The following is a 72,089-nucleotide window of genomic DNA, read 5'->3' on the forward strand; positions in this document are numbered from 1 at the left end:
AAGGTAAAATAATGGGTATAAATGTCATCCCTAGTTAAAAAATAACTCCTCAATCCCTATTTATGCTCCCCTATCTTCTCTTCCTATTTATTCTCTTTCTATAAACGTGGGTTAGAGGAATTTTTGAAAAATTATATTGTTAAATATTCAAAATGTCATTTCTAATGGAAACTAACTCCTCAATCCCAAATTATTCTCTCATATCTCATCTTTCCTCTCTCTTCTATTCTTTCTAATTATTCTCTTACGTTTCTTTCTTCCTATTTATTCTATAAGCGTGGATTAAGGAAAATTTAGGAAAAAAAATCTTTTCTACAATTAGGTTCTCTTTCTCTTTTTCAATTTATTTTTTTTTTCTTTTACTCATTTGTTTTTATTATTTTTTATTTGATTTTATATTCTTTATTTCTTGTGCAATTTTTGTTATTTGATTTTATATTATAAATAAAATAGGGTAAATATCACTTACCTCCCCTCTTAGCTGGACAAATAGCACTTACACCCCCTCTTAATTGGATAATATCACTTACCTCCCCTCTTACCTAGCAAACATATCGAACACCTCCCCTCTGTTAACTTTCTCGGTTAAATTAAACTTTTACCGTTAAATATTTTTCTAAAACCCCAAAATATCCTTGGTTAAAATTTTTTTTTTTATTTTAAACCCTAAATTATCGTAATCATCCTAGTTAAAATATTAAATTACCTTCAATTAAAATAATTGTTCAAAATCAAAACACCATAATTAAAATTAAAATTATCTTTAATTATTAAAAGCCCAACATACCCTCTTTTTTTTTAAATATTATCAAACAATTAAAAAAACCCAAAATAGTAGTATGTGTTTAATTTTATCAATATATCCTTTTTTTTAATTGCATTTTTTTTTACTTGATTCTAATACGTATTTTTTAATTGTTTCATAATTTTATTTTTTTTAAATGGGTATGTTGGGATTTTAATAATTAAAGATAATTTAGGTTTTAACTATGGTGTTTTGATTTTTAATAATTATTTTAATTAATGGTAATTTAGTAGTTTAACTTTTTAGCCAAGGGTATTTTGGGGTTTTAGAAAATTATTTAACTGTAAAAGTTAAATTTAACCAAAAAAATTAGCAGAGGGGAGGTGTTTGATATATTTGCTAGGTAAGAGGGGAGGTAAGTGATATTATCCAACTAAGAGGGGGTGTAAGTGCTATTTGTCCAGCTAAGAGGGGAGGTAAGTGATATTTACCCAATAAAATATCTATAGTTAGTAAGGTAAGTAATTACCATTGGTTTGCATCTCTTTCTTAAAAAAAAAATTGGTTTACAATTGACTTTTTAGGATTGAAGTCATGTGTATGTTTTTAAACTGTGCTTTAATTTACCTATATCTTGTTGAAAAAAATACCATTACCAATAATTTTTTTTTTTTTTATTTAAAAAAAAAAAAACAAACCAAAAATATTTTTTTTTATTTTTCATTTATAAAATTTAATAATTAACATCAAACCCCCAACACACCCCCCACAATATTTATTTAAAAAAATTCCTTTTTTTCCTCCTTTTCTTTCTTTCCCTCCCCCCCCCCTTTTTTTTCCCCGGTTCCACCCCTGGTTCCAACCAACTCAGATTATGCTTCCTTTTAACCCTATTAGTTGTCTTTCTAGTTGTGCTTTTAATTGTATTTGAGTCTGACCAAAGATGCTCTATAGCTAAGCAAACTAAGAATGCCAAGCTTCAGCAAATGACGATAGTCTTGCAAAGATAGAGCATCTCTTGGAACGACCATCTTTTGTTTTGAAGTGTAGAGTTATATCGGTTAGTGAAAAGCATTGGGGATTTGAAATCCCAAAGATCCTCACTTATTCATAGTTAAAGTTTTTGCATTAATTAATAGTTTAACTTCTTTATGTTTTAAAAAGTAGAATAAAAAATTTCAGATTTACTTTAAGTTAGGTTTTGTTGAATTCAATCTTAGTAACTTAGCCTTTTAGTTCATTGTAATTCGACCTCATACTTTCTGCTACCTAAATTAGTATAAGATTTTATTATGATTGGTTAGCGACATGATCTGAGTTCTACTAAAACCTTGCTTATAGTGTTTTCGCTTCCAAAAGTAAGTTTTATCAAATATTTAAGAAAACGTTTATGCTTCCATAAACAATAAAAAAAATTTCCAATTTTTTTCGAAGCAGAAATATGGTGGGTTATCAAACAAGTTCTTATTGTTGAAGTAAAAAGTATTTTTCGAAGCAAAAATTTTCATAAGTTTCATTTTGAATTGCAAAGAATATAGGAAGAAAATAGTTTTATCAAACCGTCTTTGACCCAACTTTTTGTTTCTCAAAACAAAGAAGAGAAGGTGGTAGCTGAACAGACATGTGAATATGTTAGCTAAACGGTTCTAAATATCTATTGTCAGATCTATTAACTAAATCTAATACGTCCAATAAAATTTATATTTTTCCTCCCATTATTTATGGGTTAGTTAAGTTAACCTTCTATGATCCGATTAAATTTTCAAAAAGAAAAGAAGAAAACAACGTTCGATTCTTGTTGACGGCTGGCGGTTAGAGTAAAGTCTCTTTTTCTTCCTCTTTTCCTTCTCTATTTCTTCCTCTGTTCCTTCTATATCGGCTTCACTAAAACTCTTTGATAAAAAACGGAAAAACATACATTCCCTCACTATAGAAAACCGAAACGAGAAAAAGAAGAAGGAAAATGACAGAGAAATACCTAAAGAATTCTCTTGAGAAGAATGGGCTGCGCGACAATGGAGAGATAATTTAGCAGAGATAGTTGAGAATCCTAGGTAGGAGAGCAGCGATCATTGTTGTGAGAAACATCGAGAGGATTTGGGAGTGAGAAGAGAGAAAATGAGGTGCCTGTGAAACAAGATTTATTTTTCACTTCTTTTGACGACAACAAAAAAAACTACTGGAATCATAGGGTTTTTAGTCACGAACTCCTAGCTTGATGAACGCAGGTGAAAGGGTTTTAAGTGAAGCCAATAAAGAAGGAACAGAAGAAGAAGAAAGAGACATTACCGCCAACTAGAATCGACAACCGGTGATGTTAGGTTAAACTTAACTAACCCATAAATAATGTGAGGAAAAATAGAAATTTTATTGGATGAGTTAAATTTAGTTTAATAAATTTGACAATGAATATTTAAAGCCGTTCAGCTTACCTATTCACATGTCTGTTGAGCTACACTTTAGACAACAAAGAAGCTATGAAAAATAATTTTTTGATGGATCATTAAACCGTTCATTAGGTTAGTTTCTCTGATACATATTAGTTGGCAGTTACCATCAGCTTACCAACTCCACACGGGTGATGAATGGGTGGGAAACAAACTCCTACCATGTAGGAATTTAAAAAGTATTTTTACTTGAAATAACATTCAAAATTGCTTTTAGTGTTTTTTGCATTAGAAAGTTAGAAACACTGAATGAGTTATTACCAACCCTGCATTGACAACAGGTCTTTATTGTTGTGTCAGAAAAGTTTTTCAAAGCAAAAGTTTTCATCAAATTTCAATTGAAATTGTAAAAAATAAAAAAATAATTTATCAAACAGTTTTCGACCCAATTTTTTTTTTCCCAAAACAAGGAACGTGAAAAATAAATTTTTTTTTTGTTGGTAAAGACGACATTTATTGAAGAATGAAGCTACTACAAGCATTGACTTCTTCATTGCACATCTAAAGAAGCCAAGGATTGGTATTATGCCAAACAGTCGGTAGCTCGACTGAGAGGGCCACCTTAGCCAATGAATCTACAATCAAGTTGCAAGACCTTAGAATGAAAATAAAAACACAAGATACAAACTCTGTTTGAAGCTTATGTATATCATGATAGATCTGAAGGATTTCACGATCTGGAGAGGAAGCATGAATTTGCTTTATCACTTCCAAACAATCAGATTCAATTATAATCTCTTTGACTCCACATCTAATGGCTTGGCGAAGACCCGCTTGAACAACAACTGCTTCTGCAACTAGTGCTGACTAGACATGTAAACGGATCGGATTCGGCTCAAATAGTGGTGTATCCGAATTCGAATCCGATAAGGAAATTCAATATCCGACGGATATTTTTTAAGGGTATCCAAATTCGAATCCATGATTCCGTCGGATATCCGATTATTATCCGATCCGCAAAACTATCCGATTACTGGTTGCCATTTTCTAAGTTCGGGTGAATGCGATCTGAATAACTTGAGTTTTGGTGAAGTGGTGAATGATTGTCCGCTTTGAGGGTTGACCCATCAAGCATAGCTAGAGCACCGTCGGCCATTTTCGATGTATTCAAAGAGGATTTAACAGAGGAAGATCGCCGGCTTTGAGAGCACCCAACAAGAACAACCAGACCACCATCGGCCCTTTAAGATGAATTCAAAGACAGACAAAGCAACATTCTTACGGGCGTGGTATGAAGCACAAGAGCCCATGAAACGCGAGAATAGTAAGTGTTTGATGAGGAATCTCCAACATAGGTATCTGAAGATGCAAAGCCATGTTCTTACCGGCCACCCGTAAGCTGGTTGCTGTTACTTGCCGGTTGCCGCTGGTCGACGGGAAGGGTTGAAAGATGAGCTTTCATCGTTTCGATTTTTTTAGCAACGCCGTTTCAAATCTTCCCAAGCCAAGAAGAGATAAAAGGAGACGAAAAGAGATACTGCAACTTTGCAAGTCTGCAGCCCACAGGTCTCCTTAAACAGTGTGTTTGCAGTGATTATATTAAAATTTTATTTTTAAAAACTTTTGAAAATAACAGCCATTGATGCTTGTGAAGTCACTCGAGATTATCCAAAAATATTAATTTTTTAACTTAAATTATATATTGATGTGACAAGTGATTGTGCTAATGGTTACCATGAAAAATAGTTTTTTATAACTTTTTAAAACCCAGTCATATTGATGCTCGTGAAGTCTGTTGAGCTTATCGAAAAATATTAATTTTTTTAATTCAAGTCATTTAATGATGTGACAAGTGATTGTATAGAAGAGATTTAAAATACATGCAAAAATGGGTAGCAATTTTCCCCAAATTCCAAAACATCTTTATTAATTAAACTCATAAAAAAATATATTTTATTATAAACGGATAATATCTTATCCGGATTTTATCCGGTCCATTTAGCATATATCCGAATCTGAATCTGAATCCGTTTGGTTATTGGACGGATACGAATATTTTTCGGTAAGAAAAAATTCGGATTCGGACTCTCTTAAACGAATACGAATGCGAATTCGGAGACGGATTTCGGTTATCCATTTACAGGTCTAGTGCCGACTCACATTTGATTCTTTCAGAAAAATAAATTTACCTCTAAAATCACGGATGATACAACCCACCGCTCCTTTCTTTGAGTCTTTGAACCATGCACCATCACAATTAATTTTAAAAACATGATGAGGTGGAGGAGACCATTTACCAACATTTGAAGCAGCCACTGATGCTTGCTGCCATTCAAAACAAAAGGAGTTACCTTTAATCCTAGCTGCTGCAATGAATTCAGAGAAAGCTCTATTGGCAGCATTCAACACATCTAAGGGTGAGCTGTCTGTCATTCCCATTAAAAATGAACTCATTTTTAGCCTTCCATAAAAACCCAAATAAGAAAGTGGCCATAGATAATCTCTCCTCTGCAAATCTTTTATTTTCCTTAAACATTGGATCCCAAACAGCAAACCAGGAAAATTAATTTATGATGGATTATTAAACCGGTCCTATGGTTAGCAGTTACTATAGTCTGCCAGCTCCACCATTGATGAAGAACGGGTGGTGGGAAACAAACTCCAACCATGTAGGAACTCGTAGCTTTATGATTCTCGAGTGGAAATCAAGAACTTAATGCATAGTTTACCAGTAAACCCTGAAAAAGACGTGAAATAAATAGCCAAGTATGCTGCTGCGGTAAACATTTCTCTTCTCTTTGTTTAAACAACCCTATAAATATAATCTTCTTCTACAGATCTTTATTCCCTGCCTTAAACCACAATCAAAATTCTCAGATTCCTTCGCACAAAAGATCCCCTTTGACTTCTTATAAATTTCATCTTCTAAACGCCATCAAATCCTATTCCCTGTTACGATCAATGGAAACCAAGATTGGCGCAATTGATTCATGCAAGCCAGCTTCCAATGACGTGGGGAGTATCCCTACATGTGATGTTTCCGTCATTCAAAACTCGGTGGCACCGTCTTTGGTAGCTTCGTCCGAGGCCACACTCGGTCGCCACCTCGCTCGTCGACTCGTTGAGATCGGTGCCACCGATATCTTCTCCGTTCCCGGCGATTTCAACCTAACCCTGCTTGACCACCTCATTGCAGAGCCTCAGCTTAACCTCATTGGTTGTTGTAATGAACTCAATGCTGGGTATGCTGCTGATGGCTATGCTCGTTGCCGTGGTATTGGTGCTTGTGTTGTTACCTTCACTGTTGGTGGGCTTAGTATTCTCAACGCCATCGCTGGTGCTTATAGTGACGATCTCCCTGTAATTTGCATCGTTGGAGGACCCAACTCCAATGACTATGGCACAAACAGAATCCTTCACCACACTATTGGATTGCATGACTTCAGTCAAGAGCTTCGATGCTTTCAGATTGTTACCTGCTATCAGGTGCTCATAGCTTATCCTTGTTTGTTTCGGTCTATATGTTACGTGCCTAATGGGGAGTTTGGCACCACCCTGTCCCTGGCCCTTATTCTTTACCACACGATAGAAGTAGAACTCACGTTTGAATACTGGTAAAATAATTTAAAAATGAAACTTGAGTAGATCTTACATGGGCCATACATCTCTATTGTATAGTAGAGAAGCGCGAGTAGTATGTACTCTCCCGACGAGGAGTGCTTTGAATTTCTTAATAGGGTATAATTTGATGTACGGGTGCTAGATGCAACAGCCAGTCTATAATGGAATATGTTAAAAGGCTTGACTCAGTTCATTTTATGACTTTGATGCTTTTAGCATACTAGTTAAAGTGTCTAACACCATATTTAGAATGTCACTTTGTTTTTGTTGATTTGATTCAATACACGTACTCTTTTTGATGTTCGATCTTAGGCGGATGTGAATAACCTGGAAAACGCACATGAATTGATCGATACAGCTATCTCAACTGCTTTGAAAGAAAGTAAACCTGTTTATATTAGCATTAGCTGTAACTTACCGTCGATCCCTCATCCTACCTTCTGCCGAGAACCCGTTCCATTCTCCATGTCTACCAGGTAATTTCATACTACCTAATCTTTACTTAGCTAATTTATTAGTGATGGGTTCGTGGAATTTTTTGAGTTTTGTTCGATTTGGGTGATTCAGATTGAGTAATCAAATGGGTTTACAAGCAGCTGTTGAGGCCACAGTAGAGTTCTTGAACAAGTCCGTCAAGCCAGTCATGGTGGGTGGACCAAAACTCAGAGTGGCAAAAGCCTGTGAGGCCTTTGTAGAACTTGCAGATGCGAGTGGTTACCCAGTGGCTGTGATGCCATCTGCTAAAGGGTTGGTGCCAGAGCATTACCCAAGATTCATAGGCACTTACTGGGGGCCTGTGAGCACAGCTTTCTGTGCTGAAATCGTTGAATCTGCTGATGCTTACCTCTTTGCTGGACCCATCTTTAACGATTACAGTTCAGTGGGTTATTCACTTCTGCTCAAAAAGGAGAAGGCAATCGTTGTTCAACCTGATCGTGTGCTGATCCCCAACGGACCTTCATTTGGGTGTGTTCTAATGAAGGACTTCTTTCATGCTCTTGCAAAGAAGCTCAAATGCAACTCTACTGCATATGAGAACTATCATCGTATCTACGTCCCTGATGGGCTTCCCCTTAAAAGTGCACCCAAGGAACCCCTGAGGGTTAATGTCCTGTTCAAGCATATACAGGCTATGCTCTCGGGTAACACTGCTGTGATTGCAGAAACTGGGGATTCATGGTTTAACTGCCAGAAGCTGAAACTGCCGGAAGGTTGCGGGTAAGGGAAAAAAAAAATAATCAAGCTTATACTCTTGCTCCTACGTTAGTAAAATAGACTTAGAGTAATAGCTGGGTTTTTCAATTCAGGTTTGAATTCCGATGCTCTGCATCAGTTTCTGTGAAACAAACTGAAAAAGAAGGGTGTTGTAGGTATGAATTGCAGATGCAATATGGATCAATTGGGTGGTCAGTTGGAGCTACACTAGGATATGCACAAGCTGCAAAAGATAAGCGAGTCATTGCCTGCATAGGAGATGGAAGCTTCCAGGTAATTAATTCTTCTAGTCTTTTCTCCACTGTTCTGTATATCAGAATTTCTAGTCGATCTTAATAGTTTCAGAACTTGTGATTAATGGTGAATCATGTGCAGATGACAGCGCAAGATATATCAACAATGATCCGTTGTGGGCAGAACACTATCATCTTCCTGATTAACAATGGTGGGTACACCATAGAGGTTGAGATCCATGATGGTCCATATAATGTGATCAAGAACTGGAATTATACTGGACTAGTGGATGCCATCCATAATGGTGAAGGGAATTGCTGGACTATTAAGGTAACTTTGAAACTCCGGAAGTTGTGATTTAGATTTTTGGAAATGTGCTGGGTAGATAGAACATTACTGAGTTGTCAGATCAATTTTTGAACAATGTTATCTGGTGCCATTGCAGGTGAGATGTGAAGAGGATCTAGTGGAAGCAATTGAAGCGGCCACAGGACCCAAAAAGGATTCTTTGTGCTTCATAGAAGTTATTGTTCACAAGGATGATACAAGTAAAGAGCTACTTGAGTGGGGATCAAGGGTCTCTGCAGCAAATAGCCGACCACCAAATCCTCAGTAGATTCCAGTCTGCAACTCTTGAACGCATTCAGTCTAATGCTGTCCACTGTTAATTTTTAGTATTTTTGGTTCATCATTTTGCTTTTCCTGCAAATTAGTGTCAAATAGATTTTCCTATTTATGTTTTTCAGTTTTGAATTAGTATCAGCCGCGAAGTTTTTGTGTTTCTTTGTTCTTATGATACTAGTTGGTTCAAATTCTCCCAGTAAGTAAAAGCAGTTCAGCAAGTCGTGGACACATTCATGTCCAAACCTATATGAAGTTTGAAATTTCTAAGCTGAATTATTGTAATTTGGTCTTTATCACATTCATGGTTTTTCTTATTTAGAGTATCTTCCCCATCATACATTGATATTGAAGACATGAGTAAAGCTTCCCATGATAAGCATATCTTGACTGAAAGGTATACCCCTCATTTGTCTTCCGTGTTTATCTTTTCATGCATGCATTGAGGACATTGCATTACTTAAGTGTGTGTGTGTGGGGTGGGGGATACCTTCTTATAAATTTTAACTTTGGCTTTTGGTTAGTGTACATACAATTTCAATTGCTATGATGTGTGAAATGAGAGTGATTTTGGTACCGGGGGATACCTCCTTTATAAATTTTAACTTTGGCTTTTGGTTAGTGTACATACCATTTCAATTGCTATGATGTGTGAAATGAGAGTGATTTTGGTACCTATCGTGAACACATAAAAACCCTGTTGAGAATAAGGTAACTTATATGTATGTTTGAGATAGGACTTTCTTTAGAAAAATAAAAAGCCCTTAACTTAAGGCATTGGACCATCTATGGGTTTTGTGGGTCCTTGTTTCTTTGGCTAGGAGTTGAGATCAATTTTGTATGGCATGACAAAAGAAAAAAGAAGAAAAGTAGAAAGTAAAAGTTGAATTCCTTGGAACTAGACAGGGCACTCCGACTCAGGAATCGATGTGACTTGATTGAAACTCTTAGGAATGAGATTATTGAAAAGAACTTTCGCATCATTGTCTATGTGGGCATATGCAAAGCAAAGCTATAAAGTAACTTGGGTTTCTGGTGTTTGCTCCACAATGTCATTCAAGCCAACTGTAGTGGAGTAAAGTAGAGTTCACTACTCAAAAGAAAAGAGAGAGATAAATACAAATGTCATTAATGCATTGGTAAAATTGTTTGGTTAAAATATTTCAAAACCTTAGTCCTTGGTCCCCTTACTTTATGAGTGGTTTTGCTTAAAGGAGAGGTGTACTTGAAAGATATAAAGTGAGTATTTGATTGAGATATATGCTTAGTCTCAAAAATCAATATGAGGTAATAAAGTTCAAGTGTGGGGGATCTTAAATCAATGGTCAGAAAAATTATCATAGCTATTGATCCTGTCTGAGTACTTACCAATTGTTAAGAGTTGGAATTTGCAATGTTTTATTTTGAGCTAAATTGAAATTTTGGATGTATATTCTCTGCAAACATCCACGAGACAAAACTCGTCCTCTAGGGGTAACCTAGTGGTTTAAAGGCCTGTTGCACATGCTAAGTATAACCGTGATTCCTACGAAAGTGAGTTAGGATTTATTTTGTTGCACTAGTTTCTTACTTGCATTTGTATTTTCTTTAATTTTTGCTTGAGAACAAGCTTAGTCTAAGTGTGGGGGAATCTGATGAGCACATTTATGTGTGAAATCTTAGGGCATAAATCATGCATTTTACACACTTAGAGTGGAGCTACCTTGGTTTTATGTTGTTTTTGCAGATTTGAAGACTTTTCAATATTTAAGCAAATATTTGGAGTTTTGGGTATGAATCATGCAATTTTACACGTCAAGAGGTCCATTCAAATTCTCAAATGCAAAAAAGGGCCTGATCTGGAGCATGATGGGCTAGAGATGTAATTATGGGCCAACTCCGAAATATTTAAGAGATAAAGAAGGCAAATTTGATCTACGGTTGAGATTATAAATTATCAATCAAATCTACAGAGATATTATTGAGAGGTCCAAATGGAGAAAAGAGTCCTTGCATACCTCAATATCTTATTTCCTATTTGTGATTTGATTAAAGAAAGAAAAAGAGGGGAAAAAATTATATTCAGATAAGGAAGAAGGAAAAATCTCGTTTTTGAATGTCTCTGTTCAATTTCGATCAAGCCCTTCATCGAACAGTCATCCGCTGTCTGATCGAGCTGATTTTTGGAGGAGGGCTTCATGACTTCTTGATCCTCAAATCCAACGGTGGAATTATGCATTGAATCTTTCTAGGTCAGTCCGATTAGTACGTCAAAACCCTAATTGTTGAGTCAGATAGGAACCCTGAGTTTGATTCAAATTCTGTCAAGATTCATATCCCATGTAAAGTCTATAAAAGGAGAGCGTAGTCCATCTAGGGGAGGACGTGTTTTAGAGCTTAGTAGAAGCACTCTTTCTTCTCTCTTCAGTTTATTTAGACTTTCTCTATTTTTTATTTTTTTTTTTGCTTGCATTTGTGAGATTTAAATTTCTAGATTGAATGTTTAGGTTTAATTTTTCTATGTAATGCGATTCAAGTTCAAGTTTCAAGTTTTAAGATTTGTTTTTCTCTGGGTCTAGCAATTGCAGATCTAGATCATTCTAGATCTAGATCTGGTTGTTAGGGTTGGTTGAGATTTGAATCGTTTGTTCAATTCGCAAGTAAGTAACCTTCTTCAATAATCTTCTCTCCTCCCTCCATTCCCGCTTCTATCTACTCCTCCATATTCTTAATTTAGGATTTACTTTCAACATTTATTTATTGTTCTCCATTCCCCTGGGTCCTTGATCAGAGATGCCTACAGTCGTGCCTCTCTTTGGTTAAGGTTTCCCTTTCCTTTTACTACTCTGTTATTTACTTTCTGCAATTTACTTTCAGCATTTATTTATTGTTCTCCCTTCCCCTCGATCATTGATCAGAGATGCCTACAGTCATGCCTCTCTTTGGTTAAGGTTTCCCTTAACTTTTATTGCTTTGATTTTTTCTTTTCTGCAATTTCTTTTTCTCTAATTTCCGTTCTCCTGATCGGTGGACTGTAAGCTACGGCAAAGGGTCCACGGTCAAAGTCATTGAAATTATACTCCCCTTCCCTAGATCCAGAGTTGACACTTGGATCACTTCATTTTTATTTTATTTATTATTCGCATTTTTTCTGCCTTTATTAATTATGCGTTGATTATGTTTGCTTTATTTTTCGTTTCAATCCGATCGCATTAGATGTATGGATTAGGACCGTTCGTTTAGTTTAATTAAGCAATTAATAATTTTGAATCATTGCACTCTCGCATTATCATTAAGAAGTTAATTCTAAAGTGGAATATCTCCTTGAGATCGACCTGTTAGCTACACGATACCGTGCGCTTGCGGTTACTTTTAATTTCAAAAACACCTCCAATGGCTAGTTTTTAATGAATATATCTCAGATGGACGTCCATCTGGACTAAAAACTGGACTTAAAATGTGTCCGTTTCTATCCGTTGGGGATTGGATTTATGCACTCAAAGGTGTTCTATATAAACCCAATTCACCTCATTTGAGAGTACTGAACCACATATTTGATCAACTACTCCCCAAGTGATTTTAAGCTCTCAAATCACAAGCAAGCAATTGTGCTTGGCCTCTCACCCTCTCTCCAACCTTGAAGAACATAAGGTGACAAGGAATTAAGTAAGCTTGGTTCCACAAGCTTGAGGTGATTGAAGGCGTCAGTGGTGCATACATTTCCATTTGAGCATACAATTCACATTGCATCACACCCACACAAGATGTAAAGTATCACACCTCTTGTTAAGGTAACATCCTTCCTTGTAAACTATTTCAATTCTAGTCTACGTAGATTAGAATTGGTCTTGGGTGCTCTTGCCCGTGAACAAAGATTGTAAAGGGTGCTCTTGCCCGTTAACAAAGATTGCAAAGGGTGTTCTTGCCCTACTTGGTAAGCAAAGATTGTAAATGGTACTCTTGCCCCGTAACAAAGATTATTGTAAGGGTTTGATCTCTACCCATTGTATTGAAAGAGAATCATTAGTGCAATACTCTCTTGAGGCCAAGAGAGGAGTGGACATAAACTTGTATAGTCGAATCACTATCAATCCTGTGTTGTGGTTGCTTGTTATTGTTTAATTCATTTGAATTTTAAATTTACATTGTATTTCCACACAAACCGCAAAATTGGGACAATCCACTAGTTGCAACCAATTCACCTCCCCTCTAGGTTGCACCAACAGGATCCAAGAGTCTCTATCAATCAGGGAATTTAAATATGATTCACAGATTGGCAAATTAGATAGTGAACCTTGACCCAAGAGGCCTTCTCTTGCCATCTCATTCATCTATCTAGGCCAGTACACCCTAGTCTAGCATGTCACACAATAAAATCAATACAAACGGTATTTTGGCACACGAAAGCACTACTAGAATTAGATAAATAATCAATTGTATCTAATACAATAACACCATTAAGGAGAAAACCATAACCATAAATTGTATCACCTAGATATAATACTATAGAATTGTTTTCAAATACAATTCTAAAACCATTTTTCATAAGAAAAATAACAAAACAAGATTTTGCCGAATATTCAGAGCATACAACACATCATGGAGTAATAATGTCCACCCACCCAGCAAAACAAATTTGCACATGCCAACGCCATAGACCTCCACACTCGAGTTATTCCCCATGTTATTCTTCTTCTTTCTCTTGGAATACGACGGTATTCTACGAAGCTCAAGCGTTCCCTTTTTATGTGTTATGTTGCACTTGAATCAACAATCCACAAATGACTTAATTTAGCAAGCATTGAAGTGCTTGTTACACAACAAGATGAGGTATAACACAAAGTACATACCTCCTGCTCAGTGCAATCACGAGCAAAGTGACTAGGCTTCCAACAAATGAAGCAAATCATAGGCGATTTCCTTTTGCCACCTCTGGTCCCCCCGAAATACTTGGGGCCATTCTTCTTTTTGTTCCAACCCTTATTATCTTGTTTGGAACATTGAGGTTGAGCCTTATCCCTTTTGCGCTTAGAGCCTACACCTTTACTGGTGCTTGCTTCAACAGTAAATACCTCAATGGGAGGGGCATCAGCCATCATCCAATCCTCCTCCAGCTCAAGGTGCTTGGCAACTTGATCAAATGTCTTGACATCATCAGCATGAGTCAAGAAGATTTTCATGTGCTCCCAAGTCTTGGGCAATGACTTGATAACTGTAGAGACTTTCTCCTCATCAGTTTTTTGGCGCCCACATGCGCTCAACTCACTTATCATGTTGCACATTATGATTATGCGTTGCCTCATGGTATGACCCTGGTGCATCTTATAACCTTCAAAAGTGAGTTCAAGCTAGCGGCCTCTAGTGGTGGAAGTCCCTCCATACTGAAACTTCACTACCTCCCACAAAGACTTTGCAGTTCGGTGCTTCTCAAATTGAAGCATCAGATCCCTCGTGGAGCTCAAGATGGTAATCCTAGCTACCTTGTCCTTCCTCTTTCAAGCATTGTAAATCTCAAGCTCCTTGAGATGTTGTGCAGTGGTACCTTATTCAGGTGTGGACACAGTCTGGTTTATGGTTTTGAATATGTCTTGCTCTTCAAGGAGATATTGCACCTTTCGGTGCCAGAGGTCATAGTTCCTCTCATTCAAGTTATCTCCCTTGGTGAGGCCAACAACAATGCTCTTAGTTGTAGATATCAACTAGAGACAATACATGCAATGATGCAAGGACGAATTCAAAAATTCTAGCATAAAACACAAGTAGCAACGAATTCACAATAGCATGGTCAACCTACGGGATAAACTTTTGAACCAAAAGAAATGCCAACAGACATCCAATTAAATCCTCATGCAAATCCACATAAAATTTATATACTAGTTTCATTTTGCACTAGTAGCATGATTCGATAATTAAATAACCCAAATTAAAATTGTTTTACTATTTACAAAAGTAGAACACAAAGTCATGCTCATGCTATGAGGTAGTTCACACAGAACGCTTCTATCTTAATAGCTCCCACTTAGCCCCAATAGGCTTTTAATGCCCAAACATCACTTAGAGTGTCGGGCTACATGTGTTCAGAAAGTTAGATCATACTTTGACATCTAGATAGTTATTCTAGAAAAAGAAGTGATAGATCCTTACATGGATTCACTATTCTCAAATAAAGAAATATGTTAGAGTGAAAGAAAAACAAGATTCACGTACTTATTCCTCCATGTAAGTCGTTATCCGTAATTATCCTCCTTAATCTCATGAAAATGGAAGAAAATCCGCAACCCAAATACTGTTGTGGATGGATGGTTGAAGAGCAATATTGAACTAGGAAAAAGAAAACTTCCACAAAATTTTCTTCCTTTGATCTTGTGTTTCTTGGTGTGCAAGAGTAGTTTTCAAAATGTATCTTTCTCGTCTGTTGAGTCAGCCGACGGTTACCAGAATATAGCTTCGTATCTCGTGTAATAGATGAATTTACATAATTGCCCTTGGGCATATTGGAAATTCCAAACATATTTTTACTTCAAAAAACATTCAAAATTGCTTCTGGTGTTTTTTGCATTAGAAACACTGATGGCTTATTAAACATGTCTTTATTGTTGTGTCAGAAAAGTTTTTCAAACCAAAAGTTTTCATTAAATTTCAATTGAAATTGCAAAAAAATAAAATAATTTTATCAAGATTTTTTTACATGAGCCCCCTCCATTTTCATGGAAAACAAACCGCACCCCCTCCAAAATCAAAAGCTTGCAAATACCCCCCACACTTAACCCCGTTACTTATAACTGTTAAGTAATTTTAATGACCATATTACCCTTTGTGCAATTCCTCTTTGAAATCCCCATGCCGGTTCAACCCATGAAATCCATCGTTGCCGTCGCCATCTCCAAGTCACAAACTCACCTCACCGTTCCCCAAATCATGGCCGCCGGCATCTCCACCGCCTCTGAACAAGAACACGACCTCCCTGCTCAAGAACATCTTCGAAGTAATCAAACACATCATAGAGGATGCTGGTGATATCCTCAAAGGGGTGATCTTGCAGCCACAAGGTATTGTAGATGAGATCCTTCTTGAAATACTCATGAGAAACAAACCCAACATAGTTAAGAACATGGGTGATACCATTCTGGCGAAGGGTTTCATGGTTTCTGGCAACAGCATCGCTACCAAGGTAGATATGTTCGGCGATTCTGGAACATTCCTTATCGAAGAAGGTGAGTTTGTCCTTGCGAAGCAGGAAATTTGTTGAAGTATTAGAGACATTATTTGTCTAGGCAAAGATGAAGCAGATGAGGATGTTGGACGGCCACGGTTTGTAGAGGGAGTCGGTGGATTGGGCCAATAGCCGAGGTCGTCGTTGCCGGGCCTCGGCCACTCTTCGGCGGGGCGGCGAGAGATGGAAAGTGGTTGCAGAGGAGGGAGTGAAGCCCGAGCTTTGTTGCTAAAGGGCTGTGATTCTTTTGGGTTGGATCTAGGGTTTGAACAGGAAGAAGGAGACCCACCGATCAGACCATGACAAAGAGCGAAGGTAGGTTTTCCGATGTTCACCGGCGGCAACATCACCGTCCTTACCTCCTTGCTCATCCAATCATCGGCTATTGGGTATTCACTTACTGCCGGAGGATTGAACACAGACGGCGAACCACCTTTGCTACCATTACAAGTGAAAGGAAAAACTGGATTTGGATGATTACAGAAGAACCCATCATGGAGAAAGCTATTCCTCAAAAGGGTTTTTCTCCTAATTGCAGAGAAAAGGAAAAAGCTGAGAACTGCTATTACTTGCTTTATTAGGTTCTTATCTCTGCCATCTCCTTCTCCTTCTCCTCCTCTTAATTTTCTCAGAAAAGAAGAAAATTCAAACACAACTATGACTGAGTAAAACCATGGACTAATGGGCTTTTGTGGAATATGGAAACAAGGAACATGTCATGGATTCAACTACAACAACAGTTGGAAATTTGGGAAAGTGAAAGTGTGAGAAATCAGAGAAGGCAACTTTCGTCTGTTTCATCTTACTAGGAAAACTCTCGTCTTTTATGTAAATTTCTTAATCGTGTTTGGTTGGGTTTGTTGAACAGTAGCAGAGAAGCAGTTACTGCTATATTTATGTTGGAGAATAAGACAAGAGAGATGGCGACGGCAACGATGGATTTCATGGGTTGAACCGGCGTGGGGATTCCAAAGAGGAACAGCACAAAGGGTAATATGGTCATATTAAAATTATTTAACCGTTATAATAATGGGGTTAAGGGTGGAGGGGGTATTTGCAAGGTTTTAATTCTGGACGGGGTGCGGTTTGTTTTTCATGAAAATGGAAGGGGCTCATGTAAAAAACTCTTTTATCAAACAATTTTGGACCCAATATTTTTTTTTCCCAAAACAAGGAACATCGAAAATTAATTTATGATGAATTATTAAACCGGTCCTCACTTCCTCTGATATATATTGGTTAGCAGTTACTATCAGTCTGCCAGCTCTACCATTGATAAAGAACGGGTGGTGGGAAACAAACTCCTACCATGTAGGAACTTGTAGCTTTATGTTTCTCAAGTGGAAATCAAGAACTTAATGGCATAGTTTACCAGAAATCCCTAAAAAAGACGTGGACTAAATAGCCAAGTATGCTGCTGAGGTGAATATTTCTCTTCTCTTTGTTTAAACAACCCTATAAATATGTTCTTCTTCTACATTTCTTTATTCCCTGCCTTAAACCACAACCAAAATTCTCAGATTCCTTCACACAAAAGATTCTCGCTTATTCATAGTTAAAGTTTTTGCATTAATTAATGTTTAATTTCATCGGTTAGTGAAAAGCATTGGGGATTCGACATCCCAAAGATCCTCACTTATTCATAGTTAAAGTTTTTGCAGTAATTAATAGTTTAATTTCTTTGTGTTTTAAAAAGTAGAATAAATAAAAAATAAAAATTCAGACTTACTTTAAGTTAGGTTTTGTTGAATTCAATCTTAGTAACTTAGCCTTTTAGTTCTTCGTAATTCGACCTTGTACTTTCTGCTACCTAGATTAGTATAAGATTTTATTATGATTGGTTAGACACGATCAAAACTCTATTAAAACATTGCTTATAGTGTTTTCGCTCCAAAAGTAAGTTTTATCAAATATTTAAGAAAATGTTTCTGATTCCATAAACAATAAAAAATGTTTCCAGTTTTTTTCGAAGTAGAGATATTGGTGGGTTATCAAACTAGTCCTTATTGTTGAAGTAAAAAGTATTTTTCGAAGCAAAATTTTTCATAAGTTTCATTTTGAATTGCAAAAGATATAAGAAGAAAAATAGTTTTATCAAACAGTTTTGACCCAACTTTTTGTTTCTCAAAACAAAAAAGGGAAGGTGGTAACTGAACGAACATGTGAATATGTTAACTAAACGGTTCTAAATATCTACCATCAGATGTATTAACTAAATTGGAATCGTCCAATAAAATTCATATATTCCCTCCCATTATTAATGGGTCAGTTTAGTTAAACTTTTATCACCCGGTTTAATTTTCAAAAAGAAAAGAAGAAAACAACGCTCGATTCTCGTTGACGGCTGGCGGTTAGAGTAACATCTCTTTCTTTTTCCTCTGTTCCTTCTCTGTCGGCTTACTAAAAACTCTTACATAAAAAACTGGAAAATCACACATTCCCTCACTATAGAAAACTAGAAAAGGAAAAGAAGATGGAAAATGACAGAGAAATACCCATAGAAAAAAATTCGAGGGAAACTCAAGTTTCGACTAGGAGAAAATGGAAAACCTAAGTGAAAAACTGAGAAATTTCGAGGAAACTTAGGACTTTTTCATGCAAGTTTTGACATGAAGTTTCAATAGATTTTAAGAAGTATTTTAGGGTGAGACTTTGCATTTAAGCTAATTAGAGTACAAAGAACACATTGACTGTTTTTGTATAAAGAACACATTGGTTGTATTTTGCTAAAAAAATCAATGTAGATATGTCATTCAATGTACATAACATCAATGTAGAGTTGTTCGAAAAGTACACTGTAAACTTAATTACTTAAGCACATAACATTCAATATATAATTTCTAACTTCAAAATAGCTAACAATAAAAGGAAAGTACAACTTAGTGCCAATAGTGAATCCATCCTGTGAGCTGAGTAGTACTATGCCTGTAACATCCTCTCCTCCAATCAACGAACATAGACATCTCATGACATTATATGTCTATGGTTGTCAAGGTAATCGACAACTGTAACTTTATAAGTCTGGTGGTTATCAACATGCTTAAGATAACCAATCTGAGGGAATACGCAATTTGGATAGGGAAGTCCTGATGGAGGGAGTATTTGTCGTTATATTTGGGAAAACATGAAATAACCAAAGAAATTAAGAAATTTGGGAAAGCTATAAAATTTATAGGAAAAAGTCCCAGGTTTTCACGAAATTTCCCATGTTTCCTGCGAAATTTGGGAATTTTTTTTCTTCTCATGAACTAGCTGGGTTGAACCAGGTTTTGACATGTTTCAAGGTTTCGACAAGTTTCAACGAAATTTAGATAGTTTCGATTGAAACTAATGATTTTTTTCGGTCCTCATGAGTTTCATTTCGACTTTTCAAAAATGCGAAATTTCGCATATTTCGATCGAAATTTGTACCATGGAAATACCTAAAGAATTCTCTTGAGAAGAATGGGATGCGCAACAATGGAGAGATAATTTAGCACAGATAGTTGAGAATCCCAAGTAGAAGAGCAGTGGTCATTGTTGTGAGAAACATCGAGAGGATTTGGGAGTGAGATGAGAGAAAATGAGGCGCTTGTGAAACAAGATTTATTTTTCACTTCTTCGAGACGATAACAAAAAAACTACTGGAATCATAGGGTTTTCAATGACGAACTCCTAGCCTGACGAACGCAGGTGAAAGGGTTTTTAGTGAAGCCAATAAAGAAGGAACAGAGGAAGAAGAAAGAGACGTTACCGCTAACTAGAATCAACAACCGATGATATTAGGTAAACTCATAGAACAAAATTCCATCGAAACTTGCGAAATTTCCACCGAAATTTCTTATTTTGGAAAATACGAAACGAAATTCATGAGGACTGAAAAAAAGTCCTCAGTTTCGATCAAAACTGTTGAAATTTTGTCAAAACTTGGTTCAACCCAGTTGGACCAGCTGGTTCATGAGGGGAAAAAATTCTCAAATTTCGTGGGAAACTTGAGAAATTTCGTGGAAACCTGAGAAATTTTGTGGAAACTTGGGACTTTTTCCTGCAAATTTTGTAGCTTTCCCAAATTTTTAATTTTTTTGTTTATTTCATATTTCCCCAAATACCACGACAAATAACCCCCCATCAAGACTTCCCTATTCAAAGTGTGTATTCCCTCAGGTTGGTTATCTTAAGCATATTGATGACTAGACTCATACAGTTACAGTTGTCGATTAACTTGACAACCATAGGTATAAAATGTCATGGGATGTCTATGTTCGTTGGTTGGAAGAGAGGATGTTACAGGCATAGTACCACTCAGCTCACAGGATGAATCCACTCTTGGCACTTCTCTTAACACTAAGTTGTATTTTCCTTTTATTGTCAACTATTTTGAAGTTAGAAATTATATATTAAATGTTATGTGCTTAAGTAGTTAAATTTATAATGTATTTTTTGGACAACTCTATATTGATGTTATGTACATTGAATGACATATCTACATTGATTTTTTTTAGCAAAATACAACAAATGTATTCTTTATACTTTAATTAGCTAAAATACATGATCCCACCCCAAAATACTCTCTAAAACTTGTCGAAACTTGTACGGAAAAGTCCTCGGTTTCCTTAAAATTTTCCAAGTTTCCACCTAAGTTTCTCATTTTCACCCGGTCGAAACTTGAGTTTCCCTCAAATTTTTTACCATGGGTAAACTTAACTAACCCATAAATAATGGGAGGAAAGATAGAAATTTTATTGGATGATTTAGATTTAATTTAATAAATCTGACGATGAATATTTAGAGCCATTCGACTAACCTAATCACACATGGGTTCAACTACACTTTAGCCAACAAAGAAACTATCAAAAATAATTTTTTGATGGATCATTAAACCGTTCTTTAAGTTAATTTCTTTGATACATATTACATATTAGTTGGCAGTTGTTATCAGCTTACCAGCTCCACCATGAATGAATAAGGGTTGAGAAACAAGCTCCTACCATGTAGGAACTTGTACCTTTACAAGTGAAAATCAAGAACTAATTAATGGCATGGTTTACCCGAAATCCCTGAAAAAGACGTGGAATAGATAAGCCAAGTATGCTGCTGAGGTGAACATTTCTCTCTCTTTGTTTAAACAACCCTATAAATATATTCTTCTTCTACAGATCTTTATTCCCCCAGCCTTAAAACACAACCAAAGTTCCCAGATTCCTTCGCACAAAAGATCCCCTTTGATTTCTTAAAAATTTAATCTTCTAAACGCCATCAAAACCTGTTCCCTGTTACGATCAATGGAAACCAAGATCGGTGCAGTTGATTCATGCAAGCCAGCTTCCAATGACGTGGGGAGTATCCCTACATGTGATGTTTCCGTCATTCAAAACTCGGTGGCACCGTCTTTGGTAGCTTCTTCCGAGGCCACACTCGCTCGCCACCTCGCTCTTCGACTCGTTGAGATCGGTGTCACCGATATCTTCTCCGTTCCCGGCAATTTGATCATAAGCCTCCTTGACCAGTTCATTGCAGAGCCTCAGCTTAACCTCATTGGTTGTTGTAATGAACTCAACGCCGGGTATGCTGCTGATGGCTATGCTCGTTGCCGTGGTATTGGTGTTTGTATTGTTACTTTCAGTGTTGGTGGGCTTAGTATTCTCAACGCAATCGCTGGTGCTTATAGTGACAATGTTCCTGTAATTTGCATCGTTGGAGGACCCAACTCCAATGACTACGGCAAAAACAGAATCCTTCTCCACAGTATGGGAGTGCATGACTTCAGTCACGAGCTTCGATGCTTTCAGCCTGTTACCTGCTATCAGGTGCTCACACCTTATCCTCGTTTGTTTCGGTCTATATGTTATGTGCCTAATGGGGAGTTTGGAAAACCACATATATTGCTTTTCTGGCGCTTCTTTACTACACGATGGAAGTAGGGCTCTCATGTTTGAGTACTGCTAAAATGATATAGAAATTGAACTTCCATGGGTCTTAAATGGCCACATCTCTATTGTATGGTAGAGATAGTAGAGAAGCGCAAGTAGTATGTGCTCTCCCGATGAGGAGGTTCTTTGGACTCCTTAATAGGGTACAGTTTGATGTCTGAATGCTAGATGGTCTAGAATATGGAATGGGTTAAAGGGCTTGACTCAGCTCATTTTATAATTCCTGATGCTTTTGGCACACTAGTCAAAGTATCTTAACACTATATTTACATTGTTACTTTGTTTCTGTTGATTTGGTTCAATACTTACTCTGTTCTGTTTTTTTTTATCTTAGGCGGTTGTGAATAACCTGGAAAGGGCTCATGAGCAGGTCGATACGGCTATCTCAATTGCTTTGAAAGAAAGCAAACCTGTTTATATTAGCATTTGCTGTAACCTACCTGCGATCCCTCATCCTACCTTCAGCCGAGAACCAGTTCCGTTCTCTATTTTTACCGGGTAATTTGTTAATCCTAATCTCTTGTTAGATGATTTATTAGCGATGGGTTTGTGGAATTTATTGAGTTTTGTTCGATTTGGGTGATTCAGAATGAGTAATCCAATGGGTTTAGAAGCAGCTGTTGAGGCCACAGTAGAGTTCTTGAACAAGGCCGTCAAGCCAGTCATGGTGGGTGGACCAAAACTCAGAGTGGCAAAAGCCTGTGAGGCCTTTCTAGAACTTGGAGATGCGAGTGGTTACCCAGTGGCTGTGATGCCATCTGCTAAAGGGTTGGTGCCAGAGCAATACCCAAGATTCATAGGCACTTACTGGGGTGCTTTGAGCACAGCTTTCTGTTCTGAAATCGTCGAAACTGCTGATGCTTACCTCTTTGCTGGACCCGTCTTTAACGATTGCAGCTCAGTGGGTTATTCACTCATGCTCAACAAGGAGAAGGCAATCGTTGTTCAACCTGATCGTGTGCTGATCCCAAACGGACCTTCATTTGGGTGTGTTCTAATGAAGGACTTCTTTCATGCTCTTGCAAAGAAGCTCAAATGCAACACTACTGCATATGAGAACTTTCATCGTATCTATGTCCCTGATGGCCTTCCCCTTAAAAGTGCACCCAAGGCACCCCTGAGGGTTAATGTTCTGTTCAAGCATATACAAGCTATGCTCTCGGGTAACTCTGCTGTGATTGCAGATGCAGGGGATTCATGGTTTCACTGCCAGAAGCTGAAACTGCCGGAAGGTTGCGGGTAAGGGAAAAAAAATAATCAAGCTTACACTCTTGCTCCTACGTTAGTAAAATAGACTTAAGAGTACTAGCTGGGTTTTTCAATTAAGGTTTGAATTCCGATGCTCTGCATCAGTTTCTGTGAAACCAACTGAAAAAGATGGGTGTTGTAGGTATGAATTCCAGATGCAATATGGATCAATTGGGTGGTCAGTTGGAGCTACACTAGGATATGCACAAGCTGCGAAAGATAAGCGAGTCATTGCCTGCATTGGAGATGGAGGCTTCCAGGTAATTAATTCTTCTAGTCTTTTCTCCACTGTTCTGTATATCAGAATTTCTAGTCGATCTTAATAGTTTCAGAACTTGTGATTAATGGTGAATCATGTGCAGATGACAGCGCAAGATATATCAACAATGATCCGTTGTGGGCAGAACACTATCATCTTCCTGATTAACAATGGTGGGTACTCCACACAGGCTGAGATCCATGATGGTCCATATAATTTGACCAAGAACTGGAATTATACTGGACTAGTGGATGCCATCCATAATGATGAAGGGAATTGCTGGACTACTAAGGTAAGTTTGAAACTCTGGAAATTATGATTTAGATTTTTGGAAATGTGCTGGGTAGATAGAACATTACTGAGTTGTCAGATCAATTTTTGAACAATGTTATCTGGTGCCATTGCAGGTGAGATGTGAAGAGGATCTAGTGGAAGCAATTGAAGCAGCCACAGGACCCAAAAAGGATTCTTTGTGCTTCATAGAAGTTATTGTTCACAGGGACGACACAAGTAAAGAGCTACTTGAGTTCGGAATAAGGATCACTGCAGCACTTAGCCGACCACCAAATCCTGAATAGATTCCAGTCTGCAACTCTTGAACGCATTCAGTCTAATGCTGTCCACTCTTAGTATTTGTGGTTCATCATTTTGCTTTTCCTGCAAATTAGTATCAAATGAATTTTCCTATTTATTTGTTTTAAGATTTGGATTAGTATCAGCCTCGAAGTTTTTGTGTTTCTTTGTTCTTATTGATACTGGTTGGTTCAAGTTCTCCCAGTAAATAAAAGCAGTTCAGCAAGTCGTGGACACATTCATGTCCAAACCTATATGAAGTTTGAAATTTCTAAGCTGAATTATTGTAATTTGGTCTTTGTCACAAACAACTGAAGCTGACCATTCCCATATTTCTTTAATCATCAATGAGGAGAACTAAATGTCGATTCCACAGTACTAATTTACTCATTACTTTTTTCTTTTTTTTTTTTTTTTTTTGGTAAACAACTTATTCATTACTTAACTCCCTATATTTCAAAAAAAAAGAGAAGTCTTTCTAGATTTACTACCCAAAAGAGAATAAGATTCTCGTAGATTAATAATTGTTAGGTGAAACGCTTCTATCATTGAATCTCAAGAAAAAGATAATTGGGTTCGTACCTTTTAAACACTTCAAGCAGTTCTTCCATCCATTTGATGGCATGGATTTCCTCTAAATCCAGCAGCTATAATTTCCCCAAAACAATAAACAAATCTGGGGCATTGAAAACAAAAATTAGGCATTTACAGCCCAACTGTGGTTCATCATCTGTTATCTTCCCAACATATAGACCAGCTGACAATGAAATGTAAATATTTCTGAGCCTCTCCAATTCTTCCATACATGTGTGCAAGATTAGCCAAGTGCCCATCAATCCATCCTTTGCAGAGATGTGATGCTTCACCCAAATCAATAGTTCCAGATAATTAATATTTTGGGAATTACAGACAAACCCAAATTATCTTTGTGTTCCTTCCATGCTTTTGGCCCTTATTCCACACTGGTGAGACCATAACTTGAGGAGGTGAAATCATATGAGCTAGATTTTCTATCCCAAATGGTAGAGATATGTGTTCCCTTATACTTATCTACCACACAAGAAGGTTGGAATTCATAAGCATAAAATGAATTAAAGGTGAGACCTCACTGGGGGTCTCACATGGACCTCACTCCTATTGTATGATGTAAAAGTATAATGGCAGCATAGGCCTCTATTGTAAAGGCTGGGTAGAGGATTCGACTCAATATCAAGGGGTGTTTCGGTTATTCTGGGATGAATTTTGATGATGTCCAACCAGCCTATCCTTTAGGCTAAGACCCATTTATATATAAATGGTTGGTTTGTAAAAGGTCAATTATTAATGGGCTTGTATTATATGGGTAATTAACGGTTTAAGTTTGCCTTAAGGGCGACGGGAATTCAACCATCTTTGTATTAATATATGTGGATGACATCCTTATTGCTGGTTCTGACACTTTGGCGATTTCCACCTTAAAAAGTTTCATTCACCAACAATTTCGTATCAAAGATCTTGGACCCATGAAATATTTTCTTGGTCTTGAACTAGCTCGCTCACAAAAAGGTATTTTCCTCAATCAACGAAAATATACTTTGGATATATTATCGGATGTCGGCCTCACCGGTGCTCACCCAACTTCATTTCCAATGGAACAAAATCTCAAGTTTACGGACTCCGATGGTGATATCCTTCCTGAACCTGCATCTTATCGTCGCTTGATTGGATGGTTAATTTATCTCACCATCACTCTTCCAGATATTGTGCACACTGTCAACATTCTTAGCCAGTTTATGCACCAACCTCTCAAACCACATATGGACGCTGCAACTTGCCTTCTCTGATACTTTCACAACTCACCTGGTCAGGGTATTTTACTTTCAGCTAATAGTATCTTATCACTTCGTGCTTTTTGTGACTCTGATTGGGCCAGTTGTCCCATGACTCGCCGCTCCACCACTTGTTAATGTGTTTTTCTTGGTTTTAGCCCTATCTCTTGGAAGACTAAGAAACAACATACAGTTTCTCGATCCTCTGCCGAGGTGGAATATCGAGCCATGGCAATGGCCACTTACAAGCTAATTTGGTTAACTTCGCTCTTTCAAGATTTTGGTGTTCATTTGAAGCAGCCAATCCCTCTTTTTTGTGATAATCAAGCGGCCATCCACATTGCCGCCAATCCTGTGTTTCACAAGTGCACCAAACATATTGAAATTGATTGTCATGTCATCTGTGATAAGATACGCTCTGGCCTCATCCACACCGTCCACACTTCTAGTTCTACCCAAATTGCTGACATTTTCACCAAATCCCTTGGCAAATATTCTTTTCTATTCCTCAAGGACAAGTTGGGAGTTCTTGATATTCACTCTCCAACTTGAGGGGGAGTATTAGCCATAATATGACCGTTGGAGATCTTGGATAATATGACCGTTGCAAATAATTTATTTCCTTATGTATAGCATGCTACATTTATTTTATTCTTTACTTGATTGTATTATATATACACATGAAGAGGTACTACAAAATTTACTCCTACACACAATCATCTTAACACGCGGAGATCTTGGAAGGTTGGAGATGCAGCCTTGGTAAGCAATGAGGGAACAACATCCTCAAGATCAGATTGGAGACCCCTGTGGAGATGAACCTTAAAGTCTTCTGGGGCAAGAGATTTACCAGCTGCAGCAAGTTCATCAGCCACGAACTTCAGACGTACGTTGAAAAAAGGCAGAGACAGATTCATCAGGCTTTTGAGAAAGATCTTGAAGACTAAGTTGCAAGGCAAGAAGACAAGTGCTAGATGCAGCACTGGTAATTAGTGAACAGTGCATCCCATAATTCTTTGCTTTTAGTTTTGGCATAGATAGATGGGTTTTCCTTCTTAGAGAGGGAGACGGTGAGTAGGCTAAGAAGAGTCGCCTTTTGCTGTTTCCAAGATGCAGTGGGATCACTGGGGTAGGGAATGGTGCCATCAAGAAATCCCCAGAGGCATTGTCCAACAAGAAAGGAGTGAGTTGGCCACGCCATAATACAAAGTTCTTTGGTGTAATTAGTTTGAGAGAGAGAGAAAGTGATGAGCAAGAGGGAGGGAGATTGATTCTGCAAATGTGGTGGTTGTGGCTGGGGAGGCCGCTGTTTGGGGTACCAGCAATGAGAGGGAACTCAACGAGAGGACAAAGAAAAGGAGAAATTGGTAGCGGCTTTTCTTCTTTCTTTCCTTTTATTTATTTATATTTTATTTTTATTTTTATTTTATTAAGAGAACTAATAACCTTAATTACAACCACAATAGAACGAAAGACAATCATTGAAAAGTTAAAATGAAAACAATTCAAATGGTTGTCAATCAAAGGAGGCCAATGTAGAAAGGGCCAATATATAAAGAGGTTTTATTTTTATTTTTATTTTTTTATTATTATTATTTTTTTGGCTTTAAAAGAATTCAAAAAAGTATGAAGAAGTAGGTGGTTCACCTATGTGGATCGTTTCTGTTATTCTAGAAGAGTTGTCACAAAATAAGATCAATTTGGTTAGCCCTGATTCTCTTCATATCCTACTTTTATCAAGAATGATGGGTGTTGAAATAAAAATTATTGATCCAATTAGGCTGCAGGGTGTATTGTGTTAAGTAGGTTGAAACGACAAAAAAAACAAGGTTAAACAAAAGAATGGATAAAAAAATGGAAAAACTGTCTCTTAAAAGTTTTTTTCAGAAACAACAATATTCAGTTGCCTTCTAAAAAATGCATAAAACATGATTTTATAGTTCTAATAAACCTTAAAATGAAAAAATACAATTATGAAAATACCATTGAAAACAGTAAAATGTCCAAAATGCCCTCAAAAAGTAAAATGTCCAAAATGCATTCAAAAATCTAGGTTGTGCAGGGGTTGGAGGGTCGTTGCATGACCAATCAAAAAGAGTGGTGAATGTTTTTCAATCTTAGAAAGCTGAATTTGAAGCTTTGCATTAAAGGCGTGATGACGACAAGATACAAGAATGTGCAAAGGCACTAAATTGAATGTGATTCAGCTGCTGTGGTGATGCAAACTCAAAAAGGGGAAATGCCTTGGTTTGTCATGCAAACATTGAAGGATGTATCTCAATATTTGAAGGGGATTCAATGTAAGATATCTAATTGCTTCCATGAAACTAACAATGTGGCACATTTCCTTGCCAATTCAGCAGCTAAGAATAGGGCTGTCATTGCATCTTGAGTCATGGCCAGCAATAAACATGATGGAACTTGTAAATGATGCTTCAGGGAGACACTATGTTAATTGTTAGGTGCTGTTATTCATTGTAGCAGCAGTTTTTTCGCTTTCTTTCATTGCTATATATATTCTCTATTCTTTATTCTTTTAATACAAATGACTTCTTCTCTTTTTGTTTTCAAAAGCTAATAAAAAAATATATATTAAATCCAAAATAGAAGTATTTCAGATAAATTTTATTCACTTCCTTGATAAGAAGACAATACTCATCCAAGGAAGTTTTTTATTTTTTATTTTTTATTTTTTATTTTTCATTTTTCGTAAGAACTCATCCAAGGAAGTTACTCGTTGGTGCTCCTGATAAAAATGTACTAAAAAGAAACTGTCAAAGAAATGGGGTCATCTGTACTACACATAGTTAACAATGGGAGTTGTACTGCAAAACTGTCTAAATAATTATTTCAAGCTGTGTTAAATTGTACTACACATTTGACCAATCCAACGGCGGTTTGCTCCTTGCCTTTTTCAAGTTCTAAGCCTGTCTCTGAGATCAGTCTTTGTGGAGGCTTCCTTGCCCAGCCCACCCTTAAGTAGCCACACCTCACACATCTCTTCCTCCCTCTGCAATTAGAGAGAGAACAGCAATGGATATGTCAGGAGGAATGATGCCATCCAGCCCATCTCCATCGATGATGCCGGGGATGTCGGCGTCCAACGGTACCTCCATGGGGAGTATGGCGATGATGCACATGACCTTCTTCTGGGGAAAGTATGGATATATACTGTTCACGGGCTGGCCAGGCACCAACACTGGGATGTATGTTCTGGCCTTAATCGTGGTGTTCGTGTTAGCAGTGCTGTTGGAGGGTTTTTCCCATTGCCGACTCATAAAATGTACCAACCATGTGGTGGTAGGGCTGCTGCAAACGCTCATGCACGCCATCCGTATGGGTCTGGCTTACCTGGTGATGCTTGCTCTCATGTCATTCAATGGTGGTGTGTTCTTGGTTGCAGTCGCTGGTCATGCTCTTGGCTTCTTCCTTTTCGGCAGCAGGGTTTTCAGAGGTGACCAGAAGCCCATGCCTAATGAGAAAGCCTCTGATCTTCCTCCGATGTCGTGTTGATTAATAAAATGATTGATATCATTTGATCCCCCCATCCCTTTAAAATAAAACTTTGTTGCTTCTCCTCTCTCTGAAAGTTGTTTTGTGATATTTGACAAGTGATTGTTTCTTTTTTTTCTTTTCTTTTTTTGAAGTGATTGTTCATATGAATATATATGACTTATATATGACTTGTATATGACTTATATATGAATTGGAATGGGGTTTATTTAAGAAGAGAATGGCTGATCATCTTTCCTTCCAGCTCCAATAACGGATGTCAGTTGAGGTTTTTGAAAGTGTAATGTAATGTGTTTGCCATGGAACTTTCAGCTCCAGACCCGCCCCTCCCTTCTCAGTTTCTGCAACTTTTTAAGCTGCTTCAACCCAATAGCAGAATGATGATGCATGAGAGCATCCATGTTTCAGCTTTCTAAGCATCAAAAGTTCATAGCCATAACCTTAATAACCATAACAAGGACCTCACTGAGTGCAAATTCTCTATCTGAAGGATTGACAGATGTGCTCTCCTCATCTTTAAATAATAATAAGGTGAACCAAAGGTATGCAATCCTCTCTCCCTCATGGATATGTGGTGAATGAGTTTGAAAGGAGCATGATCCAATATCCTCATGAGTAGAGGATCCAAACTCCTTACAGCATGAGTCATTCAGTCTCCTTGCTTTCTAGAAAGGGTTTTCTTGTCTTTTTCACCTAACTGAATAATAAATTAATAATCAGTATATAATTCTACTTAATCCAAAACTGATGGAATACATACATAAATTCTCTTCCAAAATTATATTACTCTTTAAAAGTATTCAAGAGTTTGTTTTTACCTTTAGGGTTTCAAATATCCTTGTTATATGTGCTTTTTCTTTTTTTTTTTATTATTATTTTTTTATTTTGATTTGTTTGGTTTTGTGACTTGTGTGATTTCATTCACCTGTTCATTAACTATATTTCTTTTAAGATTATGTTTGGAAGCCTAGATAGAAAACTTAATCAATAGTTTGCCTCCTTAAATTCACTTTCTTTTACTATCTTCCAAATTGTATTCAGGATTAAGAAAATATGGATACTTCGATGCAAAATTAGGGGTTTTTTTTTTTTTTTTTTTTTTGGGGGGGGGGGGAAGGATTGGACAGCATGTTGATAATCATTTGATAAACACATTTCATCTCTAGTAGTGTTTTTTTAACTAAAATATTTTAGAGGTTGCAATTATATAACAACACCAAACATTCCTTTCTAGTTCTCATAAAAGAAAAAAGAAGGATTAATTTCACCACCTCAAAAAATCTCTGGTAGTTATAATTGAGTATGAGTAGAGCTAGCATCATTATTCTGTCTTGAGATGACCTAATTTTCTAAATCTTATGAGAACAAAAACTGAGACTTGTACCAGATCCCTAATATAATTTATACAAAGATAGCATTGTTTATGTTCCAAATGAATGTGTTTGATCATTACATGCATCATTGAGTGTACATGTTAAAACTTTGCTAATGACATACGGCTCATAAATATCAATTTTTTAGATTAAAGATATGGTCGTCCGTTGTTAGAGATTCTATCTTGGGCATCTTAAGATGTAGACACAAAATTTTGACAGTGTCGAAACAAAATTTTGATGGTGTAGACACAAAATTTAAACACCTCGAGAATGATGATTGAGGTCTTTAAAATCTTATAAATTTTAGTCTAAGGACTTGTAGAGCTCTATTTGTTTCGATGTGTTGCATGATAAATTTTACTTCATAAATGTAAATTCTTAATATGTTAAAACAAACAATATAAAATTTTACAAATTTATAAAATTTTATATATATTGATCTTTTGGAAATTTAATCTTGATGTGAAGTAAAGTTTTACACTGAAACAGCTACAGCCTTGGAAAAAATTATTGAAATACTTTAATCATGAGTTTAACCTTTAAACCTTCCCAGTTTGGTGACATATTTAATATACGAAAGTATGTCATCATCCGAAACCATGGCCTGATGTCTTTTTTGGTCTCATTTTTCATCCTCAATTTTTTTTACAGTTTCTCATTTTTGTGTTTGACGTCTATTCTTAAATTTGTTCTTGGTTAAAAGAATAGAAAAAAAAAATGTAGACTCATAATAGACTTTTACTCTATTTCAGATTTAAGTAAAAATTCATTTTCTTTCATTATATTTCTGTGCTAATTTAATGAGTATGTGCTCATATGATTCTATATATAACAGTAGAGCAAACATTTCACGCTATACTAGAACGATCTCTCATTTCTTGTTCCATCGTCTAGATGAAGATCATCATTGTTTTCTTACTTCTCCATCTCATATCTCTCTCACAACCTAATGAATTTAGTTCATCTTCACAACCGATATTGCTGCATTAATTTACAGGCCCCTTGGCCTTTCTAGCACACGCATCCAGTCCTGCTCCCCATCCCCAACCCCACCTTACCTTACCTTGGCTAAGCTCTGCTTTCGAATACCAACCAAATCGAAGGAGTCGCTAAGCATGGATTCAGTGCAAATGATCAACTGGTTACTCAAGCCAGAATTATATACATTCATGATCATGCAATTAATCTGGAAGTCACTTCACAGTATGGCACAACCCCTTACTATGGTCTTTGTGGTTTCCATGTATGAGGCTTAGTTCAGATCTTACAAGCCAGAAACTGAATACATGTCTTGTATCCAAGTCTGAACTGGGGAAATGATCGGCGGTGACTATTACTTCAACACATGAATCATGTGAGAACATCCTTAAACAACTTATCAGCAGCCAGAAGTTAGTTCATGATTCCAGAATGCAATAGCAGGAGTGTCACCCCAAAGTTACATCAATACCTGCAGGGCTCTTCTCAGAGGGTTCAAGAGGGATAAAAGATCCAGGTAATGCAGATTGAGATTGATGCTGAAGCTTGGTGAGATGGCTGACAAAAGATGGATCCACCAATTGGCCATGGGAAGTTACTATTGTCACAATCATAAAAACTGATAGTTAAGGTTTTGAGCTGTTTATCATTCAAAAGGTATTCCCAGAACTGAAAATGGAAGTGCATAGAATATAGTTAGGTACCATATGGCAAACAAGGCCATTGACAATCTGAGTCTCGCCTGGAATGGATTGACTGAAACATCAACTCTATCACAACCAATAATACACAAGGGTGGGGGAAACAGTAAGTGCACAACACAATTCAAAAGATTATAACTATCTATAAAGCAAAGTAAGGTCCTCAAGCACTATGAGTAGATAAAACGCAGCAGCAAGTACAAGACGGTTATTTTAGGACCGACATAGCTAAACAAAAGGCAAAACTAATTTTAGGACCGACATATGCTATGCTTCATTACAAGCTTGACTGGGTGCAAGTACAAGACGGTTATTTTGGAGCAGAGTGGCAGGAAAAGGAGCTCGACAATTACTAATATGTGATTTAAGGCGGGGTATGTTTGGGTGTGCACTCCTACATCGGTGGCAACGCAATTCCATTGACAAAATTTTTTCATCATCATGTAATGTTGCTTTCCCATATTTCTCAATTTCCTCAATAACATCAACAGAATCACGAAAGAAAGCAGTAGTAAACGAATTCCAGTGCTTCTTGTTCTTCAAGTGGTTTGAATTAAAATCCTGGCTAATGACATGAAGGTGCAGTTGTTGCATTGATGGTGCCTGCAAACAAGTCCACATGATTATTACAAGACATTTATCATCCTCTAACGGTCGCCCATGACATAGAAAACATCCTGTTTACCAATCTATCGACATACTACATTAAACACTAAAGAGCCAGGCATACAGAACCTACACAAAAGCACACTCACAACATAAGTAAAGAACATGCAAAAGACTGTAGCACACCAGACAGAATTACATGGCTAACAATAAATAAATAAACTAACATGAAAATTTTACATCTCCTAAAAAGCTTTTCATATTTAAACCCCTAAACACCCCCACACCCCTCCAAAAAGAAAACGCACCACAAAAACAAAAGGAGAAGTGAAAACATAATATTAAATTTCCTCTAAAAATGGGTCAGACCACCACCAAGTTGACAAACAGGGTATTCCCACCTAAACGAATCAAAGCACCACTAGGAGATATTTAGATAAGTCAACAGTCTATCTTTTTGGTGTCATTTGACAAAATTATGGAGAGCTAGAATCAGTGCAACAACAACTCAGGTATATCCCAATCAAATGGGTTACTATACAGATTCCTAACCACCACCACCACCCCCCCCCCCCCCCACCCCCCACCCCCCAGCATTCAGCATATCCAAGGCCATATTCAGACAAGACCGAAGTTTTGGATGTCTACTACACCACTTCTCACAAAGCCATTTTAGGTCTGCCCTGGATCTATTGACACCAATACGAATCAAATCACCACTCCGTACTGGAACGCCTAAATTACTTTCTCATAGCTTGTCATATATCATAGATACTTCCAGATTAGCTTTGATTTGATCATTTCCTTTATCCTTCTTAGTTTTTCCGCATATCTACTACGACAAGCTCATCTCAGCTGCAGAGAGTTAATTTATTTAGTGCTTCTTAATGCCCAACATTCCACACCATACATCATAGTTGGTCATATGACTCTTAGAATAGTTTCCTTCAGGTTTTAAAGGAATTCACTGATCATATAGCAGTCCAAATGTACCTCTCCACCATCCCACTTTGATTCTCAATGAAGCATCATCTTATATCACCTTCTTTATTAATGATTGAGCCTAGATACCTAAAACAATCACCTTGTGAAACTGTCCTTTCTCCCTGTCAATCTTTATCACCTCACTACCTGTCCTACTGTAATCAAAGGTTACACACCATATATTCCTGCTTTCGGTTCTAATTCATCCAAAAACCTTTTGATTGCAAAGTTGATCTCTGTAACTCCAACTTGGCATATATTTCTACTCCCGTCTCATATACCAAAACAATATAACTGACAAAAAGGCATACACCACAGAACCTGATCTTTTTTTTGGTAAAGAGGCACCATGGAACCTCATCATGAATGTCTCTCGATAAATCATCTAGAAAACCACATACAATGAAGGGCTTAATGCTGATCCTTAGTGTAGTCCAGATGTAATTGGAAATTCACTAACTTGACCATGCCCTAGGCCTGCAGGAAAGACAAAAGGAGGGGGGAGGGAAGTTGACTGCGTCCCCTAAATATTGCCATGATAGCATCCAGTATTATGTGCACTTTCATTGCCTTGAACATGATATGGACATTTAAATAAATGTCTGCATACCAAGCCAACTAGTCCTGTTTAGAATTAGTAATTTAGTCAGAAATACTAAGATAAGCCACATTATGAAGTCTCCATGCATGGATTGCAAAAGGAAAGCAGAAACATAGGGAATAATTTTGAAATCAAAGAGCACATACCGAATGGTATCCAAGACGGAAGACCAAAGAAGGATCATCAGACAAAAATCTCTGTACCCGCTTCAGACCCACATCATGCAATGTCTTCAGTAACTGAAGGTGTTGACTGCCAACATCTGCCAGACTATCAAGTCCATCCATTCTGGATAAGATCAAAAGGTGCTTTTGTGCCTGCACGCAGGGACAGAATTTTTGGCAGGGCGTAAGTTAGATGACACTGAGTGAAACAAATTCCTTTTAATTGTTTTTTTGTACCTCAAAAGTTACATCTGTTTTAAAATTTGGGTCAGATCAGGTTTTCATACTTCAGATCTCATTCAGGTCCAGATTTTAGGGAAGGCTGGAGCATGTGTTTGCATTATTTTTATATTAATTGACATTTAAAGCACCACGTATAGGGGTAAGATATGAATCCGTATGTATACCCAAGCAAGATCTAGATTGGACCTAGATCTGTTAAATAAAACTTCCAGCTAGTTGAAAACTTTTTATATAGTTTTTGAAACTTCAGTAAAAATTTTGGAACTAAACTGAGATAAACAAGAGGTAACTCACTCAAAAGTTATGTTTTTTAAGTAAACTATTGTTTGTTAGAACTTGGGACTTTCTTTTAATTGCACCTAGTCATATTCCCAAATTTCTTCTTGGTAGGAATACAAAGGATTTTCACTTTTCATTAACAGTTTGAAAGTGAAATATCATTATGCCATTTCAAAAGGTGTGATTTTCATGCAAATTTTACAGGTATACAATAAAATGGCATAATTGCTCTCGTTGGAGGAAAAAAAAACTACATATATAAAAAATAAAAAAATAAAAATAAAAATTAAAAAAAAAAGGTTAGAAACTATTGACAATGCTGGGAATTTAGGCTTTGGTTTGGCTTGTTGAGTACATGTGAGGCAGGCTACTTGTTTAACAGAAATATATGTAGTCTAAAGCTATGATATATTTTGAAAAAAAAAATCTCAATCCAAATACATTGTGAAGAAAATAAAATAAAATAAAATAAATCACATAATAACATTTAGTTAGCCTTCGAAGCAAACATAATTGACCAGTGCAATGCATATCAAAAAACAAGTAGCCACTAGAGAAGGATTTAAAAAAAGAAAGTTATTGTTCCCATTGCAAATAGGTGTCACTGTTGGATCACCACAATGAGGATGAAGTAGGGGGAAAAGGATGAATCCTTCAGTAACAAAGTTAGTAGAAAAAATAGGCTGAATTAGTAAGTGACAAAGTTGGTCACATTACCTTAGGATAAAGATCATTCAGCACAATAAAGTCATCAGTTATCTCTAATACAGCATTTTTGTGCTTCTCAGGGTGCATGGCGATATGATAAAGGGCCTGAGCCCATGAACTCCAGATCTTTCCCCGGCCACAGTCAACCTTCTCACTCCTTGACTGTTCCTTCCCCTCAATAGAATTAGTCGTCGAATAAAAAGGTTCTTTTCTGTTTGATCCTGATATTGCATGTTGAATTCCAGATTCTTGTTGAGATCCTTTATATTTCTTGCTCTTGTCAGGATCATATCTGTTTTCTCGTTTATTCGTAGGTTCTCTCTCAGACAAATTGTCATGCAACTTTGAAGACCTTGACCGAGAACCACCATCACGTCCCTCTGAGAATTTGGTTTGGGTGTTCGATATAGATGCAAACCCTTCAAAAAGTGATGAGTAGGCCTCACCAAGTATGCGACAGCCTTTATCATAGTCATTATTGAGGCAGTTTGGTCTCTGTGGATTCATGTTAGGTCCAAGAACATGTATGACATGGGTCACACCTTCTTCTTTAAATAAAGGAGAAGTTGAAGGAAGAGGAACAACCATAGCTTTCCCAGGGCTAAGAGATTCAGCTCGTTCCTTAGTTGCAGCTTCCAGGGCTGGACCTGCAGCGCTATATATAGCTGCATTCACACCTCCACCACCAGGTTTCAGTCGCCTGCATGAATTAATATTAAAGGGCTCATGTGCATGGAAAATGAACCAACAAATGCAATTTAATGTATGAAATAGCACTGCCTTATAATAATAAATGATTTTCTGCCATGCAATTGAAAAGCTTATGATTAACATATCATGAGCATAACATGGATATGATAGCATGGGGAAGGTTCCCATATCCCAATTGTTAGGAAGACTTGAGAAAAGCAGTTATCATATTTCGTGACATTAGATATTCACAATGGGACAAATAATACCAAATCAATGATTGATTTCAGGAGCTCAATTTGTTCATTTGAATAACTGGTAGTCTGTCACATCACTAACACACACTCCCCCCCCCCAAAAAAAAAAAAAAAAAAAAAAAAAAAAAAAGAGAGAGAGAGAGAAAGAACCCAAAAAGAAAAATGAAAAGGAAGAAACAAGGGGTAGAGAATAATCCAAAGTAGTTTCACTTTATGCAAAAGCAGTGACAGGCCCAACTACATTGTCATCTCTAATCGAACCAGGAAACATGAGCAGCCATCCAACTCTATCAAATGGGGACTTGGTTTTCATTAGGAAAACAGGAACGGACAGACTTTTATCTCTTTACTAGCCTCTATGGAGTACTTCATAAGGTTCTGATCAATGAAAAAGTGTGAGGATGTAGTATAGTTGAAAAATAAAAAGATAGGAAAGAAACTACATGAGTATTCTAAGGCAGCTCCTTTGACTTTCTGCAGTCCAATGCATCAGAGATGCTCTCCAAAATAGTAATGGTTCTAGCATGGGTCTGTAATGGAGATAGGATCATCTTCCTCCACAGGGTTAAAATTTGTCATTTAAAATAAAACAAATGAAACAAAAGGGGGGTACAGACTGTACTTTTCATTAGCATAGCTTGAGATATTTACAGTGTTCTGAAGTTTTTTTTTTTTTTTAACAAAATCACGAAACAATTCCTTTAGTGTTTTGACAAAATTTAGCATAGACCTATATCTAAAGATGAGAGGATCTCAGGTCTGAGTGTAAATCCAGATATTGCTACAGTTCTAAGTTTCCCATTGCATGCACATCTTCTGCATCCAAAGTTCCAAGACATGCTGATAGATGGGCACCATTTGACATGCAAATAGAAAGTTTTCAGTATGAAGAGTGATTTAAAAGATGTAAGGTGAAAGATCTTCATATAGTCTTTATTTACCTAGAAAAAGTTTATGATAGAGTCCCTAGAGCGTTAATTTGGCAAGTACTATAGACAGTAAATTTTACGAGTAAATATGTGGACATAGTTAAAGATACGTACGAAGAGGGGACAAGATGGCGAATTCCCCATTACAATTGGAATACATCAAAAATCAGCTTTAAGTCCACATTTATTTGCACAATAATAGATGAAATAACCAAAGACATCCAAGATGAGGTTCCTTGGTGTATGCTTTTGGTAAATCATATTGTTTTGATAGATGAGACACAAGTAGGGATTAATACCAAATTTAGAATCATGGAGAGCAACTTTGGAACCAAAAGGCTTTAAACTAAGTAGAACGAAGACAGAATATATAGAATGTAACTTTGGTCGTTATCAAGCAGATGATGAAGTGGTGAAACTTGATGAGAAGGAAATTCCACAAAGTGATTATTTTAGGTACATTGGCTCAATCATAATAAAAAAAGGGGATAATTACTATTGGCCCCCTGTACTTTGATTTTATTACTATTGTATCCCCTGTACTTTTCAAAATTACTAATCCAACCTTCAACTTTGTCTATAATTACTATTGCCCCCCTACCATTAAGTTCCGTTAGTTAACTGATGATGTGGCATCTTTATATTTTCTCAAAAACCCCAAAATACCCTTATACTTATCTCTTTATTTATTTACCTTTTTGTCAAGTTACAGTAGTACCCTTAATTAACTGTGGGAAAAAAAAAACTATAATCCGTTTTATTCTTTAATAATAAAAAATAAAAAATAAAAAACAAAAAAATACCAAAATAAAGAAAGAATGATTGAATAAAACTCAAATAGAAACTGAAGAGGAAGGGAAATCGAATTCAACTCAAATTGGAAACTGAATATCACCTAAAAAAAATTCAAAATAAATGAAGTTTAGTGAAGGTGGGAAACCAAATCGGATTTGAATTTTGTCAATTTCATTAATTCAAAATAAATGAAGTTTAGGGTAAAATTGACATTTAATATGGTTTTATAAATAGGATAGAATCGTTTTTTAGTTTCTTAATTTTAATGAAGGGCAAATTAGACATTAAATATTCAAACTTAACGGCAACTTAACACCGTTATAAGGAAGGGGGCAACAGTAATTTCGTAAAGAACAGGGTTTTATTAGTAATAAAATCAAATTACAGGGGGGCAACAGTAATTATCCCTAAAAAAAGTGTTATAGAGGATGATGTTTCCCAAATAATCAAAATAGCATGGATGAAATGGAGAGGTGTGACTCAAGTCTGGTGTGATTGACATATATATTCCTTTAAAGCTCAAAAGGAAAATTCTATAGGACTATCATATGACCAGCTATGATGTACAGTGCAGATTATTGGGCTATTAAAAAGCATCATATAGATAAACTTAGTGTGGCAAAAATGACGACACTAAGACGGATAAGTGGCAAAGCTAGGAAGGATAAAAGAAGGAATGATCGTATTAGAGATGGTCTAAGAGTAGCTCCAATAAATTATATGCTATAAGAAAGTCATTTGACGTGGCATGGCCACGTTCAACAGAGGCCTGTAAATGCCCCTATACAAATAAGTGATTTAATCCAGATTGAAGGAATTAAAAGAACTAGAGGCAAACCTAAGATAACCTTAAGGGAAGTGGTGAGAAAGGATATGCATAGCTTAGGCCTTGTATCTAGTATGGCCTCACACAGAGCTGATTGGAAAGCAAGAACCCATGCAGTAGATAGTTGGGACAAGGCTACTTTTTGTTGTAAGGCGACAATTTAAGTATGGTTTTATAGTGTTCGTGTTACACAGCATACACAAAGAAGTATTAATCATTAATGTTTGTAGCTGACAAGTGTTGACAAGTTTGTTTTGATAGAATCCATATTCAGTCGACCAAGCAGACAGAATGGGCAATCTGGTATGCATTAATTTGCATCATTTAAAGCATTTTAGTAGGTTTGATCGATCCTACGTATGGTGTGGATCAAGTATTGCTGTTGATCCACAATGGTCAAAGCCATCAGTCTTACAGTTTAAGGCGAAATCAGTTCCCTAAGAACCTTAGAGGACTGTCTAGTGACTTTGGGAAAGCCGAAACATGAAAAGCAAAAGAAAAGAATAATCTTTCATAAAATTGTCAATGGTGTCAAGAAGAGGACATATAGGCTTAGTGAGAGAAGCAGTCATTTGGACATCTACCAGCCGATGGTCTCAGTTGTTTGTTCATCTACCAGACTGTCCTGGTTTGTAGACTTGGTCAATAGGAGATTAAGTTGTTAAGGCAGCAGCCTATCCGTCGACTGAATGGCCATGGAGTTCAACAGGAGATTAAGTTGTTAAGGCAGCAGCCTTATCCGTTGACTGAATGGTCATCAAGGTCAACCAGCAAACGTGTGTTAGACCTTGAACTTCGGTTATGGCTCATTTTGTTCAGTCCAAAAGTTAGAAATGATAGGTCAGAGGAGAAGAAAGAGAAAGAAAAAAAAGGGGAGATTAGAAGCTAGAGGATCATTGAACAATAAAGGTAGGAGGTGCCCTAAATCAAGGGGGCCAAGGGTAAGCTCCGACAGGGATTTTCACTTCAAACTAAGAAGAGGTAAGCCTAGGTTACCTTTTTGATTTATTAATGTGTTTAGTATGGTACATTCGATTGTTAAGTACGACTGTACGAGTATTCTTAGTGATGGATTTAAATGACTTAAGGTCGTGGGAAGCAATTCTATTAAAGTTCTTGGGGGGGAAAATTAACAAAAACTCTATTTTTTGGGTTAAGATACTCATATCAGTCCACCAGTTCAACCTTGGGGCTAACCCAAGTAAGGCTATAAAGATGGATTTGTTGTTAAGTGGAAGTAACACAAGACTGTAAACCCAAGGGTATCACAGTGAAGCTCCAAATAACTCCAATATGAAAACCCAAGTTCAGTTCCAGCATTCCATTTGAATTGAGAAATAGAAAGTAATGGCTGTGGTGCAGTTCAGCCAATGGAATGGACCAAGGTTGGGATCAAGTGTGATGGCTGAAGGGTGGATCTATGGTCCAAAATCCAGCAACTTCTTACGAAGGGTCGTGAAGTTAACAAGCTTCAATGGTTACAGCAGAAAACAAAAAAACTTGCAGGCACAGCAGCAGGGTCACTTAAATGGTGCACAGTTCTGATGAGGGATAAAAGGGTGGTCCTTCTCAGTGGTTCAGCAGTTTAAATAACACAGCACACATAGGATTTGAGCACAAATAGGAAGTGGATAAGAGAAAATAGAAGAAGAAAGTGGGCTACCTCAGCACTGAGTCTCTCACCCATAACTACCTCAGCTGTTCAACATGGATTATACCATAAACAATGGCAACATAGCCTTCTATTTCAGTTCTTTAAAAGTCTAATATTGTATTGCAATGAAAGGGCCTATTTATAGCTTGGCTAAGGCTTTATGAGGAATAGAATGTCATTAAACTGAAAAACAGAAACTATTAACCTAGTAACTAGTGACAATAGAATCTCATGGGGAGAAAAAAACTAAATAGAATTAGAAATTACTAGCCTGTATAATTCAGCCACATGCATGAATATCCAAAAATAGAAACCAAACTAAGCTTATAAATCTCCTGACAATAAAATCTTCATGCAATTTGAACTTGGGCCTCAGAGTTCTAAGAGGATTCCCACTAAGCTAAATATGGGGCTGTGACACTGTTCACGTGAATGCTAATGTGAGCAGTATTTTGGCCTCCTATGCCCATGTCTTGTTCTAGTTGGATCTGTTGCCTGCTTTGAGTCGGCACACGATGCTGAATCAGATTGGTCCTAGCTGGTTCATTGCTTGTTTGGTTCCAATATCTCTAGGTTCTGCATCAGGAAGTAGTGAGCCACTCTAACCTCAATCCAAAGAGTACAAGAGAGTGAGAGAGAGAGAGACTCAACATTTAAGGAATGTTTTTTAGGCATTCAGTTTGGTCCAAAAGGCGACAAAGTACTAACAGATACTTAGTTTGAGGACAGTGGAGATAATACATCAGAAATGCATACAAGTGAGGAGAATTTTATCATATCCTTGCATGTATTCCAAGTATTGTATATAGTAACATTGCCTTGGAAAGTTTTTATGCTTTTAAAGAGAAATGAAGTTTTGTGAACTCTAGAGTAATGTGAAGTGTGAAGCATGATAAGTTAAGAGGACAACCATGAACGGAAACTAAAGATTACAACAAAGTCTCTTCCAACAAAAGAAATTGGAGAGAGAATTGAGTCACCCAATGTCCACTTCACCAGCTGGGAGAGGAAAGTTGGATTCCATCAATATCCAATTCACCCTATAGTTGGGATAGGCAGTGTGGACCAGAACTGAAGGTTCGCAAACACCGTAAGGAAGCTCCTACGGCCAAAGAACAAAACGTGAAGTGCATAAAAGTATAGCAAAGAATCTGTGGTACAGGTATTGGATGAGGTACACAGTGATTAGGGAGTGATCTTTGCCAGTGTTGAGGTGACCAGCCAAGGTGGAGACAATTCTTCCCTGGTGCCTTGATGACAACAAGCTGATCATGTAACTCCAGAGGTAGTTGGATCCTAATAGATCCCCTGAGTTATAATTTACAAAAGAGGATTGTATCCTCAACTTCGTAAAAGTAAGAGTTCGAACAATAACTAGACAAAGTAGACCACAGAAGTAGAATAAACCATGTACAGTGCTTTTCGTTGTTTAGAGTATCACACATGCTGATTAATGTATGATCAGATGTAGTATTTCAAATTTGTCGCAATTGACTCTTTTAAAATAGCGTAAGGTTGCTTGCATTTGACACTCCCGAGTCCTGCTAAATGCATGAGCCTTGTGCACTAAGTATCGGCTTTTCAGTAGCATGCTCTGTCACATTCTTGAGCATGACATAAACTGCAATTTTATATAGAGCTTTTCTGAGATTTTAGTGCTATAACATTTTGTGATGAAAACATTGGGAGATCTTTGAATGTAAATTTTTTTTAAAAGAAATATAGCAGAGATGTAATAAATGATGTGACAGTATTCAGGTACAGCTAGTCAATCATATGTTTGTGGATGTTAATTGTTTCAGTGCTTTATTATGATAAAAACTACAGTTCCCATATTTAGAAAGTAACAGGAATGAAAACTCAACCATTAAAGCAGCTCATGAGACCCAGCACCCATGTCTTCAACCCAAATACGAGGGATGTTATAGTTCTAATGTGTAGCTCTTAGCTCACATGGTTAGAAAATACCCAATGGCCTTAATTTTTTATCCATTAAATCTTTAAGGTGGACTGCTTGCTTGCCGATCGTGATGATTTCAATTTGTACCCATGTAACCTACTTAGGCACACCAGCACATCTTGATGCAAGTCCTGAGAATCAACAATTTCCAACAATGATGATAAGTGGAACGATCAACCTCTAATTCAAATTTACCATCAAGGATCCTCAATGTTTCTTCACCTTTTCTCACCGAAATAGATCATAATTAGTTTCCATTTTAGAGGTAAATTTTGATCATTTCAGTAAAGTAGCCCTAGTCTATGGTCATATGAATGAACTGCCAGGAGCTTGTCTGAGAGTTGGTTTAACTGCCCTAACCATGGCAGAGTATTTTCAGGATGTTAATGAACAAGACGTACTTCTATTTATCTACAATATCTTCCATTTTGTCCAAGCACTATCCGAAGTATTTGCTTTATTAGGCAGAATGCCTTCTGCTGTGGGCTATCAACCTACTCTTAATGCATAAATGGGTTCTTTGCAAGAACCAGAACTACAGAAGGACAAATAACAGGGATGAAGGAAAGGAGATGAGGAGAAGAATAGATTGAGGAGGAAGAATAGAAAGTGGAACTACTCAGAGCAGCGGTGTTGTAAGAGCTTGAAGTCCCCCACAGTTCCACCACGATACTAAGGTGATTACAATATACCATAAAGAAATTATCCTGATATAATTACCTATGAAAAAACAAACTAGATAATAGCAATATTTTAGAGACATCTCAAAGCAATTATAGGTAAAATGAAAAAATAATAAGATTACTGTTCACGACACTGTTCACATAAACAGAGCTGTGACGTTGGTAAATACTTCTAGCACTCCCCATCAAGCTAGAGTGTCCGTACCAAAATGCTCAAGCTTGGATTACCAAGAAAATATATTAGAAACTTCATCAATCTTGAACATAAGTAGCAATAGAAGACACCGATACACAGAGAATTTCACCCAAAAATGGTCAAGAACAACTTCAATAAATAATCTCCATGTCGAATGAGCCATCAAACAATGAGAATGATAGGTGTCATGAACATGAAACACATCCACATGAGTAGCAACAATATCAAAAGCACAAGATGTAGGCAGTAGGCAAAAATCTCCACAAGTTGACAAAAGAGCAGCTCCAATGTCCACACAAGTAGATAAAAAGTGCATATCCAATGTCTGCACATAAACTCCTAATAAGAAGAGTAGTAGGTAGTAATTCTTCTGAACCAAAGCAAAAATAGGCCTCAAACAAAAGTTTCTACAAGTCAAATATAGGTTATTGTAACCAAATAGGCAATACATGTTACTGTGGACTAAGGCAGTAGGTAAAAGGTAATAAAGACCAAGTAGATAGGTAAAACGCAATATAGGTCACTACAGGCAAAGTAGGCAGGTAAAAGGCAATATGGGTTACTACAGACCAAATAGTTAGGTTGCAATATCGGTTATTGAAATCCTAAAGTCTTAAGCACATAGAGATCAAACCAGCAATCTCCCCTTCACATGTGGCACTATACGTGGACAAACAATGATCAAAAGTAGCAATGCAATCAAATAGTAAGATCCAAAGTAATAATGTCCAATGCTCCACTTCATGACATAAATAATCTCTCCAAGCAGTTAAATCCTAAGAAACAATTTCAATGCTCCCTCATGGTAGTGAACATGGTGGGAGATCTCGCGAGATCTCGCGAGATATCTCGCCTTTTTAGAGAGGCGAGACGAGATCTCTGGCGAGATCTGCGAGATTGCAAATCTCGCTCGAGATCTCGCCCATCTCGCGAGATCTCGCCAATATCTCGGCGAGATCTCGCTAACGGTCCCATTTTCCACACTTTAGGGGCTTTTTAAAGCCCCTATCTCGCTCGAGAGAGGCATATCTCGCCTCTCTCGAGCCTCTATCTCGTTGGAAGCCCATACTTGGCCGGAAAACTTCATTTTTGGCCGGAATTTGGCCGGAATTTGTTGGGGATTCAACATAGCAACATCATCAACTCATCTACAACAACAAATTGAAGCATATTTGTAGTGATTCAAGCATATTTCAAGGGATCTTCAAGAAAAGTAAGATTTTCCCCCAAATTTGATTTTTTTCAAATACAAGGTTCTACAATGATTGTATGAGTGTGCTATAAATATATGTTGATGTTCAAGCTTAGATCTACACTTTCATGGAAAAAATTTTAATTTTCTGTTATTAATTTTTTTTTTTGAATTTTCGTATTTAAAAAATATATTATCTAAAAAAATAAAATTAAAGATTATAAATAAATACTTATGATATGAATGTGATTATTATTTATGTTAAACTACATTTAGAGGGCTAAAATCTCACGTATTAATATTTTGATTATCATGCTTGCTGTATTTTTTTTTATTTAAATAATTATGAAAATTAATATTTTATTAAAAAATTATCTGTTTTTTTTTTTAAATGATGCTTATATTATGTAGTTTATTTTAAAAATACAAACATGTCTTATTGAGCATTGTATATTGTTATCTTAGAACAAAGTGTGTGTTTTGTTGTTTTATAAATTATTTTTACATAAAATAATTATAAAAAATAATATGTTATTAAAAATTTATCTGTTTTTTTTTTTTTAAATGATGCTCATATTATGTAGTTTATTTTAAAAATACTAACATGTTTGTTTGAGCAGTGTATATATGTTATCTTAGAACAAAGTGTGTGTTTTGTTGTTTTATAAATTGTTTTTACATGTTTTTATGTATCTAAAAATTATTCTAATGATTATTTGGGAATATTCATGATTCATGTATGTATTTCAGACTTTCAGTGCTGTACATTTGAATCTTAAATGGCAACTAGTGGGAGTGGCGGCACTGGTAGTGGGACTCAGGACATTGCTTGGCAACATGGGGATCCACCGATGCGACAAGAAGAAATCCCGATGCAAGTATTGCCTCAAGACTTTGAATTCTGGTGGTTCAACCAGATTAAAGCAACATTTGGCTGGTGGTTATAAAGATGTTGCCAAGTGTCCCAGGGTTCCTTATGAAGTCCAAAAAGCAATTGCAGCAACTTTAAGGGGAGGGAAACAAAAAAAGGAAGAGATGGCACAAAAGCAAAGGGAATTTGAGGATACAGTGCTATCTAGACCTACTCTTGATGTTGATGAGTCAAGCGATGATGAAGAGAGGAGGAGGGTTATGGGTGTTGAGTCACGAGCCGAATGGAGACAGATGAAGGCTGCAATGGAAGCTAGCAGACAGTCCTTACATGCTGATAATGTGAGGCAATATGAACAAACAAGGGGAGCAGGTGGTTCGGGGTCAGGGGCATCCATGCTACCTAGACATAGTTTTCAGGGAACTGAGACTGAAAGGACCGAAAGGAGGAGGAGGAAGACTACACATTATGATTCCACATTTGACCAAGACCCCTCCCTCTTCAACCAACAAGACATCTATCAAAGAAGCATTCCCTATATGTTTGCTGGAGGTAGAGAAGGCAGTAGGGAGGAGAAAGCTAGGTTATCAATCAGCAAATTCATGCTCTATAACAACATTGCACCCAATGTAGCCAAAACACCATACTATCAGGGGATGATCAATGCAGTTGCTAGGGCAGGTGTAGGGGTTAAAGGCCCAACAGCTTGGGAAGTAATGAATAAATATTTACCCAAGGTAAAGCAAGAGGTGGATGAATACATTGAATCATTAAAAGAAAAATGGAGTACATATGGTGTTACTGTGATGGCTGATGGATGGACTGGTCCTACTAGACAGTCCATCATTAATTTCATGGTGAGCTGCAATGGAAAGACATCCTTCCTCAAGTCAGTGGATGCCTCAGATAAGATCAAAGATGCTGACTACCTTTACAAGCTTCTTAGGCAGGTGGTCCTCGAGGTAGGGCCAAAGAATGTTGTCCAAATTGTCACAGATAATGGTGCAAACTTCAAAAAAGCTGGTGAAATGTTGATGAGGAAGAAAAGCAGCAGGATCCACCTATTTTGGACACCATGTGCTGCTTATTCGATTAATCTTATGTTGAAGGACTTGGGGAAAAGAAAGTCAATCAGTATTGTGGTTGAGAGGGCTAGAAGGGTAAGTAATTTTATTTATAACCATGGTTATGTGCTGAAGATGATAAGGAACCACTGTAAGGGTGATCTAGTCAGACCTGGATTGACTAGATTCGCCACCAACTATGTAGCTCTGAAAAGCTTCCAGAAGAAAGTGGTGAGTCTTCGGCACATGTTTGCAAGTGAGGAGTGGTTTGGTTGGCGTGGATCTAGCCATCCTGATGTAGTACTAGCCCAACAAACCATTGATGATGATTCCTTTTGGAGGCAGCTGAATAGGACACTGGGCATTATAGAGCCTATTGTGTTTGTTTTAACGATGGTGGATTCGGAGAAGAAGCCCACAATGCCCCATATATATGCTGCCCTCCAGCAAATGAAAGAGTTGGTTAGAGCTGCTGCCCCTAGCACCTTCAAATCCTACGAGAGGATCATCGATAATAGATGGGAGATGCACTTGATGCATCCTTTGCACTTGGCTGGTGAGTCACTTTTAAGTCTTTAAGTTTTTGTTGTATACTTTAATTTAAATTCTTTATTTGTTATAACTTATAACTTATAATTTATAAACAAGTAAGTTAGTAAACAACCAAATCACTAAGTCACTAACCAAATTTTTTATTTCCACAATGCAAGCTTACTACCTCAACCCAAAGTACCATTACAAGAATGATCTGGGGCTTGATGTAAAGTTGATGATTGCGGTGCAAGAGGTGGTGGAGAAGCTTGTGTCAAATCCCGTCATGCAAGGGACAATTAATGGAGAGGTGAGAGAACTTATTCAATTGTTTCTTCAACTTCTTGCATTAGGGCATTAAGCATATACATAATACAATAATTGAAGAATTGGTGTACAGATCAGGGAGTTCAGGGATGCCTCTAGGAGTTTTGGAAAGCCTTCTGCAGTTGCAACTAGGAAAAAAACTGATCCTGGAAAATAGTTCACTACTCTATAAGTCATTAAGTCTATAAGTCTATAGACTATAACTCTATAAATGATAACTGATAAGTTATATAAATATAAAGATTTGCTTGCCTAATGCATTATTATTTTTGGTTATGCAGCTGACTGGTGGTTTATATATGGAACTAGTGCGCCAAATCTCAGGGACATAGCAATTAAAGTACTCTCACAGACTTGCTCATCCTCTGGTTGCAAGAGGAACTAGAGCACCTTCTCGCTCATCCATAGTAAGGTACGGAACAGATTGGGAAGTAAGAGGCTCGAGAACTTGGTGTATGTGCATTACAATATGAGATTGAGAGTAGGGCACATACAAGATAATATAGATGACGACAATCGTGAACCGATTGAGTTGACTGATATATTCCACGAGCCCCCCGCAGAAGATGAGGAAGATGATGTCATATATCAGTGGGTTAGGGATCGAGGTGGCCCAGTGCTGGATGGGCCAGAAGGGCAACCTGATCCTACCATTGCTGCTGCTATGGGCCCAGATGCTGTGGCTGAGCACCTATCTTTTGATGAGGGTCAGGCTGCTGTAGCGGCATCAGAAGGATCAGTTGTACCATTTGTGGAGCCACCTGGTCGACTTCAAACAACTGAGGTGACAACTAGTAGTGGGGATTCAGATGATGATGCCGATGATACCAGACGGCCAAGTGGCCCAAATCAGACATCGAGTTGGAGTCATGGAGGCAGTCAGGCTGGTCGTGTTTCTGGTGGAAGTCAGCGTCAACAAAGGGAGTCACCTGACTCACCTCCACCAGGTTCGAGTCATCCGACACATGTGAGCCACAGTTCCCCTATCTCTCGGACTTATAGTAGGAGTAGGAAGAGCAGATCAAAACAGGGGCAGGGGCAACCGAATGATGATGCAAGTACGCATGATCTTGAATTGAACATAAGAAGCATGAGCCTAGATCAGAGTGATTCACAACAGCAGAGCCTGTCATCGGGGTACCAATACGGGGATCACACCACTAGGTCAGATTACAGTGAGTATTCTTCTTATGGAGGTCATACTATTCCTCAAGACCCTTCACCTAGAGAGTATGCATATGGGAGTGAAGGTGGGTTGTTAAATGAGTGGTTTAGAAACCCGTACCCAAATACTCAACAACTATATGAACAACAACAACAATGGCTCTTTCACCCACCCACGATTAACGGTTATCCCAGACTGCTATTCCTCCAGTATTCTGACATGCAAACATATAATGATCATATAAACCGATATGTGATACTTCAGTGATCAATTGACTTGGGAGTCATATGTGGCCACCGTTCAGAATCAATTGATGCGGAATGTTGAGTGATACTCTTAGTCTTGTAACTTGTAAGTTGTAAGTTGTAATCTTCTTAATTCTTATGGAGTTATGGTTGTAAAATTTTGAAGACATTTAAGTGTTTAACAATTTATTACTTTGAATCTTTGATAGTTTGAAGTTTGAACTTTGATCACTTGTTGACTTGAATACTTGATGTGTAATGTTATTGTTTTTATTTGTATTTAATACTTGATGGTTGATAAATGATAACTCATTAACTTGAAGTCTTGAATTACTTGATATCTTTACATAATTACATTACATGTTGTCTCTAACTCTCTAAGTCTAAGACTCTAACTCTATATCTATAATCTCTATTCTTTAAGACTTTAACTTTGCATTTCACAGAATTTCGGTTTTACACATAGGGTCGACGTAGGAGACATAGTTAGGGTTATTTTCTCACAAATCTAAGGCCACCAATGTGTTCAAAAGGCCTTAAATAGGCTACATACCAAGTTTCAGCCCAACCAGAGCCCTAAAACTCACTGAGATGGGCTACCGAGACTACCGCCAATTTTTTGGCATATCTCGACCGAGATCTCGCCATCTCGGTCGAGATCTGGGTATTTCTGAGTGGGGAGATCTCGCTCTCGAGCGAGATCTCCCACCATGGTAGTGAATGATGTAATACGGTAAATATATGGTGAGGATTAATGATAAAAATAGTCCAATGACAAGGTTAATGGCATAGATGGAATTTAATGTTAAGATATGCACAATAAAGACAAGGATGGAGAGGTATAGTCAGCCATGGATAGTCAGGAACAATGAGGAAGCATTTGATGTGTTAAATCTGAAACAGTCAGTTAAAATAACAGGAGAAAGTGGATGAAACATAGCTGTTATTGAATTTTCTAGGGGAAAAAAAGGTTAGGAGAAACAAAGTAGCAACAAGTTTTACGGTACTCAACACCACTTTAGAACCCCAGTAACATAAAACTGCAAACAAAAGGTAAGGGTTCCAAGTATTGATGTTCCAGTTCCAATAAAATCAGCATATAACCTCAAGCATTAAATCAAATCATAAAGAAGTTAAAAAATTATGAGATATGGTTCTAGCAAAATCAGATTGTAGAACTTGCTCAAATTTGAAGTGAATGACGGTTGTAGATAAAGCACTGCTGAAAGTTTCTCCAACATCCAGTGGTGCCATCAAAAGGTGTAGTAGTAGTTCCCAAATTAGGAACTAGGACTCCATAGGCCTAACCAACTTGGACCGAATGGAGGTCTCGTGGAGGTGACAACTGGCTGAAAATTTGGTGTAATTTTGATGGGTAAAATGGACGACATGTTGATGGAATGTAATTAGAAAATAGGGTTCAGAAATAAAAGGTATGTTTGTTGAGAAATCCAGCCAATGAATTAAGTAAAAACTGGGACCAAGTTTCCATTTAGATATGTACAAGAATCTCCCCAGAAAACAGCAAGGAAAGGTATGTTTGTCAAGAAATCCAGCCAATGAAATAAGTCAAAAATTGGGACCAAGTTTCCATTTAGATATGTACAAGCATCTCCCCAGAAAATAGCAACATTAATTGGTGAAGTGGTAGATAACTTGGTTTTCAAGAAATTTAGTGAGTACTGACCAGGAAAAATTGTAGGCAAGATATTCAGGTACATGGACTAGTAGACATGTTCTTCAGGAGCTTCAAACTTCATAATCTTCAATGCATGACTTGTTCAGAAAAAAGGTTTAATTCATATTTATAACACAAATAACTAGGCACACAGTAGCAGGTAGGCAGCAGACCGTTGCTGCAAGCAGGATGGGTTTCTCTTCAAGAAGACTCTCAGAGCAGTAGAATAGGGGGATCGAGTCCTGTAATGGGATCGTTAGTGCTCTAATACCATGTTAGTTTTAGGAAGTCAGGACCACCGAAGAACAGAGAACACTGATGAACGAGAGGAGATGAAGAGTAAGAAGAGAGACAAACTACCAAAAGCAGCACTCTCGTAAATATACAATGAGGTGATTAGAGTATACCATGAAGTTGGTATGCTAATCTAATTACATATGAAAAAGGAAACTAAATAATAGCAATGTTTTAGAAACCCTTAAAAATAAAAATAGATAATATGAAAAAAATAATAAGATTACTGTTCATGACACTGTCCACATAAACAGAGCTGTGGCTTTGGTCAGTACTTCTAATAGGTGAAAAACATAGTCAAAACTAAAATCTTGAACTTAACTAGTTTACACTCAACTAGAAAGTGTGACATTTCCATTTCCCCAAATATAAAGGTCTGCTAGAAGTAATAATCATGGTAAATGGGATCATAATTTAGGCTGACATAGTGATCTCAAGAACCAAAGTACAAAGCTAGGTTACGACAATACTGGATAAATCAAGGCTTACCAGTTTGCAGCATTGGCAATTGCATTGCAGTGTAAACCGCCTCTGGTATAAAGACGAGTTATATCTCCAACAAATGTAGAGAACCTTTTGGAGTCTACATTCTTGTGCACTGCTTTGGATCTAACCAATGATAAAATCTTTGACTCATGCAAATCAACAAGAATTAGCCTGACATTTCCAACTCTACTCAAAAATTCCTCAACTTTCTCAACAATGACGTCAGATGCCTTCTCTTGGTCAAATTGAAAATCTGATGTTGAAATAGATGGAAAAGCTAGAGTAGGAACATCATTAGAAGACTCAGAACCAACTGAAGATCCCTCAAGCAAGATTTGATCCTCTGTTTTCCTCTCATCTACATTCCCTTTCGATGACATAAAATTTTCAGGTTTCTTAGAAGAAGGATCATTTTCCTTGGTTTCTTGTTCAGGAATAAATACCTGTGAACGATTTTTATCAAGTGTAGCTGTGTCAGTGGCATCTACTTTCTTGAAAAATTTCATTATACCAAGTTGGACTTTAGCATCTCGGTCTTTTTTACCAAAATATCCAGATGGAAGGGTATCCAAGGGACCAAGAGCACTATACGTGTTAACAGCATCTTGAACATCGCTTTCATTCTGACAAACTGTTATCCGGGAGAATCCTTCACCCAAATTAGGCAATTCTTTCTTTTGCAACATTTTGTTCACAACAGCAGCAGCTTTTCCACCTTGCAACTTTCCTTCATGGCCACTGCGTGCTACCGATCGAGAAATACATAGCTTAGCAGGAAGATCAAGCACAACAGCATGCACATCCACATGCAATCCACCAAGTTTCACAAACTCCACCCGCTGTTCTTTTTCCAAGTTGCACCTATCAATAAATACACTGTTTCCATCCTTCAGTGCCCTGGCTGCACTACTTAAGCATTGGGCTTTTGTTCCAGCTTTTCCATTTCCAATTGTGTCCTGAGAAACCCAAGGAAGGAATTCAAAATTCCAAAAGTTTAGGTCTCACTAAAACCAGTTCATTGGCCACGTCATGGCTGTTATTATCCTTATAGAACTGTGCACCATGTGGAAAGTGCAAATCCTGCTCATATATATACATTTGCCTTCCTTTAAATGAAGATTGTAATCCATTGAAGGGAAAAGAAAATACTAATTAGACAAAATAGAATCTGCAAAAAACAAAACACGAATATCTACAATAAAGTAACTGAATTGCATTAATAATCAAATTGGATTTTACCGCCTATTATGTCAAAAGATACATCATATGAAATTTAAGATAATTGGCATTTTACCTGATCTTTATTTGAATTTTTATATTTCCTGACAATGTTTTATTAACCAATGGTATGATTGACATAGATATAAAAGACAGTCCATTTTTCATATTTTTCTAACTAGAGCAATAAGATTTTTGGGTCTGTTCAGGTTGCAAATTCCAACCTCCCCCCCCCCCTTTCATAGACACCTAAATAGCCAATGGGTGAGATATGTAAGGCATATTTGAGTGGCTAACAAACAAGCACTCGTGGAAAAGCCATGTCTTGAGGCATATCTTTTGGAGACATCTCTTAGTGGTGTCTGTGGGAACAGACATGTTTTGGGCCATAGCATTTGAAGGCATCCCTTGGTGGTGTCTCCTATCCTTCTACAAAGACAAAAAGGAAGGCTTGACTTCTTCTCAAACAAAGTTTTGGAACATTCTCAAGTTTTTTATTTCTCTCTTTCCAAAGTGTGTTTTGCAATTAATTAGTGAATATAGGTCTCCTGTTATAATCGCAATTGGGAAGTCCATCTTTTGTGATTTAGGATAATTGATGTTGGAGGTACAACCATGCAAGCATAGGTCAACCCTGATGCACAAATAAAAGCACTTAGAAACCTAAAGGAAGTATTTTATACAGCTTCACCCACCATATCAGATTCATGTAGCGCTAACAAGAACTCTACAACCACTATGACTCAACTTTTGGAGTTCGAACATAACAAGAGGATATGGTTTGACATACTGTTTTGTACAAGGACATATCATTGAAATGTTTTTCATCAAGCTAATAGATAAGCTATTTTATTTAGTGCTCTGTTATCGTATATCTCTGGTCTTATACTTCCTAGTTTCTGCCCATCTTATGTTACACGCAAACCAACCTCCTTTGTTAGCTTATAGTATTAATTCCAAAAATAAAAGTTAAAAACAACTTCAGAAAGATTAACCGGGAAGAAGCATTTAATCAAACATATACAGGACATAGAATGCAGAGAGAAGAAATACCTGGCAGATTCGAATCCAGGAGCGCCGAGAAGCCTTCATGACATTCTCGCAGAAGGTGGACTTGCCACTACCAGGAGCACCTACCAATATTACCACGATAGTCTTCCCGGTCGTTTCCTCTTCTTTAGGAACAAGAAAGTAAAACAGGACGAATCAAGAACCGACATGATAATTGAGATCTCATCAAGAATCATTTGATACATTATTAACAGAAGTACGTACCCTTCAAAGTGTTCGCGCAATCGACCTCCATTTTCACTTGTCTACACTATCTGATGCATTTTATGCTACGATTACTATATTATGCTGCAAGCGCACAACAGTAATGTTCGTCTTCTAGAATCAAGAGTCGAGAGGGTAGTGAACAAACCACTTCTGGTTTCGGCGAACAGAGCTGCCCGTCATTGCAAACCGACTTTCTCTCTCCTCCTCCTCTCTTAAATATTCTCCTAGTATAAAGTACTTTTTTTTCTTTTTCTCTTTTATATGTTAAAGTTATACTTCAAAAATACCGTTTCCTGTGGGTTAGTGAGAGGGTGTCATTTAGTGCGGTTTGAGGCACTTTCAGGCTAAAGTCTAAGCCCAGCTTATTTGCGAAATAACGGTTTCAGTTCGATTATGATTTTGTGTAGCGTAGGCTCGGGTTGGATAACAGTTTGTCTATCAGTTTGCAACTTTGCATTATAAAACCGTTGTAGCTCATTTGCATTATTATTATTATTCATTCTCAATAATAAATTTTGAACAAAAAATAAAGAGCATTTGAAACAAAAGATATCTTGATGACCTTGCGTACAACAACAACAACAACAACAAACATTGTCCCAACTAAATGGGGTCGGCTACATGGATTCTTGCCCTAATGGCCTTGTGTGTAAGTTAACTCGAAATATATTAAAGAAGTGAAGTTCAAAATTGAATCTATGGATTTTTCATAACTGTAGATGTTATTGAATAGAAAATTATGTCTCTAAAATTATATTCTATAAAAAATAAGACCACCCCCACCACCCAAAAAAAAAAAAAAAGAAACTAATAGGGTTAGTAGAATTATCCACTGAAACCTCTTCAAAAATGTACTTTAGTAAAACTAACGGGCTAATGGGCGGGTTGGCCTGAACTAGCCCAAACACAGCCCACTAAGATTTAGTTGGACCAATTCAAGCTATAACAGGCTGGTTCAAGTCACAAATTGACACTTCTTCATTTAGACCACAAAAATTTGGTGTAAATGCCGGTAACTCCACTCGCACCACTAGTTAAAAAAAATCCCGATGGGTGGTTGATCAGTTGGTGAAAAACTAATACTTCAAATAGCATATTAGAGTTCAAATCACATCCGGGGCATGAGCAAAACTCCATCTCATATTAAGTAATTTCTTCTGTTCGAAAGAAAAAATCATATTATCATACTATCATACTACTATTATAAAAGTATGAACTCAAGGGACACGGCTGCATTTCATTTCCCTCCAATACCCCTTTGTATTCAATCAATTAGACCTTTGTAGATAAGGCAGAAGCCAGCCCAGAACTGTTCTAGTGGTGAAACCAACATCTCTTAGTCAAGAGGTTGTGGGTTCGACTCTTGTTGAGGCATATTAATATCCTCATCCCCCAACTTTATAAGCCCCTTCATACAAAAAAAAAAAAAAAAAAAAAAAAAAAGAAGGCCCACCGAAGGGTTCAATGTTGTTGGGGGTAATTGTATTACAAATTCTTCAAACACACAAAAATGAAATTGCAATACAATTGAGAGATGAAGATCTTTAGACAATCCGGAGAGCTTGAAGTTGCAACCGAACGAACCACCGATCAGTGAGGTTGAGTCACACCTGAAGTGATGTCTTTAAGGTAATTGATGCACCCTACTACCAAGGGTTCTTCGCACCACCACCTCCAAGATAAAGCAACCTCCAACTAGAAGATAAGGTAGTTCTTCTAGTCCCTTCAAGGAGTCAAAAGCTAGAGCACAACACTTGATAAATTCAAAGAAAGAAATTAACTTTGTAACACAAATTATGCAAGTGTGAGGAGTGTCTCAATTGCACACAATATGCAAGGAAGGGTTGGGTTTATATAGGCCTAAACCACACCTCCTCACAAGGGGAGAATCAATTCTCCATTAATGGAGAATCAATGGCTTGTCCCTCCTCCACTAATGTGAATAAACCCCCTTGACCTAACCTCCCCACTACTTGGGGAAGTAACTCTCATATTCACTTCTTTGGAATGAATAGGATTTAACCCATTCAAAGACCTTAACCCCCACTCATGGTAATGGCCATGAATGGTCATGAAGTTAAAATGAGAAATGAAGGTCAATAGTTAGAATTTGAGTAATTCCACCATTCAAGTAAGCCCACCTCATCACCATGATCAAGACCTTTAAGATCCATGACCAATGTCATGAAGAGCCTCATAACCAAGGTCATGAAGGGCCTCATTTACTCATGGTGCCTCATTACCACCCTTACCTAATGGGTCCCACACACAAACAAAATAATTAAACAAAAGAAATACAAAAACTAATTTTGAAACTTAATATATAAATAATATAGGTTTTAATAAAAAACCTAACAAATGTTCAATCTCAAGTTGCCGTTGATAGATCGTAGTTGAGTCCCCTTCTTACCCCCTGTGATCTCAACGATGGCGGAGTTCAGGTTTTCATTTCTTCTTGTCTCTCTTTCATTTGGTCACAAAATGCCCCATCCTTCTTTGAAATTGTTGGTTATTTTAGTGTTTGCAGTTAATTTTTACGTTCGGTGACTTGGGAAAATCGGGTAAGAGCTCTCTTTTGTTTGTGTTTTCCAAGCTCTAATGACGGGATGAATTCAAAAACTACATGAAAAATCTTTCCTTTGTTGGCTTCCTATGGGAATCAACTTTAATTTGTTCTGATTCAGACAAGTGTCCTGCTGCTAAATCATCTCTATTGACCATGACCAAATCAATGGACGTTCAAACTTTTTACTGCTCTAGGAATTGCTAAGTCGAAAATCATTCGTTACTGTTTGGGTCGGCAACAATGACTTCTCTCGGGCATCATTCTACCACTGAAGTGGTGTTTTGAGTAAATATGCTAGAAAATGGGAAATAACTTGATTTCAACTAATGGGGTTTATAATCTATAACGGGTTTTGATTATTAACAGATTAAGAAGTTTCAGGATTGCAGGAGAAAAGGGGGTATTGTGACTAAAATATCCACTTCCGGTTTATACCGGTCTAATTAGGTTTAACAGGATTTAGCTGATGAGATGAAAGAATCTATGGGTCCGCCCGAGATTATAAAGAAAAGATGATCATCGCCATCCAATCAGAAGCTATGATCTGACGGTCTTGATTGAAAGCATTATAAGTGGGAAATATCTATATAAAGAGGAAGAAGGATTCGTAAAGGGTAAGTCTCTTAGATCAATCTAAACACTGTATTCTTTCCTAGTTTTACTCCATTGAAACACTTCAGAAGCTCCTTCGAGCTCTGAAGAACTGTCTTCATAAATCTAATTAGATTGTCGGAGACACAACACCGATCAAGACGATCGGCTCCGTTTCTAACTGGTGTGTTTCATTCATCCAGTGAACGAGAGACTGGCAGAGGAATCAAACCAACTAGATCAATCTAAATCTGAGGAGTTCAGTGCGAAGGTGGAGGTTCAAGGCTATCGGCAAAATTAGCACCAACAGGGGGAAAACCATATTATGGTGAACAATTGAAATGGGCCTGAAATTGTGTGGTGACTTTGTATTTGTTGTCTACAAAGTCGTTTTTGTTATAAATAATATTGATTATGGATTTCCATCACCCCCCAATAGACAATACTTCCAATTGAAGATCTCAACCACCTCAGCATACAATCTTGGTGATTCACATTCCCATCTTAATTGAAGATTACAGTGATCTCAACACACAATGTTGGCAGTCAATATTTCCATTCCATGCACCTTCTATCTTGGGCGGCAATCTATCTTTCCATATCAATAATATCTTATTGTGTGTAAGAATCATATATTCTATTTCCATATCAGAGTAGATGCTCCTTCTATTATAAATATGTAATGCACTCAAATGAATGAATCACTTCTGATTGATCTTGTTCTAGTTTTCTTCTTTGTCTCTGATATATTCTCTTTATTTTATAACACGTTATCAGCACGATTCCGCTCAAATAACGAATCCGCTTGAAGTATTGCATTTTGAGAAGAAAGACAGCAGACTATGTATCAGTATGTTTTCTATTCCAAAGTGAAAAGAATGATCGACCTCCTCGCACGTTTTTGTAAACAATGGAGTTTACCTTGTCCATCTTGAAATGTAAGTACATCATGATAAAAAGGTATGTGTTTTATTGAATTTAAGAACCAATCAAATAATAAGATATTATGTTGCTTTAACGATTGTGGTTTTATTTATTGTATATAGTGGTTGCTAGCTTTGCACCACAAATATTGTTAAATGCACCTGAAGTTGCAAGATTTGAAATTGTAAATGAATATAGTTCTACAGATGCACATGAAGTTGCAAGATTTGAAACTGTAAATAAGTACAGTTCTGCAGATGCACTTGAAGTTGCAAAATTTGAAACTGTAAATAAGTACAGTTCTGCAGATACACTTGAAGTTGCAATTTGAAACTGTAAATGAATACAGTTCTGCAGATGCACATGAAGTTGCAAGATTTGAAACTGTAAGATTTGAAACTGTAAATAAATACAGTTCTGTAGTTTTTGAAATTAATTCTCTTTTGAAATTATAAGGAGAGAATATTATTCATGAAAATATCCCAGCAAATTTTCAAGTTTCAGACTTGTTGTTACAATAGTAATATTGTAAAAGGAGTTTTAAGAAATACTCTGAATGATATCATGCCTATTTGTGGCTGAATAAAATAATGGACTATTAATGAAAAGTCATGAAGCTCGTCTTATTGGTTCTGTTCCATTCCCTGAAGTGAATGCAACAATTCATGATATGCTTGAAAGAAGGCAAAATTAAAATTATGGTCATGACTGTGGAAGAGGATGAGACAAAAGACGGAATAATTACCGTTATTATTATGGAAATAAATAAGAGAATAATAATGATTCTCAATATAACAATTCAAGAAGTGAAGATAATATTTGTTACCGATGTGGTATGAAAGCCATTAGACATGTATTTGTCGTACTCCACAATATTTAATTAAGCTTTGTCAAGCCTTAATTAAAGAAATAAAAATAATGTGGAGATAAATTGGATTTTCCAAAATCATGATACTTGAGCAATTTTTGCCTATAAAAAAAATGATGATTTTAATGGCTTCATAGATACTACACATCTAGATGCTGCAAACTCCTTTGAAGATAATAGTTGAAGATTTGGTTATGTTTATTTTATTTGATGACGCAGAAGCCAATGTTCATACAAGAATTGTTAGTACAACATTGATTGGAAGTTTCGGAAGAGCTAATCTATTATTATCTGGGAGATAAAATTAGCTATGAATAATTCATTATTTTGTAGTAAGTTTCAAAGAAACTTATTAAGTTTCAAAGCTATTTGCCAAAATGATTATCAGATTGAGACTACAAATAATTGTATAAGTAAATATATATACAAAGGTATTAGATATTTCTCCCAATTTGTACTTCACGATTATCGCATGGTTGAAACACATGCTTTGGTAAATCAAATGAACATTGATTCCAATAATTTTATTATTTGACATGACCGGTTGGACAATCCCGGATCAAGTATAATGCGAAAAACTATTGAAAATTCAATTGTCATCCATTGAAGAACTAGAAGATTCTTCAATTAAGTGAATTTTCTTGTATTGCTTGTTCTCAAGAAAAATTTATTATTAAATATTCACCAGCTAAAGTTGAGATTGAACATTCTACGTTTTTAAAATGTATAGAGGGTGAAATATATGGACTCATTCACCCATCATGTGGACCATTTAGATAATATATGATTTTAGTAGATGCATCTATAAAGTGGTCACATGTATGTTCATTATGAACTCGCAATTTTGTGTTTGCGAGATTGTTGCTTATGACTTTTCTTCCCAACCTTAGTAGGTCGGTGGCCTACATGACTTCGGGCTTTTCCCGTTCACTTTCTTCTGGAAGCCTTTAGGTCTTTCACTTTCTTCTGGAAACCCTTAGGTCTTACACCTTCTTCTGGAAGCCCTTAGGTCTTACACCTTCTTCTGGAAGCCCTTAGGTCTTACACCTTCTTCTGGAAGCCCTTAGGTCTTTCACTTTCTTATGGAAACCCTTAGGTCTTACACCTTCTTCTGGAAGCCCTTAGGTCTTACACCTTCTTCTGGAAGCCCTTAGGTCTTTCACTTTCTTCTGGAAGCCCTTAGGTTATTCCCCAAACACAATGTGAATTTGAAGTAAATAAATATCTTTGTTCGGTCATATGTTGTGCATGTTTATCATCCTTTCTCTTCAAGTATCTTTGTTCGGTATACTGAAGTAATCTGTATCGGTCATTCATGGCATCCTTCCATACGATTGCTAGTATGTTGCTTGGTAGGCGGTTGTGAAGAATCCGACCTTCGTCTTTGTTGATATCGAACATGTGAAGTAATTTTCAATGCTCATTGTCTTTTATGTTCATCATTCAAGCCATGCTGTTCGGTAGGGTTTGTTCGGTCATAAGTCCAAGTAATTGTTCGTCAACAGTTGCTCGGTCATAACCTACTACCCCTCGAGCATGATAACTTGTAGTATGATGAAACAATCTTTGAAGTTTTCGTGCCTAAGGAATTTTAGGTCTTTCTGCCTGATGCTGGTCAAGTAGAGTTATTGATCTGGTCGAGCAGCGTCCTTCCAATGTTAGTTGAGTAGAGTGATTGTGGTCGACTCATAGGTTTCTAGTATCGTAGTCTTTTAGACTTGTATATCTAGACCTCTTTCGTCGAGCATGGCTACTTATCACTTTTCAAGTCTTTTATGGTCCGTGTACGAGGTGGTTGAGATGTGAGATGTTTATTTCTCTTTACTCCCCCGAGCATGATAGGTCAAGTATTTTTTTGAGTTGTTATGCTTCATCCAGCTAAGTTGCTCTTTCTTCTCTTTGCAACCGAATCTGAACTCCGAGCAGCAGTAATAAGACTCTGATCATTGCCATATAATAGATGCTGGAGGGCATTGATGGACATAGCTATAGCGATGCATTTTGAAGTGAAGACGGTGGAGTCTGACAAGACATGTTTTAATGCCAGGTGCACAGCCATGGGTCATCAACAAGTGTCAGTCCGGTGAGTTGCAAACTCTGTAGAGCATCGCCTTATCATGCAAGCAAACCTGGTGTGGGAAGGAGCGGATCATGACTACTGTTAAATATCTTTTAGCCAATCCCATACGCATTCCAACCCCACTACATGGTGTGGTTCTTAGCAAGAGGCCTTGCCCATCCGATCGCTCCATCAGGCTCTCGATCGATGATCTCAATGTCTCCAAGCTGAACTTGACCGAAGTCAGGAGGACATCATGGGGTCCGTTCGAAAGGAATAATTTTCCTTGGTTGGTCCGCTGGTGGAGATCAGTCGGCTGACAAAGAAAGAAAGGAGCAGTAGCTTTAACTTGATAACCCTCAAAGGCATCATTGCCGCGGCTCTTATAGATGTCAAGGCAGCACGACTGACTATATTGCAAATGTTGAAGTGCTCCTATGTGACTTGTCGTTCTCTCTTTTTTTTTTTGTGTGGGGGCCGCCCCCCCCCCCCTCCCCCCCCCCCCCCCCCCCCCCCCGCCCCCCCCACCCCCCCACCCCCCCCCCCCCCCCCCCCCCCCCCCCCCCCCCCCCCCCCCCCCCCCCCCCCCCCCCCCCCCCCCCCCCCCCCCTATTTTAAACCCCCCCCCCCCCACCCCCCCCCCCCCGCGTTCGCCCCCCCCGGGTTTTTGTGGCGGGGTTGCCCCCCCCCCCCCCCTGCTTTGTGGGGCCCCCCCCCCCGGGGGGGGTTGTGGGGCCCCTTTTTTCAGCCCCCCCCCCCCCCCCTCTGAGAAGTTGAAAACTGTTGGTGCAGCAGGGTGATGGTGTAACCACTCACAGTGTATACAAGAAGAGGTGTTAAAAAACAAACACCACAAAAATCACTTCTCTAATAAAAAAAGCTTACAAACAAAATGCTACACCACTTTTCTCTCTTTCTATTTCTCTCTCCTCACCTTTAATGGCTGCCCTTTATGCTCTCTCTCTCCACTCTTCCTTTTTTGTTGCTCACGTATGATAAAGGTGTTTCAACACCTTTATCCACTTACTCTCCTTCTCTCCTCCCACTAACTTTCTTTCTTCTCTCTAACTACACACACACCGTACAACACAACATGACTAGGCTTCCTTTATATAGACATAAAGACCGCCATTGCTGTTTCTTCAAACTTCTACAATATTTCTGTTCATACTGGACCGACTCTTGAAACCGCCTCTGATTTCTTTCTACCAGCTTCGTGAAGCTGCTACCAACTTCTACAATCTTCTTCAACAGCCACCTCTATCTCTTTCTACAATCTTCTTGAAATTTCTGCAGTGTTCTACCATCTTCATGAAGCTTCTGAACTGAACCGACTTTGAGTTTGCCGACCTACAAGTCGGTGTTTGAACTTCAACACTCCCCCTCAAACCCGACTTGTCATGCCGAGTTGTGCTTTTAGTCTCTTGAATACTTCAGTCTTGAGTGGCTTGGTAAAAATGTCTGCAATCTGATCTTCAGTTTGACAGTATGCCAACTTCACATTGTTGTCTTTCACATGCTGTCGTATAAAGTGGTACTTCGTGTCAATGTGCTTAGTTCTGTTGTGGGCCACTGGATTCTTCGCGAGAGAGAGCGCTGACTTGTTGTCAATATATATGGTTGTAGGATCCTTTTGTGGATGATGCATCTCTTGCATAAGATTTCTCAACCATATTGCTTGGCACGTACATAATGCTGCTGCAATATATTCTGCTTCACATGATGAAAGCGCCACAGTTGATTGCTTCTTTGACGACCATGAAACTGCATAGATCCAATAAGAAATACGTACCTCTGAAGTACTTTTTCTTGTATCTAGGTCTCCCCCATAATCACTATCGGTGTAACCAACCAGTCTTGGATTATCTAACCGAGTATAGAACGACCTTGAGAAGTTGTACCTCTTATGTACCTTAGAATCCTCTTTGTCGCGATGAAGTGACTCGCTTTGGTTCTTCCATGTATCTGCTGACGACACCTACTATATACATGATGTCTGGTCTTGTGAAAGTTAAGTACCTTAAACTTCCAATCAGGCTTCAGTAAAAAGTAGGGTTGACCGGTTCTTCTTCTGAATCATGTCTCAGCTTCACATTTGCATCTGCTGGTGTTTCTATTGCCTTGCAACGATCCATCTTGAACTTCTTGAGTACTTGTTCTCGCATACTTCTTCCGTGAAATGAAGATTCCTTCATCTCGCTTGCATTACCTCTATTCCAAGAAAATATGACATCTTTCCAATATCTCATCATCCGAAATTCTTGTGTCATGGCCTTCTTAAATTCTTCGAACATACCTGGATTATTGCCTGTGAAAATCATGTCATCCACATAGAGACAGATGAACATGATATCTCCATCTCCATTTATCTTTGTATATAAGGTGTGTTCATATGGACTCTTTATGAAGCCGTTCTGCTGGAAATATGCATCAATCCTCATGTTCCAAGCCCTTGGTGCTTGCTTTAAGCCATACAATGCTTTCTTTAGCTTGTATACCTTATCTTCTTGGCCTTTCTTCACATATCCTTGGGGTTGCTCAATGTATACTTCTTCTTCCAGGTATCCATTGAGAAAAGCTGACTTTACATCCATCTGATAGATTCTCCACTTGTTCTGAGCTGCTAAAGCAATCAGAAGTCTGATGGTGTCAATCCTTGCAACTGGTGCAAATACTTCATCATAGTCAATACCTTGTTGTTGCTTGTAGCCTTTTGCAACAAGTCTTGCCTTGTATTTCTCAACTTTTCCTTCTTGATTCGTCTTCGTCTTGTACACCCACTTTACTCCAATTGTCTTGTGTCCTTTTGGCAAATCAATGAGCTCCCACGTATCATTTTTCTTGATTGCTTCTATTTCTTCATCCATGGCTTTTTGCCATTTCTTTTCACGAGCAGCTTCTTCATATGTGATTGGATCACATTCTGCTAAAAGGCAAAACAATGTAAAATCATCTACCATTTGTATTGGTTCAGTAGTGTTGTAGACATCACTAAGCCTTCGTGTTCTTGTAGGAGCTTCGTTGAGGAGCCGCCGCTGCCCGGAGTTATTGGAACTGGACTTGGTGGAGGAGTCCGATCTGGATCTTCATTCCGTGTTGGTGCTTGTTCTTGAAGAGCTTCTTCGTCTTTCAAAAATGTTCCTTTGACATTCTTTTCTTCTTCTCGTCCACTTCCAATGATCTCGCTTCATCGAAATCAACATCTCTTGAGATTACAACTTTCTTGCTAATTTGGGTTGTAGAGTCTCGTAGGCTTTTGTTCTTGCATCATAGCCTATGAAAATATGCTTTTCTCCTCTATCATCTAGCTTTCTCCTTTTTTGCTCGGCACATGTGCATATGCAATGCATCCAAAGATTTTGAAATGACTAACACCGGGTTTGTACCCGGTCCATGCTTCGAAAGGTGTCTTGAACTTGACACTTTTAGTTGGGCATCTATTGAGTAGATAGACAAGACATGCTACAACTTCAGCCCAAAAGACTTTAGGTAGATTCTTACCTTTCAAGATGCTTCTCACCATGTCGAGAATTGTGCGATTCTTCCGTTCTGCGATTCCATTTTGTTGTGGAGTATAAGCAGCTGTGAGTTGGTGCAAGATACCATTTTCTTTGCAAAAGCTTTCAAATAATCTTGAAGTATACTCGCCTCCTCTATCCGATCTCGAGAGTCTTGATATGATAGCCACTTTGTTTTTCAACCAAAGCTTTAAACTCTTTAAATTTGTCTAAAGCATCTGATTTTTTTTTAATGAAATATACCCAAATACTGCGGCTAAAATCATCAATGAAAGTAATAAAGTACCTGTGACCTCCAAGTGATGCAACCTCAAGTGGTCCAACTATATCACTGTGAATCAGCTGCAATGGCTTTGTTGCTCTTCTTGCCTTTCCAACTTCAAAGCTTTTTCTGTGTGACTTTCCTCGAATGCACCCTTCACAAATTTGATCTGGATGATTAATATTTGGTAAACCATTCACCATCTTTGATTTCCATAGTAATTTTAAGCCGCTGAAGCCAAGATGCCCAAACCGCAAATGCCATAACCATGAGTCATTCTTGATGATGGAGTTTAGGCACTTTACCTTTTCTTCTTTGATGTCCAAAGTAAATAGTCTGTTCTTAGACATCTTTACTCTTGCAATCAAATCTCCAACCTTGTTCATAATAGTGAGTGTGAAATTCTGGAGATGAATATCATACCCCTTTTCTAGGAGTTGTCCAAGACTTATTATGTTGCTTTGTAGTCCTGGAACATAATAGACATCTGTGATAAACTTGTGGTCTCCATTCTTCGCCCGGATCATTATGTTGCCTTTTCCTTTGACTGAATCTTGGATGAGTCACCAAACATGACTTCTCCTTGACCTGCCTCGTTCAATTCTGTAAAATACTCCTTGAAGCCGCACATGTGATTACTTGCGCCGGTGTCAAGGAACCAGGTATGCTCCTGTTCTTTTCCATCTCCTCTATAGGTCAGCAACACTGTGGATTGATCATTCGCCACTTCTTTAGCAAGGTGAGTCTTTTCTTCAATATTTGGTTCAAGCTTTTCCCCGGCACTCATAGCTGAGATGACCATACCTTTTGCGCTTATAGCATTGATATTGGGATCTTTCATTTCTTTGAGAATAAGAACCACGTCCTCTTGATCTCCAACCTTGACCTCTTATATTGGATCGTCCTCGATCATAATTATTTTGTTCTCTCCATCCTCCACGTCCACCATAATTGCTATAGTTGCTGCCTCTGAATGTTTCTCGTCCACGACTGCTTCGTCCACGATTTCCTCGTCCTCGTCCTTGACTTCTGCTACTTGAACCTTCATCTTTCATGGATAATTTACTCTGTAGAGCTTGATCCAGACTTTCACCAGGACTTTTATTTCTATTTATCCTTTGCTCGTGAGCTTGGAGAGAACCCATAAGCTCATCAATAGAGATTGTGGATAGATCCTTAGATTCCTCAATAGCCACCACAATATGTTCAAATTTTGGAACAAGGGATCTAAGGATCTTTTCCATAATCCGGACATCATCTAATATTTCTCCATTTCTCTTCATTTGATTACTAATAGTCTGAACTCGACTAAAGTAATCAGCAATAGACTCAGATGTACTCATTCTAAGAGTTTCAAATTCAGCTCTTAGAGCTTGAAGGCGTACCTTTTTTGCTTTATCCACGCCTTGGTAGGATTTCTGCAGAATATCCCATGCCTGCTTTGCTGATATGGCATTCGAAATCTTCTCGAACACTGATTCGTCAACTCCTTGATAGATGAGGAAGAGAGCTTTCTTATCTTTTTTTCTTGAATCCTTCAACGCACTTTTCTGGGCATCGGACAAGGCCACTTCTGTAGCTGGTTCTGTATAGCCTTCATCAACAATCTCCCATAGATCTTGAGATCCGAGTAGTACCTTCATTTGAATGCTCCAATTATCATAATTGGACTTCGTCAATTTAGGAATCTGAGGCTGGATCATATTTGCCATCTCGTATCAAGTTGATGCTTCTGATCAACTAGAATCGAACAGGGCTCTGATACCACGTGTTGGTGCAGCAGGGTGATGGTGTAACCACTCACAGTGTATACAAGAAGAGGTGTTAAAAAACAAACACCACAAAAATCACTTCTCTAATAAAAAAAAGTTACAAACAAAATGCTACACCACTTTTCTCTCTTTCTATTTCTCTCTCCTCACCTTTAATGGCTGCCCTTTATGCTCTCTCTCTCCACTCTTCCTTTTTTGTTGCTCACGTATGATAAAGGTGTTTCAACACCTTTATCCACTTACTCTCCTTCTCTCCTCCCACTAACTTTCTTTCTTCTCTCTAACTACACACACACCGTACAACACAACATGACTAGGCTTCCTTTATATAGACATAAAGACCGCCATTGCTGTTTCTTCAAACTTCTACAATATTTCTGTTCATACTGGACCGACTCTTGAAACCGCCTCTGATTTCTTTCTACCAGCTTCGTGAAGCTGCTACCAACTTCTACAATCTTCTTCAACAGCCACCTCTATCTCTTTCTACAATCTTCTTGAAATTTCTGCAGTGTTCTACCATCTTCATGAAGCTTCTGAACTGAACCGACTTTGAGTTTGCCGACCTACAAGTCGGTGTTTGAACTTCAACAAAAAAAAAAAAAAAAAAACCACCCCCCCCCCCCCCCCCTCCTCCCTCCCTCCACAAACAAACCCCCCCCCCCCCCTCAACAAAAAAATCCCCCCCCCCCCCCCCCCCCCACACAACACCACAACCCCCCCCCCCCCCCCCAACACCCCCCCCCCCCCCACCCATTTTAATTTAAAATCCCCCCCCCCCCCCCCCCCCCGCCCCCCCCCCAAAAAAATAAACCACCCGGGGCGGGGAAACCCCAAACAAAAACAACCACCAACAGAGGGGAAACCCCCCCGGGGGGGGGGGAGGAAAAAAACCCCCCCCCCCCCCCCCGGATAGAAAACCGCGCTCGCACATACGAGAGATGAAATCCAATCAACCAGGCGCCATGTCTCTGTACGTCACCGACTAGTCTGTTGCTATTGCAATCGCTGAATACTGCCGAAGAAGCATCAACGCTGTTCCGATCATCTAGGCTCCGGGGATGATGAAGATGGAGATGAGTACGGCGGTGTTAACGGAGAGGATCTCATCCTCCACACACACCTTGTCTCCATCATTATTTTTCACACCTTTTTTTTCTCTTTTTTTTTTTTTTTTTGCAAGAGTGGAGAATGAATCGTTGAAAGAGAAAAGAAGACCCATGTTTGGGAGAATGGTTGGTTAATGGTTCTAACCACCTCTGGATATTTTAGTCCTTGGCCATGGCGTCGATCACGAAAGCTGCTTTTTTCTGCTTGTACTACTGCTAATACAACAGAGCTTGGTTTTCTCATGAAAGAAAGATGAATTCAGGAACTATAACAGAGCTTGGTTTTCGACGTGTTGTATCAGCTCCGTTGAAATCAACTATTTGCTTGAAGAATATCTTCAAGAGAAGCCATGTTCAAAGCTGTGCCCGTGTAATCGCTGCAGTTATCACAATTTTCCTGGCTCTTGGGACGCACAAGATGGGGCAGAAGAACGCTTGTGAGGAAGCTGCCAAGTGTTGAAACCCCAGGTTGTACAATTGTGATTTGTTCCGATAAGACCGGTACAATGAGGTCTAATGCAGATATAACTAGAACCTTCAAGTTGAAGGAACCACATATAACCCATTTGCTGGGAGGATTCATGATTGGCCAACGAGTGGCATGGATGCAAATCTTCAAACAATTGCAAAGATTGCTGTTGTTTATAATGATGCAGCTGTTGCAGAGTCTGGACATCACTATGTAGCCACCGGCCGGTATGCCCACTGAAGCGGCCTTGAAGATTATGGATGAGCAAACATGATATAGACGGGCTCAACACCACCAGATTCAATTCCGACTAATTGGTTGCAGGAATATTAAAAGCATTGTAGCTAAGAAGACCCACAACTTGCATTATAGAAATCTGATTGTAATCATACTTTGTGCATATCACTTTATTGAACATGCTTTGGCAAAAAGACAAAATAGAGAATATATAATTGAATCTCAATCATGCACGTTATTGTGAGCAAATGACATGGTTAGGTAAAATAATCATGCAAAACTAATGCACTCAGTGATTCGGACCTTCCCATAAATCCGAAAGGTAACAATTCATGGCACGTGATTTGGACCTTGCTCGGTAATGTAATTTTACAAAACCAATGCTCTCGGTGAAGTGATCCAATCTCAGAGAATTGAGTGAGTTACCATAAAACTCCGATTAATTCGTTTGGCAATCTCGATTTGGAATAACTCTTCAAATTCAATAAAAATAATAATGATTATTTTAATCAAAGAGAAGAGAATTTGAAGACAGTTTACCTCACGAGGGAGGATTAACATTCTTGATCTGATTTACAAGATGACTTTTTGATCAAGATTCCCACAGACGGCGCCAATTGTTGCTGCACAATCCTGTTCGTCCCTTCAGCCGGTTAAACCTGCACAGATGAGCTCGACCGTGGAGGTCGAGTTTTCACCTCCAACGATCTAGTTAGAAATTCGACTAAGGAAGGCAAGAAAGTAATGAACAATAATAATACGAATAATGATAATTCTATTCAGCGTACCTTTCTCTTGTGCTCCCTTACCTTTTTATAGATTTTCTATGTATGAGTTTGAGTGAGACTCAAACCTTAGTTAGGTTGTGATCTGACTCTTAGTCATTGAGTCCTACTCAAACATGAGTAGTTGAGTCGTGACTGAATACTATTTCTTTGGCTAGAATCTTATTCAGATTTACCTTGTTATTCAGCCTTTGTACTTATTCGACCGACCTTGACTTGGTCAGTCTAACGTGATCCGAGCTGGTCGGACTAGGCTCAAACCGAACTGGTTTGATTCCGATCTGGTCGGACTGGGCTTAAACCGGACTGGTTTAAGTTTATTTATTCTTTCCTTATCAATCTCATTAGATCCTCGCACTGAGCACTGTGAACTAGAAGTTCGAAGGATAATGCAATAAATATTATGAATATCCTGCCAGATTTGCTGACCTGCTAAGAGTCACTAAATCTCATATTCCAGCTGTAAATGCTCCAATTAGAATTGATGTCCCAACAGGACAATCTATCAATGCAAATGAAATTAAACCACGTTTAAAACGTGGAAGATCAATCGGTTCCAAGGATAAAATCTTAGAAAAAGAAAGGAGCAAATGATCAAGATGGTCATAAAATTGAGACAATTGATTATGAAAATCCTGAAGACATAACTTTCTATGAAACCCCAAGAGAGGTTCAGGTACCTGAAAATAATGAAGAGATCTCGATTAGTTATGTCATTGCAGGAAAAAGATGGAACCAAAAATATAAAGTTGTCGACAACAATTTTTGCATATAATGTTTTTGTTGAAATAATGCAACAAGACGAGGATCTTGAATATAAATTTGTTGATAAATATAAATCAAGAAATTATTGGCCAAAATGTAGAGACGCAATTCAAGCAGAATTGAATTCGCTTGAAAAATAAAGTTTTTGGACCTATAGTCCAATATCTGAAGGTATAAAGCCAGTGGAGTACAATTGAGTTTTCTGCGAAAAATGAAATGAGAAAATGAATGAAATCGTGGTATATAAAGCATGAATTATGGCACAAGAATTTTTGCAGATGCCTGGCATTGATTATATGGAAACATGTTCTCTTGTGGTGGATGCAATCACCATCATATATCTTATTAAACTGGCAGTATATGAAAATTTTGACGTGCATCTAATGGATATTATTACAGCCTATGACTCACTCGAGTGTGAAATATATATATGGAAATCCCTGAAGGATTCAAAATGCCTAAAGCACATAAAAATTCTTAGGAAGTTTATTCAATGAGGCTTCAGAGATGATTATGACATATATGATATAATCTCCTTAGTGGATATTTACTAAATGAAAAGTATAAAAATGATCCAATTTATTATTGTGCCTTTATTAATGATATGGATCTAATTTTAGTAAGTGTATATGATGATGATTTAAATATTATCGAAACTCTTGAAGAGTTTCCATAAACAGTAGATTATTTGAAGAAAATTGAAATGAAAATCTTGAAAAGACAATGTTTTGTCTTGACTTGTAAATTGAGCATTTGACGAATAAAATATTCGTTCATCAATCAACTTATATAGAGAATATTTTGAAGAGATTTTATCTAGATAAAATATATCCATTGAATACCCCAATGGTTGTGAGATCGCTCAATATAAAGAAAGATTCATTTCGACCCCAAGAAAATAGTGAAAAATTTCTTGGTCATAAAGTACCATACTTAGTGCAATTGGAACATTAATGTATTTTGCTAATAGTATAAGACCAGATATAGCATTTTCTATAAGTGTATTAGCAAGATTTATCTCTTCTACAATACGAAGACACTGAAATGTTATAAATCATATATTTCAGTATATTCGAGAAATTATTGACATGATATTATTTTATGAATGTGAACGTCAACTTACTTGTTATGCAGATGCAAGATTTTTATCTGATCTATATACAACTAGGTCTCAAACAGGCTATTTATTCACAAATGAATGTTAGTTATTTTATATTTGGTTTAGACCAATGATACAACACATTCTGGAAGCATGAGTCTTCTGCTAGAAAAAAGGGGTTTGAACAATATTATATGAAGATTATGCTGCATGTATAGCTCAATTGAAGCGATGATACATCAAAGGAGATAGAATGATACATATTTTACTGAAATTCTTCTTCATTCATGGTCTTCAATGAAATGGTGAAATCGATGTTCAACAAACTCGTTCAAGTGATAATTTGACAGATTTATCTACTGAGAAGTTGCATACTTCAAATCTTGAGAAGCTGGTATATGATATTGGAATGTACGTACTTAAAAATACTCAATGATGTTATCATCAGGGGGAGTAAAATACGTGCTGCACTCTTTTTCCCTTAACCAAGGTTTTGTCCCACTGGGTTTTCCGGGTAAGGTTTTTAATGATGCAGCTACCAATACGTATTATTTAAATATATATACTCTTTTTCCTTCACTAAGATTTTTCCCACAGGGTTTTTTCTTAGTAAGGTTTTAACGAGGTACATTATCTATTGATGGACATCCAAGGGGGAATGTTATAAATAATATTGATTATGGGTTTCCATCACCCCCCAATAGACAATACTTCCAATTGAAAATCTCAACCACCTCAACATACAATATTGGTGATTCACA

At 37.6% G+C, this 72,089-nt stretch overlaps 3 protein-coding genes and 1 pseudogene across 4 annotated transcripts; 3 read left to right on the forward strand and 1 right to left on the reverse strand.

Annotated features, from left to right (window-relative positions):
• Positions 1 to 6,093: 6,093 nt before the first annotated feature.
• Positions 6,094 to 8,921, forward strand: LOC149007715 (pyruvate decarboxylase 2-like). Its single transcript, XM_089165431.1, has 6 exons — positions 6,094 to 6,618; positions 7,066 to 7,229; positions 7,321 to 7,971; positions 8,124 to 8,241; positions 8,344 to 8,532; positions 8,648 to 8,921. The coding sequence occupies exons 1-6, from the start codon at positions 6,094 to 6,096 to the stop codon at positions 8,816 to 8,818; spliced, it is 1,818 nt and encodes a 605-aa protein (XP_089021557.1). The 3' UTR covers positions 8,819 to 8,921.
• A 12,355-nt stretch (positions 8,922 to 21,276) lies between these two features.
• LOC149007716 (pyruvate decarboxylase 2-like) lies at positions 21,277 to 24,009 on the forward strand. Its single transcript, XM_089165575.1, has 6 exons — positions 21,277 to 21,801; positions 22,259 to 22,422; positions 22,513 to 23,163; positions 23,315 to 23,432; positions 23,535 to 23,723; positions 23,839 to 24,009. Exons 1-6 carry the CDS (start codon positions 21,277 to 21,279, stop codon positions 24,007 to 24,009), a joined length of 1,818 nt encoding a protein of 605 aa, XP_089021701.1.
• Positions 24,010 to 28,723: 4,714 nt separating this feature from the next.
• On the forward strand, positions 28,724 to 29,585 carry LOC149007717 (copper transporter 6 pseudogene; annotated as a pseudogene).
• A 2,682-nt stretch (positions 29,586 to 32,267) lies between these two features.
• Positions 32,268 to 54,508, reverse strand: APTX (APRATAXIN-like protein). 2 transcript variants are annotated; one of them, XM_089166818.1, is made up of 6 exons: positions 54,302 to 54,508; positions 54,080 to 54,198; positions 51,812 to 52,764; positions 35,975 to 36,665; positions 34,718 to 34,888; positions 32,268 to 32,983 (listed from the first exon to the last, which is right to left on the reverse strand). In XM_089166818.1, the coding sequence occupies exons 1-6, from the start codon at positions 54,330 to 54,332 to the stop codon at positions 32,648 to 32,650; spliced, it is 2,301 nt and encodes a 766-aa protein (XP_089022944.1). In that variant the 5' UTR covers positions 54,333 to 54,508; the 3' UTR covers positions 32,268 to 32,647. The 2 variants fall into 2 exon arrangements, with proteins under 2 accessions (XP_089022944.1, XP_089022943.1); XM_089166817.1 differs by having other exon boundaries at positions 54,080 to 54,201.
• Between the last annotated feature and the right edge of the window lie 17,581 nt (positions 54,509 to 72,089).

Source organism: Hakea prostrata, chromosome 8 (genome assembly GCF_041222555.1).
Source record: "Hakea prostrata isolate BN-2017 chromosome 8, UWA_Hpros_2, whole genome shotgun sequence".
Classification (NCBI taxonomy): Eukaryota; Viridiplantae; Streptophyta; class Magnoliopsida; order Proteales; family Proteaceae; genus Hakea; species Hakea prostrata.

Coding starts and splice junctions, on each gene's coding strand:
- LOC149007715 (XM_089165431.1), top strand. CDS start 6,094: ATGGAAACCAAGATTGGCGCAATTGATTCATGCAAGCCAGCTTCCAAT. Junction 7,972..8,123: donor AAACTGCCGGAAGGTTGCGG/GTAAGGGAAAAA, acceptor AGGGTGTTGTAG/GTATGAATTGCAGATGCAAT. Junction 8,533..8,647: donor GGAATTGCTGGACTATTAAG/GTAACTTTGAAA, acceptor GTGCCATTGCAG/GTGAGATGTGAAGAGGATCT.
- APTX (XM_089166817.1), bottom strand. CDS start 54,332: ATGGAGGTCGATTGCGCGAACACTTTGAAGG. Junction 54,202..54,301: donor TTGCGCGAACACTTTGAAGG/GTACGTACTTCT, acceptor TTGTTCCTAAAG/AAGAGGAAACGACCGGGAAG. Junction 36,666..51,811: donor ATTGCCAATGCTGCAAACTG/GTAAGCCTTGAT, acceptor TAATTCATGCAG/GCGACTGAAACCTGGTGGTG.
- LOC149007716 (XM_089165575.1), top strand. CDS start 21,277: ATGGAAACCAAGATCGGTGCAGTTGATTCATGCAAGCCAGCTTCCAAT. Junction 21,802..22,258: donor AGCCTGTTACCTGCTATCAG/GTGCTCACACCT, acceptor TTTTTATCTTAG/GCGGTTGTGAATAACCTGGA. Junction 22,423..22,512: donor CCGTTCTCTATTTTTACCGG/GTAATTTGTTAA, acceptor TGGGTGATTCAG/AATGAGTAATCCAATGGGTT.